This window comes from Nelumbo nucifera, chromosome 2 (genome assembly GCF_055504915.1).
Source record: "Nelumbo nucifera cultivar China Antique chromosome 2, China Antique-T2T, whole genome shotgun sequence".
Classification (NCBI taxonomy): Eukaryota; Viridiplantae; Streptophyta; class Magnoliopsida; order Proteales; family Nelumbonaceae; genus Nelumbo; species Nelumbo nucifera.
Window position 1 is genome coordinate 12,750,286 of NC_142650.1, and position 72,089 is coordinate 12,822,374.

Below are 72,089 nucleotides of genomic sequence, written 5' to 3' on the forward strand. Positions count from 1 at the left end.
CCTCTTGCCTGAACCATTTAAACTTTTCAAATGATTCAGACTTGTGTTTTATTATGTATACGTAACCATACCAAGAGTGATCATCGGTAAATGTTATGAAATAAATGTATTGGTTACGTGTCCTAACATTCATGGGACCAAATACATAGTATGTATAAGGTCAAGCGTGCTTGCTGATCTTTCAGGCTTACCGTTAAATGGTCGTTTCGTCATCTTACCCTAAAGGGAAGGTTCACAAGTTGGGAGATCTTCTACAATTAGAAAATATAAAAGACCATCATTTACCAACCTTGTGATACGATCTATATTAATGTGGACAAGTTGGTAACGCCACAGGCACGTGAAATTAACTGTATCACGGGTTCTTTTCTTGAGGTTATTATCCGACGTAGTTTCGGTTATATTTATTTCCAGAGAAGGATGGAGAACATAGAGACCATTCTCAAGTTGTTTATATGCGAGGAATTTGTTATTTCTTTTGATAGTAATTACATTACTAAAAAGAACAGAATAACCATCCGCACACAGTTTGAAACAGAAATCAAATTTCTTCTCAAATTGGGTATGTAAAGACAATCTTTTAATGTAATTATTCCTTCTCTGAAATACAATTCTATAGTTCCTACGGCTGTAGTTGTAACACTTGTAGAAGTCACCAAATAAAGAATCGCTTCTTCGTTACTCAGTCTTTTGCTTGTCCAGAACCCCTGCAATGTATTACATGCATGAGTAGAAGCCCTAGATTCAATACACCAAGAAGCAGAAGTGACCAACATATTGGTCTCTATGACAAAGGTTTCGAAATTACTTTGTTTCTTGGTCTCCAGGTATTGAGGACAGTTCCTCTTCCAGTGGCTGGTCTGTTTGCAGAAGTGACAGACATCTGATGCCTTGTCCTTCTTATGCTTTTTAGGCTTGCTAGTTTTCTTCTAAGGTTTCTTCTTTGTCTTCCTCTTCTTTTTGCCCGATTTGCCACCTTCAACAAGCATGGCTATGGGCTCATCCTTCTTTATCAATTTTTCGGCCCTCTGCAACATATTGTTGATTTCCTGAAGGCTAACATTTAGCTTGTTCATATTGTAATTCATTATGAACTGATTGAAGGAATGATGCAAAGAGTTCAGGATAGCATCAACTTTGGTGAACATGATCTAGCCCAGATCCAAGAGCCTCCAGTTCATTGATGTATCCCATCATCTTAAAACAATGGTCATGAAGCTAGTTCTTGGACATTTGTACGGTCATAAACTGCTTTAGGACCTTCTGACGGGTAGAACAATTATGCTCTTCATACATTGTCCTTAGACTATCCAAGTTATCTTTGGACACTTCGATCTGATTGAACTGTCGATGTATCTCATTGTCTAAGGAGGCTATTATGTAGCACCAGGCAAGAGAGTTTTTCTCTTCCTATTCTTGATATTCCCTCCTACGGGCCTCAGAAGCCCTATCACCCGGACGATTCGGAGCAGAGTTCTTAGCAATTTTGTCCAATTTCTCAAATGTCAGAACCAACATAAGGTTACGAAACCAGTCAATGTAATTTGGGCACTTAAGCTTATTATCGTCCAACAATTTGGCGAACTGTCCGTTTGCCATTTCTGATGAAAGGCAAAACAAATATTAATCCACAACCTAATTTGATTCTTGTTATCTACATGGATGTGGTTTTTAATCTGTGTTCAATTTCCATTTGTTCATCTTTGAGATTTCCCTCCTATCTCAGTGACGAAAACTACGAATTATTCCTCTAGAAATGTGGGAAATCACATACAGTGCATGGAGCCAACTGTTTCAGCTACATAACCCCACCACCTTCTGTGAAGGATCACATCCATTCATCTCATGACCTTTCCCTTTAACCTCTGTTAGACAAGGTTCATTGCCATTTTATGTTAAACCTTTTTATCGAGTAAGTGCTTACCCATCATATTCGTTAACGCCAAGGTACCGCGAGAGACTCTTCCATTTTAGGATAGGCCTCTCCCACATCGGTCTATGACGCCCCTATCATCTTATGAAACAATCCAATAGATCTAGCAGCAAATGGATAGCCCAATTTTATAGTGCATCTCCTCATTTCTAAAGGATCCATCTTCATGCTAATGATGGAAGGCCTTTAGAGAGTCCATCATATGAGTCTCCCTATCATGTGCACTTATATTTCAATGGAGAGAACAAAATATTATGCCCTAGTTTTATTTAGGTCAAACTAGAGTGGCTCTCACTGGCTTTCTCAAAGCCAGAGTTAAATGGGCCCAAACGGCTAGGGTTCTGCTCGGTTCCTCTTGGGGAGGAAGATTATGTAGGGCCCATCAAACGGGGAGATTATCCAATGATCTTATGAACACCATGGCAATGATGTTCATTCAGCCATGGGGTGCGAAAGATCCACTATCGATATAACATGGGCCAAGTACTTATGGCCCATGTGCGTAGCACATCACGCATCTATACATCACATGCATGAAACAACTTGATCCAATCAATTAAAATATCTATAAAACCCTTAATTAATTAGATTAAATCAGTATCAGCCCAACAAAGCCCATAATATTACCATATAACATTATCTAGGTACATGGGTTGTACTGCAAAAGGCAGTTCAGCCCATGTAGCTAAATTAGGGTTGATTCAGTTTTATCATATTAAAACTGGGTTTTACAGAGAAGGGCTGAATTAAAACTTGAAGTGGGACATCAACCCTCCGGCCTAAATCGAATTAGGGTCAGAAAAACCAACCCCATCGAACCAACAATTCGGTCCAACCAGTTTGGACCAAATTTGGTACAAATAGGCCCAAGTTTTGGTGTTTAGTTCAAGATTTAATTCAAGAATAATGATCTAAAAAATAAATTAATTCAAGATAATCAGATTATCAAGAAACTGAAATCAGAGGGCTTCACTGTGATTTTCTTGGATGTCCTGCAAACCTGCAAAGAACAGTTAATCGCAAATTGCAAAGTTGATATTTGCAAAATCGCAGATCGCAGAACTCCCTTCTATGAAATCTTCTTCTCCTTTGTTGCGCACTCCAGCAATCTCCAGATGGAATTAAAATAAAAAAATCTAATTTTTCTATTATTACATCACATCGAATTCCTATACAATTTGTCTAAAAAAAAATATTAACAAACCATATTGAATAGAAAAGAAATCGCAGGGTGCGCCAATCTTGGCACCAAAAAGATTTGATCTCCATCACATGTGCAGCCCAAAATTCAAGAAACATTCACAGAACAATTCTATAAATATGAAAAAATAATAAAAAATTATTTTCCAGATCATCTGCCCAAAATCAAGAAACCAGTTTCCAAAAAAAAAAAAAAAAAACGCCAACTGCGCAAATCGGGTAGGACGCCTTCTGCCCATTTGCGCAGATTCAGATCTGTTCTAATTTGGTTCAACACTTGAACCTGGCTCTGATACCACTGAAGGGATGGGAGATCCATCATATGGATGGCCGAACCCTATAGTAAGGTTGGGCGAATTTTCAAAAATTTCTTTACTCCCATCTGGGAATCTTATTCCCAATTCAGAAAACTGCATTTTCAAAGTTCGTTCTTGTAACCAAACCGGACCAAATCTAAAACCAAGATTAGGGAGGGATAAACCTGATACGGAATCCACGCAAAAAGCTCCTTCCAACGTAGGTGTTCACGTCCAAAGAGTGTACCAAATCCTTCCTCCACTAAAGATGACACAGCTTAGGATGAGGCAGGATCGGCAAGTAGTTCTTCACCAAGAACTTGTGATTCTTCAGCAAGAATTGAATGGGGTAGTGAGCACAGCTTCAAAATTGTTTCTTCTAGCAAGAATCAATATCAAGATCAAATCTTGATCAGATCCAAGAAACAGAGATCGAACAGGATAGGGCGGCAAGAGTAGGAAGAAAAAGAATTGAATGCAAGATCAATCTAAGTGAGTTGTCTTATCTCTGTGTTGTGATTGGTGTCTTTTTCATGTCCGCCCTGCTCTCTATTTATAACATTAAAGAGACAACTAATCTGATTAGGAGTCTTCTGATCCAAATCTTTATTTGGATATGCACTCTTTAAGTGATAAGGATAATCCCTTATCTTATCTGAAGTTAAAGATCAGCTTATTCCTAATCAAATAAGGAGTTTCTTGATCCAAATCTTTATTTGGATTTGGACTTTTTAAGTGGATAAGACTTATCCTCATATCCTTATCTACTGATCCCAACCCAAAACCGCCCATTTTTAATTAATCTAATTAACCCAGTTCGAAATGGGCTTTTAGGCCCTTTAAGCTTTCAGGCCCACTTCCTTTTAATGCTGACAAGCTTGGTTCTCTTTGTATGGTGTGGGACCCTAACACTGATCTACACATCAGCCACATGGATTCAACATTGCCTCTCTTACAAGCCCTGGCTGAATTCACTGCTAAACATAGTGAACCCCTGAGTCCATCACCATGGGCTCTTAATGGGCCCAACATTTACACTAATTAGCCCATCAGGTATAACCCTCAATGGTCTTACACTTAACCTCTCAACCCTTAATGATCAAACACTGCCCGACAAGAGATGACATCTCCCTCGTTTGCAAGGTACAGTGTTGCAATCTCTACTCACATGGATCCCGGGAATTAAAACATTTTGCAAACATTTTGAAACCATAATATATATAAGTATATCTCTATATAAATATATTTTGCAAAAACAAATTTCAAACACATTTGAAATCCATTGACGACAGTTTAGGTTTCCATCAGAGAGAGTGCATTTTCTCGATCATCCACTTTGTCCGACAAAGGGGCCGATCCTATCACTATGATCACCCACTCAGATAAATTTTCAGATTGTGCCAACATACCCAGGTTTTGACCCCCTCTAAGAATCTCACTGATTGGCATATCAAAGATAGCCCAATCCGACACCTAGTGCAGTATCATAATCGAGTCTAGGGGTCAGGTGTAACATTCCATTTTTGCCCATCTATCTCCAAGGTCCAAGGCAATACTGGAATTTTGGTCTAGTTCTGGGTTTCAAGAAAACTCACACTGCATATACCTTAGGTCTCGCCCTGGCAGCTAAGACAAGCCACCCCAACCAACTTGGCGGCACATCAGTGTCAGCCTTGACAGGATAAATCTCCCCAGATCCATCCAACGACTGTGAAGATTCTAAACTAACACGAGTCTTATATGTGTCCAATTTAAGGGTATTGCACAGAAACATGCTACAATAACATAAATCAAATATTTACTTTATTCATTTACAATAAATGTCATAATGTAAATCATGCTGATTTGAGCTATGGGCATACACTATCTAACAATATACTATTTGTACTCTTTTTAAATAGATCTATAAGCTCAGTTTGGAAGGAGTATAAATACAAACATGTAAAGTGCAAAACCTTGAATGTTATATTTATAAACCTTGTATTTGTTTTGGAAAGAGTACAAATACAAATATGTACAATACGAATACATAGAAAACAATACAAAATATAAGGTTTTGCACTCTACATATTTGAATTTGTACTCCTTCCAAACTAAGCCTAATATCCAGATTTATGTCTAGGATTACAAGTTGTGACTTATGATGATACAAGTCACATAATCCAATTTCACCTCATTATGGGTGGGATCGAATAACATATGGATCTATATTTGATATGTTCATATTCAGACTCAAAATTGATATCCACAGAAGCATTTAATTATTTTATAAAACTCACTAACATGGTGAGTTTGTATAAGGCCCCATTCAATTACAAATTCCTCACTTACCCATGTAAGTACACTTACTTAGGTAAATGTTTCATAGGTAATTCTTACTTGGGTAAGTTCACTTACACATGTTCTAAAAAGCTAATGCTAAAAATAGGTAATGACCTTTACTCATAAAAAGCTAATGCTAAAAATAGCAAACTTGTTGTATCATATTTTCTAAACTTTTCCCCTATGTGGGAAAGTTACTTACTCACCTCGAGTATGGGTAAGTTTTACATGGGTAATGAAGTTCTCTTTACCGTGAGACCTAATACATAATGCAAAAAGAACACTGTAAAAGTTTGTCAATATGAAAGAGATACCCATTGACCAACTTTCCCTCTCTTATTTACAGGTAAACGAACAAAGCCTAAGAGAAATGTGAAAAAGTCATTGTGAGGTTTAGATAATATTCCTTAAATTAAAAATGATCAAAAGTATATACATTATCAATAAAATGGATTAAAAATGATGTTTGTTGTATATCAAGAATAAAATAAATTAAAATTAGTTTTTATCAAAATTTTACCATATAGATATATTAAAATTTTTACATAAAACATATGGATTGTGTTGGGTCTAAGCCTAGCTAGAAAACTTGTGAGCTTGATGCAAGAATGGGGCAGGTCAAGTTAGACCCTTACGCCAAAAGTTTGATACCTCATTCAACATTTGATCTAATTATTCCAAATGAGGATGTTAGTAGGGGTGTCAATTGGACTGTATTTAGTCCAACCCAATCCAATCCAATGTGAGTCCATTACAAATGGACCAGGTCCAATCCAATCCAATGAATAATTTGGATCATTTTAGACCGGTCTAATTTGTTAAAATTTATTTTAATTTAGATTGGTTTTAATCCAAACCCAGTCCATCAACACCTATATTTTTATCTTATATCAATGGACCGGATATTGACTTAATCCAATCAAGTCTAATATAATTTTTTTATGGACATACCAGGTTCAATCCAATCTAATAAATATTTTGGACTGGTTGGTCCAATCCACTATGTCTATTTGGTCCGTCCAAATTGATTTTGGACTGGACGGGGTCCAATCCAAAACTACTCCATTGACACCCTTATATGTTAGAACTTGCATCCAATTAATAATCAAATCAAATATGAATTTAACTCTAGCCAATCATATTAGACATACACACACATGATATACAATTATATAGAGTTTATAATCAATAAATTAAATATTTTGTATTTATGTAAATTTATTATATATATAAATAAATAAGTAAATAATTTTTAATCTTCTAATTTATTTCTTCATTTTATGCAAAATAAGTTGTATGTGGGTTAAAGCTGCATTTGGCATTCCTTATTTAAAGGACTTATTTCTTAAAACTCGGTGTTCATAAGGGCATTTTAACTACAAAAAGGAGATAAGTCCTTAAAATAAGGAATTTCAAATGTAGCCTAAATCCGAATATGATCCAAGTCCAACATATCAGATTCGGATTTAATGTTTTGATAATAAGATTGAATTTCGGATGTAGACTAATCGGAATCTAACCCAGTCCCAACCCTAAGAATTGGGTCTAAGACCTAAGCCCTGAGCCCAGATTAAGTCCCAGGTCAAGTTTGATCTATCCAACCCAAATGCAACCTAGAATAAAATTTGATGCACTCAAGTTAAATTCGGGCCTAGTCTAGATTCGGTCTAGATTCAAACCATACTTGGGCTAAGATTGGTACCATCCCAAAAAATAAAAAAGAAACCCTAACTTTTGAGCCCAGGCCCAGTCGAAGAACTGATAATCCAAACCAATATGTATAAAATTGAGGACTAACTCTCGATCTGCTATCCACACATACCCAAAATAAACTACAGTGAAGATGTTCTCTCCATGCTATGCACCATCACCATGACGTTAAGTGGAAAGTAGACCCGGCAAAAAGTTGACCCAACCCGCGAACCCGATTCAACCCAACCCAACCCGAAAAAACAGGGCTAGGGTATCATATTTAGCTACTCGAATGTGAAATTGGCCCAATCCAACCCAAAAAAACTGGGTTGGGCTGGGTCATGGGTCAACCCGTTGACCCAATTGTCAAGTCTAATTGGGCTTATTTATGCATTGTTAGAAGTTTCCACTCTTTAATTTTTTTTCTATTTAGTCTTTACTTTTTATTGTTTACTCTTTAAATTGTTAAATGTTCAAGTTTTTTATTTGATGCTTGGAATTTTAAGATTAATTCTTCTAATTTTGACATTTTCATGTAATTTTTCTTTATTTTTAAATTTCAATTACTTTTTGGGATGACCCGAATTGATCCATAGATCAATCCTAACCCGAACAATTAAGGTTAGGGTCTAACATTTGACAACTCAACCCGAAATCACCCCGAAGTACCTTAACCCAACCCGAACCTGACCCACCCAACCCAATTGTCAGGTCTAGTGGAAAGATATGGCTCGAAACAGTTGCCGCTACTGCTCCACATTATGCAAAAATGAAACAAAGAATCTATGGGATCATGTCTAGAGCTCAGGAGATCAATGTCTTCTTCCGCATCAGATATGATCATCACCTTCTCAATCCGAACCCGAGATGGCGATATGCTTCTATTGGCAATAGGATGTACTTTAGATAGCGTTTCTACCAATTCGGAGTGAGTTAATGATCTTATGATCAAATACTAGCCACACAACATAAATGATATAATTTTAGATGGTGTTTCACCAATTGGAATTTTTTCTTTATTTATCAACAATTGGATTAAATCAATTTGTTTGGAGGTGCATAACAATGCCAATTGGTTGAGCTAATAATATTTTTGGCATCATATATACCTTGTGTTTAAAAAATTGGCATATTCACTCATGATTAGAATATAAACTTATATTAAAAATTTTTGTGCGAGCAATAGATATGAAATCAAGTCTTTGGCTAGTTATAGTGGTGATTCTAGTGACTTCAGATCAAATCCAACTGTGAGAATAAGGTTATGGTTATGGGTAAGAAGTTCACTTTTACTACAACATGATTTTAGTACAGGGCTAAAATTGTGAATCATGGCCTTCCATGTACTGTACTACCGTGGCCCCATAATGATATAAATTCATCTAAATCAAGTGGGACCAAAAGCTTAGATTTTGTGGTTTTAATACAGCATTAATCCCCGTTGTACAAAAAATAGTTTGATGGATAAAGGGTATGGGCTACCCCATTGTGTAGCCAAAAAACGCCTTAAGGCAATGGCTAATTTCATTAAGAATGCTTAGATACAATCTATGAGAGTACAATCAATAATAACAGTCAAAAAATAAAAGATAAACCCAGACCAAATTACTGAGGAAAATATAAACATATGTTGAGCACCATAAGAACTCTACAAATGGTGCAAAACAAGGAAGATGCCTATAAAGGAGGACCAGCTTCCAACAGAGTCAAAAGTCAGCAAGAAACTCTCAAAAAGGGGATAAACGCAATATTGATTGCCAAAGTCACCCCTTTCCATGACAATCACAACTGAAAACTTCAGACCTGGTAGGGGAAAGGAGAAGGCCAACCACCTTCTCACCCAAGCTTGGATGTAACAACCATCTTTTAACTTTAAAATCCATCCCAAACAAAAGTGGTAGTAAAATAATTGGCAAACGGTCTCTAGTAGGGGTGTCCATGAAAAACCGAAAAACGAATCGAATCGAGAAAACCGAATTGCAAAATGTGGTTAACCGAACCGACCGGTGTATATATTTATATGTATATTATATATATATATATATATATATATATATATATATATATATATATAATATGTCACATATTTTCTATGTATTATATATAAATATATATTCATTATATATATAAATATATACTTATATTATATATAATGATCTATTTATAAATATATTATATATCATTTATTATTTATAATATAATATTATACATATATTTATATAATATATATTATAAATATAAAAAATCGAAAAACCAAAAAACCAAAAAATTGAAGAACCGAACCGGTTAAAAATCGAAACCGGTGGACCGGTTAACTGGTGGTACTGGTTCGGTTTTGGTTTGGCGAAATAGAAAAATCAATACCATCGGTTCGATTTACAAAAAAGGGTCATAGTTTGATTAACTGAACCATGAGTCCCTAGGCATGAGGTGAGAAAAAGACAGCCCTTCCCAAGTTTAAAATCATCCATAAGTGCCACGTCCCCAATGATTGATGGTGGTCCAAAAAGGTGTCAAAATGTTCTCCTCCAATAACCGATAAACTGGACAATGACGGAGACGGAACTGAACGGATTGGGGATTCTTCAGAAAAGTTTATGCCAGAACTAAAAATATTCCTCGTGAGAAAAACACCATATAACACCTTACTAGAATACATCCCACGGAAGAAGATACATCTAAAGATTTTATCATCGTTGAAAGTAACCACATACACCTCCCTAGAACATACCTCACAGATTTAGTAATGGAACATCTTCAATGTTTCTAGAACAAAGTTACACTTGTTTGTGTACCACCAGACCACATTTCACATATATTAGGAAAAGTTGAAACAGGTTAAATCAAACTATTCCAATTCGAGCCCATGCTAACGATGGTAACTTCCACCCTACTCGGTGGTACCCACCCTGATAGGGTGCTTTTTTTTTTTTTTGAAAACCAGATTTTGAGGCAAGGACTGATTTTAAAATTTTAATTACGGTTAGGGTACAGTATTAAAGCCAAACACAACCCTTTTTGACTCATATATTAAACTTATTTTAGGGAAAAATCTACTTTAGTATCCTAAACTTTGGGGATCGTGTAAAGTTAGTACTTGAACTTTCAAAGGTGTCATTGCATTATTCAAATTTTCAAAAAGTATCAAGTTGGTCCCTGCCATTAACCGACTGTCAGTTATCTGATCACTTAATAACATGTGCAACTTAAAATTTTTTAAAATGTCAAAACTACCCTTCAAAAGAAGACATTGTTCATTGTCTTTTACCTTGATACTAAACTGTTGAGGTGTTTGAAATTCTAGACTAATGAAGACACCATTCATTATCTTCTACCTTTAGATGGTAGGCCCCACCTCCAACCAGAACAAGGAGAGATGGGGAAATGATGACACCTCTAACTAAAACAAGGAGGGAGGGTGAAGCAGTTGCACCCCATTATCCATTTGGAATCAACGACGGAGTGGTAGCCGAGAAATGTTCCTTCTCTGTAATCCTTCTTTAATGTCATTTCTTCCTTCTCATTCTAAGTGTAGATTTTTTATAGAGTCTCACTCTCGATAAATGAAGTGAAAATGGAAACCACCTCAGTTTTCATGTTGTATGTTGCTCTTCCCAGTTTTGTCTCTGTGTTTTCAGTGGAATGTGCATGAACTGTCTCTCAGTTTGTTCTCTCCCTCTCTTACTGGCAACGACGAAGTGCATCACTAGTGACCGAAGACAAACTATTAGATATTGATTCTTTCCTTTCTTTTCTTTCCCAACCGGCGCCTAGTGATTATTAACACCCTACAACTTTTTTCTCACCAACACGAAAGACTACACCAATCAACAATAGGGAGACAAGTGAGAGGACAAACTTTCCGATGTGATACTCGTTGTCAATATCACACCGGTTTTGCTCAGAGGGCAAATTGAGGGAGGGATGAACTCAGACGACAACTATTATCATTTGTTCTGTTCAACCAGTGAAAAAGAGGGAAAACAAAGGACCAACAATTGTTTTTGGGGAGCCAAAGTGTTGAAAGAAGCTAATACTTGTGTCTAAGAGATTCTGGAAAATGGTGAGAAATCATTGGAGATCTGAAGAAATGGGGAGAGTATCACCACTGTGAAATCTTCTCCATAACCAGTGAACATGGGTATTTCAAACGCCAACTAAAAGAAGTGGGACTGCACCACATTTGTATTTTTCCCGAAGAACTCATCTGAGTCGTCTATTGCAACTGTACTTTGAGAGCTCTCATGACCAGCTTGATGTCGAAGGTGGTGTTAGGGATTAGGGTCACTGGAACTTGGAGGAGAAGCTCTAAGGCACATTTGGAGACACTATCTTTAAAACATTATTTGCCTCTACTCAATTCTATTGTGTTTGTTGTTGTGTTATAGGCAAATCCATTCCCAGGATACAATAGAGTCTTGGGCAAGAATTTGCAACCAGCAAAGTTGAAGAATCTCCGAAGAAACTTTCTGTGAGACAATAGTGGATCGGACTGAGAGAGACAAGAGCGATTTTTGAAACTTGTGTGTGGAAATGCTTGATTCATGCTCCTTAAACAATTTCTAAAAAGTCATGGAGTAAAGGAAGGTGTTGGTTCAGAAAAGACTCCTTGAACAGTCATAATTTCAAAAATTGTGACTGTTAACAGTTAATGACTGTTAACTTTGAATAGTATTTCTTGATCACACCTGATCAAATCGTGGCCGTTGAAAATATCAATGGTCAGCCTCGCACCAAAAGTTAAAGGCACCCTTTGTGAGCCACGCGAAGTGCGAGCAAAGTGTGCCTCATTGGACCTTTCACCCACGTGCGCATGCATTGTGTGGTAGCAAGCCTTCATACTCTCCTCTTTATATCTAAGGAGTGTAAATAAGTTCCTATTTAAAAACCTAAAACAAGTCTTGTAATTTTCTAATGTGGGACAAGTTAAAAATTGGTTTTGGTAAGAGAAAAAACTACTTTTCAAGACATGTGTGCATGTGTGTTTTCCAATCATAAGAAAATACTTTTTGTCCTTTTATATGATACTTAACATTTGTTGACGGTTTTGAACCAACTTGACACTTTTTGAATGTTTGAGTATTGTAGTGACACATTTGAAATTGAAAGTCCGGGTACTAACTTGACACTACCCCCAAAGTTCAGGGTACTAACAAATTTTACCAAAAAAAAATAGAACTATGCTTTGGTCAAAATAAATGATGGATTCAGGATTGGTAACAATGTCCAAAATTATACTAGTCATATATATATATATATATATATATATATATATATATATATAAAAGAAGGTCTTCAGGCTACAGCCCCTCGTCATTCAAACACTTGGCCTTCTCATTTTTTTGGAAATCTAGACATGTGACATTTTTTGACAAGTTATTGTTAAAGCCCACAACCCACTACCACCACCATTCAGACAAATAGCCTTCTCATTTTTTGGAAAGCTATACACATGGCAATGAGAAATTCTTGCTAAAGCCCACAACCCACTACCACCATTCAGACACATGTCATCCTATTAATTCAAGAAGTAGGATTAAAAAAGTGGGTAGTTTCACTCCTAAACATTATCAATAGATAGTTATTTATTAGCTTAACACATGTTTATCCATAGTCTATTAAATACAAATGGTAAGACCAATTAAAAGATTACCATAAACCTATGTTTGTTTTTAAATGATTTTTTTTCAAAAAGAAAATACTTTATTACTTACTAACTTGATTTAACTTTTAGGAAGCAACCTAATTTAGCTTTTAAAAATAAATAACTCAAAATAAATTTATTAGATAAATAGTAAATACCAAATAGAGTGGGATATTGTTTACCAATAAGATCTCATTTAATATCTTAAATCAAATTAAAAAACATAAATTAATAGTAGGTTTCAAATAAAATAGATCAGAATAGATTGTCAATTACAAAGATGTAAAACCCATATTAGTTTTTTTAATTTAATTTGTAATAACTAAATAGTAAACTTCAAACTAAATTATACGCACATTAATTACCCTGTACTTAAATTATTTATGCCTTTTTATTTGAATTACTATCTATTTATGTTAAATTTAGTCAATTAAATTAATTAAGTTAATGAATTAATTACTTAACTTAATTATATTATTGAATTAATTGTTTAGATGTAATTTGGACCCAACCCATCCCGCTATATGAAGGTATAGGATTGCTACATACAGGCTTTTCGTGATAAGGTCGGTGGGCCTCACGTGCCTTTCCACTTTCACGCTTTACCAAAAATAATAATAATAATAATAATATGGCCATTCGATATGGAGGGACAAATTATGTATAATTCATTAATTTGACACTTTATAAAAAAAAAAAGGTAAATTATAAAGACCCTCCGTACTATGGGTCTGTGGCAAAGACTCCTGTAGTTTGTTTTGTGATAAACATCCCCTGTACTATAATCGTGAGACAAAGACCCCTTGCGTTTGCCTTTTGTATCGTTACAATATTTTTTAACTTCCATATTATCTTTGTAATAACTATTTGAAGAAAAATATTATTCATCTTCTCCTGTCTCACGATACACGTACAGCAGCGGCGGACTTTGCAAGTCCTCCCTCTCTCTCTCCCGAAGCTGATCTTTTGAATTACCGTGCTAACGAATTTTCTACGCAATCAAGAAAAGTGGCCATAGACATAGAATGGAGGTCCAAAACGACGTCGGTCTTAGCACAGTCGTTTATCATTTTTTCCTCCAGTATTTCGTCAGGGTGAAAGAGAAGTTGATGGGAAGATGGGGTTAACTCATTGTTGTCGTCGTTGCACCAGCCCGTCTTCCCCGCCATAAGTCAATTATCGAACTGGAAAAGCTAAAACAAGTTAGAATTGATGAGATCAGATAGGCAAAACTCGGCCGCATTAAGACCCATCATAACATCCACTTAATTTATCTTCCCCAGAGTGAACGACAACAACCCATCATAGAATTCTGAGTTCATCGCTGTGGAGGTCGCAACGTCAACGCCAACCATGGAGGTGGTGGGCACTACTGCAGCACTGGCATCATTAATGTTGACGTGTTCAACCAGCTGGTTGCATGGTGGACTGAGAAAAACATTGATGCACCTCTGCCTTGGGCCGAACCACTCTAGATTCCGTGTTGGTCGTCGGTGATGGCTCGACTGGCTTCTTTTTCTTGTTGTCGTCGTCGTCGTCTTTAGACATGTTTGAGTGCCAATGAGTAGAAGTAGTTATTGTTGGAGAAGATGGGGTTACTGTAACTTTGGAGGAGAAGCTCTGAGGCACGTCTAAAGACACTGTCTTTAGAACGATATTTGCCCCTACTCAGTTTTACTGAGTTTGCTGTTGGGTTATAAGCAAATTCGTTCCCATGATACAATAGAGCCTTCGGGCGAGAATCTGCAACCAGCAAAGTTGAAAAGTCTTCAAAGAAACCTTCTGTGAGACTGTAGCAGACCGGACAGAGAGAGAGAGAGTGAATGAATTTCGAAATTGTGTGTTTTGGAGTCTGATTCATGCTCCTTAAATAATTTGTGAAGAGGTATGGAGAAAATGTAGGTGATGGTGAAAGCACCTTGAACAGTCACAAGTTTAAAAAGTAGTTAACAGTCCGTTGATCTTATTACACGCGTGCCTCTAAAGCGATCTCATCGAATCGTGACCGTTGATTGAATCGTGCGCCTCTAAAGCGCCTCATTGCGCTATACACATGCGCGCACACGCGTTGCGTGGTATCGAATCCCCGTACTCTCTTCTACTAATTCTAAGGAGTGTAAATCAACTCCTTGAAACACTGAAAACAAACCTTATAATTATCCAATGTGGGACAAGTTCAAAACCGGGTTTTTGTAAGAGAAAAACAGATTTTTAAATCAAGTGTGTAAGTGCAATTTCTCATATAATTGACCAATCAAACCCATTGGATTTAATCTCTTATGAGATTAAAATCCAACAGTTATTGTTTTAGGATGATCTTGCACCTTCTTTACTAATTTAGTGTTCCAGTAGCTCTTGATTTCATTGTCTGTTCGTCCTGGAAGCCTCCTTGCTATCAGCGACCATCTGCACATTATAACACAACCAGTTGCTCATACCGTTCAGAAGATTATTATAGCAATTAAACGGATTTCAAAGAATAAAACACCCTAGTTGTGCTGATCTGGAGGTCGTGATCATCATCATCCCTCATCGCATGATAGGAACCCGAACTTGTGAACCATTCCTCATAATGCCCACTCCACCCTGCATGCTACTACCAATTTCAATCTGGGCAGCATAGACTGAGAACTGCAGGCAGCTCTCATCTTTTGTGACATCAGAGCAGGATGTGGCAGAGCCACCTGCAGTCTCAGTGTCCGATTGAAGAACTTCAAATTCCGATTGATTTCCACCCTGTTGTAGTTAAGCAGTCTGAGACATCATGGCCACCCACAGGGGCAGTAGGCTTGGACTCCTACTGGAGCTGCTTTGTGTTGAGACATCATGACTACTTCTCCCTTGAAGTAGCTCTTTTCCTGATCAAAAAGCAGAGCAGAATACAACACAGCAAAAGTGAAACCGCGAAGAGGTCCCCGGTGGCTATGAGAATTATGTCTTTAGTGGTCAGTTTGCGGTGGCTTGATTTCGTAGTCTCCGGTGATGGAAATGGCGAAGAGAAACAGGAATCCTTCCAGAAATGAAGTTGTGATCAAGGGTCAATAACTGAAGCTGATAGCTCTGTTCCACCCCAGGTATCAGGAATAGAACCGGAGAGGTCATTGTACAGAAGAGCAAAGAAGGTGAGAGAAAGGGAGCGGGTAAGACCTACAAGAATCGAACCTGACAAGGCATTGAAGCTGAGTTTAAGCCTGTAAAGCCTTGTAGAGTTCCTGAGACTAGTGGGAATTGTTCCAGTGAGCGAGTTGTTGCTAACGTCAAGAGTTTGGAGCAATGGACAGGAACCGATCGAAGGAGGAATTGAACCGGAAAATCGGTTGTTGAAGAGATAAACACCTCTTGGATTGGGGAGGAACCCAAGAGAGGTAGGAATCATGCCTGTGATAATGGGTTTCCTCCGTTCTTTCATTTTGGAGAATTGGAAGAAAGAAAGAATGCGAGAAGACGGTGAGAGAGGGGGAAAAGAAGAGAAGAAAGGAAAAATAATAGGTTAAGTAGATTTTAAGAGAAAAAGGGAAAAAAATAAAAAAAAAAAATAATGGAATATTTTGTTAATTTAATGCACTCTGTCATCTAACTCAATGGTCAAAGGGGATTTTTGTCTCACGTCATAATCCAAGGTGGTCGTCTTTGTCACAAACCCCATAATACAGGGTCTTAATTTACCCTTAAAAAAATTATGGATACTTTGATAGGCATTAGTCTCAATGCCTTTGTTTGCTCTTAGTCATTAAACAAAGAGCCACCACTCTCCCCTCTCTCAATCAGTTGACACTTGACACCGCAATGGCTCAGCCGAGCTTCCCGCCGACCGGATCGAGCTACCCTCCGTTGTCTAACCCTGTCTCCGTTATCGGTCTTCAGTTTTGTTCCCCATTCCTAGTAGATCTGACCATTGTCCGAAAGGTTATGACCATCACCGACGGCAATTTTATCGTTACGGACATTAACGGGAACATCATCTTCAAAGTCAAGGGGGGGCTGTTAAGCCTTCGTGATCGGCGAGTTCTGGTCGACGCCGCCGGAAATCCTATCGTCTCCTTGCAACAGAAGGTCCGATTTTCATTATTTTATTACAAATCTATTATTATAGTTTCTTCATTAGCATAATTCTCGCGTTAAATGTGCAGCTCCAGATCTGAAAGGATCCGAAAAAATAAACTATCCTTATTTTCTTTTTCTCCTTTTTCAGACTGCATGTAAGGTTTACATTCAGCACTGAATTTTAAGAAAATATATTTGTTTTTTTTTTGGTAAGGAAATAAACAGAAGAAAACTATGTTTCCGTCACTAAATCAAGGCTCCGTTAATTGTGTCAGACCTTCTCTCTTCTCCTTGATTTTACTTTTCTTCTTTTCATTTTCTACTCTCCTAGAATTGCTCATGTTCAGACAATCAAACTTTCCTCTTTACTATTGAATAGATATGTGCTTATTTAGCACTTACTCTTTTTTTAGATATTAACTGCACATAAGAGATGGCAAGTCTTCCGCGGAGAGAGCTCGGACACCGAAGATCTACTCTTCAGTGCTAAGAAGTCTTCAATGCTCCAATTTAAGACCGAGTTAGATGTCTTTTTAGCAACCAACACGAAAGAGGATGTATGTGATTTCAAAATCAAGGGGAGTTGGTTGGAGAGATCATGCGACATTTACACCGGAGATTCCTCCACTTCAACAGTCATTGCTCAGGTAAGAAAGATCCCAATGTTTGCTAAATGGATGATTTTAGAAAAGTTATTAATTGTTAATGTGTTGCAGATGCACAAGAAACACAGCATTCAGAGTATGATACTTGGAAAGGACTCATTCATGGTGACTGTGTATCCCAATATCGACCACGCTTTTATCATCGCACTGATCGTGATTCTCGATGAGATCAACCAGGATAAAGATGATTAATACTAGAAATTGAATTTCCTCTTCCGTCGTAACCTAGTAATAAGTGTAAATTTCTTTGTTATAATATGTTTTGTGCAAGATACTTCATAAAACTTTTATGGTATCGGTTATGTTATTTGGTTGGATGTAATTATGTAATCATGTAATCATATAAAATATGTTGATGGGCCGGCCGGGTTTGGCAGGGATCTGCTACCTACAACAGGCTCCCAATTCTATCCCGATATGGCACTGATGCCACTGTAGCCGCACATAGAGAACATTTATGGAAAGTTGTTCTTAATGTACGCCTGCTATGGCCGGTTGGGATGTTGTTGGGATCATGTGCTGGTGGCTGATCCGAACGAGTCAGAAATATTTGGTGTTTAATAAAACCTGGCTCAGAGGTTGAATTGCTTTTCCATCTAGATCAATGGTTCATTGGTTCAATCACCTAGACCAATGGGTTAGCATGAGATATCACCATCATAAATTTTTCAAAAATTAAAATATTACAAAAATATAAAGGTAATGGATGGGCCATGGTTCAATCATTTGGGTGTGTGTTATTGAACTAGTGCCCATTTGAGAGGGTTAGCAGCTTCTGGAATTGTATGAAGCAAGAGGACCAAGAAGTCATGAAGCTCCGCTTGGTGAAATCTTGGAAAGCCGAAATTAGGCTTAAATGAACCCAAAAATCGATCCAATGAAGCGGTGCTGTCAACATAGCTCAATTGCAAATAGGGGTGCAAGTTGGGCATGTTTGAATGGGTTAACGGCCAATCCAAGCCCGATCTTAAATTTGGGTTTAAGGCATGAGTTCGGACTGAGCCCGTGGTCAAGCCCAATCTTCTCAACCCAAGCTCAGCCTGTATTGTAATTTGATACATTCGGGTTGGGTTCAAGCCTGGGTCAGGATTGGGTTGGTCAATGAACCCACTCTAAAAATGTATATATGTAAATATGTATACAACTGTATATATGTAAATATTTATGCAAAAAAAAAGAATCCCTGACAAAAATTTAAGTGTTGAACATGGTAATACTGTCATGTTCTTACATGATGGTTGTTTGATACAGGAGCAACACACTAGGGAGTGGTTGTAGAGTGGGGCAACTCTTTGCACTCGAATTTGAGAGGAAGCCAACTTCTACTACTACTAGTTCTTGTCTTTTGTGATGTCTTGTAATAATGATTGGAACCTTTGGCATCGTTGTTTGGACAATCCTTCTGCAAAGAAACTTGAGTCACTTTTTACTTTTGGATGTTTACCTTCATCTGTCACTTTTGTGATTTCCAGTTTCAACTACACATGCTATTGCTCCTTCTCATTTATTGCATGGTAATGTTTGGTTGTCTCCTATGATATCTAGAATGAGACTTAAATATTTTACTGCCTTTATTGATGATCATACCCATTACACATGGATATATTTTTTTTGTAGTAGCATGGTATACAATCCCAAAGATCTTGTCCTGACACTCCTCAACAAAATGAAGTGGTTGAATGCAAGAATGGCCACATCTTGAGTGTTGTAAAAACCCTGCTACTAGATTCTCATCTTCCAACAACCTTCTAGTTGGAAGTTGTCTACATTGTTGTGCATCTCATTAATATTCTTTCATTGTTTGTTCTTGAAAGCCTTTCTCCAACTCCCCTCCTAAATTCTCAATACTTCATGTCATTGGGTGTATCTGTTTCGGCATCTTCCTCCTCATGAGCATACTAAGTTGACGGCTCAATTTTCTTTGCGTGCTTTCCTGGGCTACAATCCTAACCATAAAGGATTTGTCTGTTATGATAAAAAATCTTGTAGTCTTGAATTTATCGAAATGTGATTTTTCTTAAAAATCTTTTTTTTTCTTTGAACTTACAAGTCCTTCTAAAGCACTTCGTTTTTTTTTTTTTTGTTGCCATATCATGACAAAGATAGTTCAATAGAAATAGTAAAAGTTGAATGCCTGTTCAATTTGTCTACACACCCAAAGGATTTGAATTATATATCACAAGTTTACATAAAAGTGAAAGAAACATTGTGCCCTTCACTAAAACAAATAAGAAATAAGATAAATTTACAAGAAAAAATAAAAGATACGATACAATAAGGTACAAGATAAAATGGTACTCCCAATTGATCAGCCCATAGTATCTCTACACCCCCCTCAAACTGATGTTGAGGTAGAAGCATCAATTTGTCAGCCAAGAACTCGTGGTGAGGATGCATCATAGCCTTAGTGAAGATTTCAGCTAGTTGAAGGCTAGACGAAACATGGGGAAGAGTAATGAGACTGGCAAAGAACTGATCTTTGATGAAATGGAAATCATCCTCTATATGTTTGGTACGCTCGTGGAAAGTAGGATTAAAGGCAATCTTGATAACACTGATATTATCTGCATGGATGGAAATAGGAGTAGGAGTTTGGAGGTGAAGATCTTTGAGAAGAGCTTGAAGCCACACAATTTCACTATAGACAGAGGACAGCTCAATATCTTGCCTTAATGGAGGACTTGGAGATAGTTTGTTCTTTCTTACACTTTTAGGACATAAGGGAATCACCCACGAAAACACACTGGCCTATGGTAGATCTTCTAGTGTAAGGGCAACCAACCTAATAAGCATATGCATAGTTTAGAAGATTTAGAGATGACAATGATGAAGTGAAAAAATAGTCCATACGAGACAGTACTTCTGATGTACCTTATGATCCTAAGAAGTGCTGTCTTATGGGGCTGTCTAGGAGAAGTAACAAAGTGGCTGACAACTTGAACTGAATAGGAGATATCAGGTCTTGTCGTGGTGATATAGAAGAGGCTACCAACAAGTTGCCTATACAATGTAGCATCAGGAAGGAGTTCACCACAATCCTTGAATGATTTGAGGTTCACCTCAAGAGGAGTATCCACCTATTTCTCATCAATGAGACAAGCTATTCGAACCAAAACCATAACATACTTTTGCTGATTTACAAAGTATCCTTAAGGGGAATAACTTACCTCCATTCCTAGGATACAAGTCAGGGAGCCAAGATCCTTCATCTTGAATGCTTGGCTCAAGAGATTCTTGAGTTGGGAAATACCTTCATAGTGCCTGCTTTAAGACAGAGATAATAATCAAAAGGGCTTTGCATGATAGAATGAAACCTCTCAAACCAAGCTCGAGGTTTTGTCTGGGATTTTTTTTTTCCTTTCTTTGATTGCAAGTGGATTACTCCTCAGGATGTAGTGAGTCTCTTCAACCCAATTTTCATAAGGCACATATATATTGATTGTGTGCAATCTAGTTGCTCCTAGCTAGAGGATAGCTCGGACGTCGGTTGCTTAGCTCGCTAGTCGGACTACAAGAAGAGAATAACTTAGAGAACTCGGGGTGGCTTACTCAGTGTAAGCACTTCGATGCTTAAGTTAGTACTCTTGTTTGAGTGAGCTAAATGCTTGAATGCTTGAGTGCTAGTAAGTAGTAAATCGCACGTGCCTTGTGTCGTTAGGGTTGGTACCCTTATATAGGTGAGCTGCCGTGGGTCTCACGAAACACCTCCGAGATCCTCGGCCCGTGCTGTTAGGAGTCTGTTTCGCATTAGGATGTGGACTTCGTGCTATCCGATAAGGCTTATCGAGTCCATCCGATCCGGGCAAGATGAGGATAAGACCTACAGACGTGTGACGTGATACCGAAGAGCTCAGAGACAGCTAGCTTGCTTCTAGAAGTTAGTTATGTGTCACTTCAGCAGATCGGGCCGTCACAAGCTGCTCGCACCTCGGTCTTGGCCGAGGTGGCCTAACCCGTTGAGGTGGCAGGAAGTGTCGAGTCACGGTCCAATTAGCAAGTTGCTTTCATGTGTCCGCTTATGAGTAGGTCAACTGGATCACAAGGTCAAAGGTCACTAGTCCAATTAGCCGAGTCAACAATAGATTGAAAAATACTACTAAAGAATGAATTATTGCTCCCACTCTTAGTCCTTGTGGCCTTTTTTTTTATTTTGATAGGGGAAGTTGGTGAATGGGATTTTGGTTCCCATTAATCAAGATACCAATGCTCTTTTTTTTTTCAGATTTATGTGGGGTTTTTGAAAAATTTATTTTTCTTAGGTATTATTTACCTGAATAAGCAGGTAAGTGATGCATCTCCGAAGTGGATAAATAACTTTCCCACTTGGAGAAAAATTATTGTCACTTGGATGAGACAAAATTGCCCCTTTTAATAATAGATTTTTATGGCTAAAATTATCATTATTTTATTTATTTGAAAAATAAAAGAATATGGGTACATGTAACAATTACCCGGGTAAAATGCATTTACCGTTTACCGAGATAAATAACTTCTCCAAAAATAAAAAGGGCCTTAGTTTTTGCTGATTTACCGCAAATGGAGAGGATCAACATTGAGAATGGGCAACCATTATTCTCACTTTAATGTGAACCAGCCCCACGTGTGATGTAAAGTCTCTATTTTGATAGAAAAAAAAAAAAGACTTTACATGGAAAACACCCCATGGTTTCAATTATTATAAGGGGTGATCATTTCCGGCTACAACTCATGTAACGGTGCATATATAATTTATTATCTTTGATTAACTATTCTAATAAATTCAGAGCTTTCATTCTAATAATTAGTCAATGTAGGATTTTAAATGAATAAATAAGTTTAAATAGTCAGACATGGCACATGAAATCGTACATTGATCTATATGAAATATATGAGAACAGATAATCATTGTTAGGTACCATAGTTTTTAATATCGGCTTGGCCCAGCCTTTGATCATTCCTACTCACAACATATAAACATGTTTGATGTTTCGATTGGTTATAGAATGCACCAAGAGTGAAATGGTTGTTGATGGTTACTAGTAACCAACGGGCATTTTTTTAGTGTAATTTTTATAGCTTTCTTCACTGATGTAAGCATGATATAATAATATAGGGTAAATTTTTTAAACTATCCTTATGATTTACTTAATTGATTAAGTGTATTTTTATTGTTTAAAAATTAATTAACACTATTCTTATGTTTCTGATAATTAAGTTATTCCGTCAAAACTCATTCGCATATGATGTATGCATTTTTTTAAAACCCAATTTTAACCCCATCTCTCTCCCCCTCTTTCTCTCTCTTCCCTTCTTTTTCACCAATACCAGGATTCTGAGAGGAGACGGTGGCTTTCCTATGCAGGCGGCAAGAAATGGAATCCGCTCCAGAGTCCGAACTACCACAACTGCATCTCTTTGAATTTGCAGTGAAAGTCACGATTCTTTTGACTAAATAGAAGAAATACTCCACAGAAGATGACCTTAGCACCAAGGTGCCTTCGTGGGAAGAATCCTCAACTAGGTCGGACCGATCCATCCTAGAAGATGTAGACGATTAGACGAGTCTGGATTGTGAGGGGTGGACTTGCTCTACTATTCGGTCCTTCCGCCATTTCAGAGGTGAGACAGGGAGAAGAAAGAGATCGTTGACAGTGGCGAATCGATCTATTGAAAGTCGATCTATTTTCTCATTCAATTACACTGTTAGGGAATCGGTAAAGTCGATCTATTGAAAGAGATCCCTTTCACTGTCAGGGAATCAATCTATTGACAGTCCTTCCGTCCTTTGCTCATTCAATTACAAGCATACGTCCTTTTTCTCTTCAAGCATCTCACAGCGGTGGCTTTCTTCTTCCCCTCTCTCTCAGTCTCTCCGTTCTTCCCCTCCCCTGTTATCATCACTATCCACAACCTTGTAACAGCGGCGGTTTCAGCCAGGTACCGAAACTGGAGATCACGGAGGACGATCTGGGAAGTGTTGAGGAGATGGAAGGCCCGACAGTAATGACGACCTAGGTAGAGAAGAAGGAGAGAGGGGGAGGGGAAGAAGGGACGCGCGGTGGTGACGGGGACTTCATTCTGTGAAGCAGGTGAAGAGAGAGAGATTCAGAGAGACAGAGGAGAGAGGACTGTTTTCAATAAGATTTAACGGAAGGATAAAACGCCAAGCCATCTCTTTCCTAGCTTGCTCCACTAGTATCTACTTTCGTTGGCAATTACAGGGAGGAAGAAATATATGCTATTTTAAGTGATCAATGGGAAGATACTGGTACGGGGGTTTCTTTTGGGGGGTTTTCTGAACGGCGATGGATTTGCTCGATAACCCCTACACCCAGTTAGCAACTCTGCACTGTATCAATCATATTTGCCCAGCTCCAAACGTGGCCCTATAAATGTGGTTAGGGTTTTGATGAATCAAAGTTTTTTTTATTTTTTATTTTGAAAAAGAATAAAAAATAAAATAGTTTTTTTGTCTTTATGTTAACCTACGTTAATGGTAAGGGAAGAATACACTTAATCAAATAATTTAAGAAATTTACCCTATAGTAAAATGTACTAGTCACCGATATAATTTCAACGATAATGACAAACCACGGAAACACACAATTAGCCGTCATGTATCATGGCTTTGAGAAATGAACCACATATAGAGCCTCTTTTATATTATATGGTTCCGAAAAAGTATTCTCTTTTTTTTTTTTAAATATTGGTATGTTTTTAACCATGCTACTTTTAATTTTCCTTTCCAAAACCATAAATCAAACCCTTGACATAGCTGTAGCAAATGCAAACCCTTGTTTCATCACCTACGTCAGGTCCATTTCATTTTTTTCCCCTCAGCCTAATTCATATCTAAGTGCCCATTTGGGAGGGCAGTTGCTTCTGACTTTCCGAGGTGGGCCGCACACTGAAGTGGCTAAATTGGAAAAGCTTAGTGCTTTGTATTTTTAGAGCTCATGCGAGCCGCCCCACAACGTCCCACAATACATTCCCGTTGTGTATTGGGAACATCTACCGATGATAGTACCAGTCCCGATGATGTCATCATCAGGAGATGTTCCCAATACATGGCAGGGATGTGTCGTGGGACGGAGATGTGATCTCGTTTTTTTAGTGAATAAACCTTCAAGCGGATAGTGAGTTTCTCAACTTTCGAAGCTGAAGTCGTGTAAATTGGAACGGTCCTCACACATGGGCGCCTCATAGGCACATCCACCGTGCATTGGGAACATCGATCTCCCGTGAATAATAACTTATAAGTATGGGAGATATTTCCAATGCATGGTAGGATGTGAGTGTGAGGCGCCCCGGTGTGAGGAGCAGATCTGGTTACTATATCCTCAAATATTGTATTGTCTAATTATGCTATACACTAAATAACAATGCAATAAGTCATTTAGTTTAGCAACTTCAATTAATTTCAAATGGCCAATAAACCTTGGAGATGCCTAGTCCTAGGAATGGCAACATCCCCAACCCCGATCCCCGTTAGAGATAAAAATTGTTCTCCATCCCCGATCCCTTATGAGGATGGATTCCCGATGAGGACTAAGATCCCTAAAATTTTTTAGTTAACAGTACTTTTTGAAAATAAATTTATTTAAGATAAGTAAAAAATTAAAATATAAATGATATTTTAAATATATTTTGATATATATAATATAAATAATATAAATAATATCATATATATATATATAATAATAATAATATATATCGATATGCTGGTAGGGGCGTATCAAGCAAATCAATACTTTTTTTTTTCTGAAACCGGTTCAGGGGAGCCGGTTTAGGGCTCATCCATCCCTTGAACTGGTCAGACCCCCGATACATCCACTATAGGGGCGTATCGGAGGGGTCCTGAAATGATACATATTGACTGATACGGACTGATACGTATTGATACTTTGAATCTTGGTATAGCCGGGGATGAAAAAATTGTTATCCCTACCTAGGCCTGACGCAACTGAAATCTTCAATTTAAATCATATAAGGGAGTTGCAATTTAGCCATACCCTTCCCGTGTATTTTGAGTTAGAGCCCATTTAACTCCAATTTTTATGTTGAAATAGATGATTTGGCACAACAGGATTCTCTGAAAGCAAAAACTTTGCACACACTTTAAAAGCAATTCAACTACACATTGGAACATCTCTATTAATTTAACATACATGTCCTTCAATGTGTGGCTGGATGCTATGCGGGCAGAGTTTTTGCTTGTTCAACTAGGACTTCTTACTATTGATAAAAAATGATCCTACAAGTAACAAATCAATATTCGGCACTACATATGTATGCCACCACAGTCCTCAAAACATGAGAAGTATGCATTTGTGCAAATTGTTCCATGGAAAGTCTCACATTTGAGTTGAGGATTTGGTACAAAACTATGATGTTTATGCTGTCAGAAAATATGATGCCGTAAGGGTTTTGACCTATCAAAACCTAATTAATAGATGATAGGAGTAATCATGAACCTGGCCAAGTTTAACACTGTGATAAGGGCTATAGCCAGGGCATGGGTCAAGACCAGCCCGAGTTACAGGTCTATGACTTTTATGTATAAAATATTAAATATATATAATAGTTAATATTACATATCATATAATATGTGTATAAAATTTGTTAAATATATTTAAGAGGAAGTTACATGATGCATACTGTTTGTGGATGATATTTGTTTTAATTGATGAAATGATTAAATGCAAAATAAAAACAAACGGGTTAAAAATAAGTATGACTACAAAAGAGTATATAACATGTAAAACTAGTAATAATAGGAACGTAAATTAGTAAATGAGGATACACTTAGGGTTGAAGATCAATAGATACCTTTATATAAAAATTTCTAGTACCTTGGTTCAATAATTTATAACACGGAGATTGAGGAAAATACCAGACAAAGAATCAGAGTAAGATGAGCAAAATGGAAGGATGCATTTGGACTTGTACGTGATAGCTAGATGGATACAAATCAAATTAAAATGAAAGTTACATAAAATAATTGTAAGGCCAGATATGTTAATATGGAGTAGAATATTGGACAGCAAGAAAATATCCAAAAAATGAGTGATATAAGCACAAATATTAAGTTGAATGAGTAGAAAAATTAGAAAAAATGGAATTATGAATGAAACTATCCATATGAACCTAGGGGTAACTCTAAGAGGTGATGAGCTATGAGAGTGTAGACGAAGATGATTTGATCATGTGCATAGAAAACCACCAACAACACATGTTAGAATAAATTATTTATTACAAGTTGAAAGGGCTAAAAGAACTATGAATAGACCAAAAAGGATATGAATAAAAGTAATAAAAAATGATTTAAACATTAGTAATTTAATGGTGGATATAGATTTAAATAGAAGGATTGATGAAACAAGATTCATGTAATCGGGACAAGGGATGGATGATGATGATAATAATAATAATAATTATATAATATAAAAAAGTATTATGTATAATATGTTTATTGTATCATATTAATATTTATATAAATTACAAAATAAAACAACATATATCTAGGCACATACTGATATACCTAAAAGTACTGGGCCTAGACCCACGCGCGGAATCTCTGGGCCGGGTTGAGAATGATCGCCTCTCCCGTCTTGTGTAGCCCCTTACCAAAAAAAATGTCAAAAGTCAAAAAAGGGGGCTTTTATGGAAAAAGAAAATAACGTTATTTTTTTGGATAAGGTGGCCAAATGGTATTTTCGTTGTTCCAAAGTATTTTGTCGAATCATCATCGATCTCTTTCTCCTACCCCACTCTCCCCCCCCGGCTCCAGTCTCTATATATACAGATACACGTTAATTTGTAAGACAGGGCGGCCCTGAGAAAGACATAAAACTTATCTTATTTGTCCCCTTATCCCTTCTTCCTCTGCTTGACTATATATATTTTTTTTTTTTTTGTAAATTTTACATACTAAAAATAAATAATTAATGAAAGATCTGAGAAGTAGGAAAGAAGAAATTAGATTAGGCAAAAGGGAAAAATTAAAAGAAATAAGTCCAGGAAAAAACTAAAAGAAATCGTAAGTCCAGGAAAGAATTAAAACGAAAAACAAATCGACTATAACAGAATCACCTTTTCAACGCACCTTTTTAGGGAGTTTCCTCGTCTCTTCAGACAGTAATGGCGGAAATTATTCTCACGTAAACCAAGTGCCAAGCCTCCTTTGTTTTTATTTTTCTGTTTTTCTTCGATAGCAAAATCCCCGTATTTTCTCTTGTTTGTCCTCGAAGAACTTCGGGAGAAGAGAGAGATGTCTTCTTCTGTTACAGTTCGAGTCGAGAAGGCCACAAGCGATCTTCTGATCGGCCCCGATTGGACTATGAACATGGATATTTGTGATACCATCAATTCGAATCACTGGTAAAATAAGAAATGAAGTTCTGGTATTTATGAAATTGGCTCTGCATATGTAAGAAATAATTTTAGCTGCCTTTTTTTAACCTTTCTAGGGCTTCTGTTTTCTCCAAAGTTTGGAGTTTGGACCTCTTGATGTTCCACAAACTCTGTGTTGGGATTCTTTGGTGCAACTTTATGGTTTGCTATATAATTTACTATTGTATGAAAAACCAAATTGATTTCTCGAAGTGAATTATATATATATTTTTTGTAAGTAAAGTGAGGCAATTTTAGGCTCTATCATTCTTCCAGGTTTATGTCGTCGGTTTCTGTGAATTCTTTTGGAATTTGAAGAACAGTACATTCATGTTTTATAAGAGCTTGTGTTTTGTTTGTAGTGTTTATTCTTCACTGAACAAAGTGTTTCTCTTCTCCCTTCCTCAACTTGTATTTTCAGAGATAAGTCGAGTGCAAAGAAGTTACTCATAAATTTCTTGCCTAGTTAAAATTCCTTTCTTATTTTGTACGAAGTTTCTTTCTCTTATACAATAGTTTGTACATTTCCTAAGAAAATGAATTTAGTTATGGTTTGTTAAAGGTCATGTTTGAATTTGATCAGGCAGGCAAAGGATGTTGTTAAAGCTTTGAAAAGACGGTTGCAGAACAAGAACCCAAAAGTTCAGCTACTTGCTTTGACGGTATGTTTAACTGGAGAGTCTTCATAAACATTCTTATATCCAATAAATGGATACACGAAGATATGCAGAGTAAATGTGTTCATCATTCTACATTCATACATGCAGAAGTGGGTAGATCTGGTTGATATTTTATAATCTGCAATATAATTCATTATGGTTGGGGTTCAAGCAGTTCCTCATTTTTCTTTATTATTTTTCAGCTTTTGGAAACAATGACAAAGAACTGTGGTGATTATGTACACTTTCAAATTGCTGAAAGGGATGTTTTACAGGAGATGATCAAGATTGTAAAGAAGAAGGTGAGATTCTGACATCTTTTTCTCACTGATGTGCTAAGAGGATATTATAGATTACAAGCATGGGTAGTGGTAAATGTATGCTACATCCCCCATTTTGGGGCGAGTGATACAAAGAAGCTTCATCAAAATAACAGAATGAAGAAAGAAAATGTGCAAGATGCAAAAAGAAGCAACCTAATAAGCTCACTTCATCCTTTTATTTTTGATAATAAAAATATAATTAAATAAAAGAAATAAGTACAATGATAGGTAAGGTAACAAGGAAATACCCCAATGAAAAGAAAAAACAACATGCACTGCCATTGCACCCATCAAGAAAGAAAAAGAAGATACAACTATGAACACCCCAAGGGGCCAGTGAAATAACAGTAGGAAGAAATGGAGACACAGACTGGGCCAGTGAAGGCAAAATGAATGCAATTAAGTTCATTCCTATAGATGTCATCTCTGGTAAGTAGCAAAGGTATCAATCACTGCATTGATGGACCTTACACCCCATTTGGACAGATACTCAAATTGAATAACAGGGATCCGGCATCTATGATGAAGTAACTTAATCTCCATGGACTATCTGAGCTTCTATCATCACCACAGTTCTACATGTTCCTATGGAGCATCGTAGTGAAGTTGCCATATCTCACTGGTCCAAAAATGAACATGATTGTGCCATCTTTTTGCTACATGTGGTGCCAATGCATGATGGACACAGATTCCTATGAAGTATTTTGAATTTAAGTTTGATAGTGTTTGAACAAGGATGTGGCAGGATTCTCCTTGTGCATTTGCGTGTTACTGTTATGAATAGCTATGTCTTGTGGTCGAATTCCAGCCGCAAGTGACCAATTTGTGCATCCCATTTGAATTCATGGCATGGTTTTATATATTATATGGCCCCAAAATCAAGTATAGAGTTACCAACTGATGATATGGATTTTCATTAGTCTATAAGGTGGTTGAAACCTATCTGCACTGGTAGTATCACCACGCTATGCTAAGGTGATAATGTTTCATTAACATGCTTTTCTTGTTGTCATTTTATGCATAATCTTGATAGGTGCTTTAATGACATCTTGATGCTTTTTTTTTTTTAATTATCTTGTATTCTTGTATTAAGCCGTTACTTCTATTTCACTTTTCTTCTTTAGTAGATCATTTTTCTCACATAGTTGCTACTGAATATGCCATTTGGAATGTTCTTGCAAATTGGGTTATAAGAAGTTTCTTTGGATGGTTTTTAACAGACGGATATGCATGTGAGAGATAAAATATTGATCTTGCTAGACTCTTGGCAAGAAGCATTTGGTGGACCTGGAGGGAAATATCCTCAGTACTACTGGGCATATGAAGAATTAAGGGTAAGTATGATTGACGAGGTATAGTTTCATTTCTACCCATTCTATAACTGACATGTGGCAGTGCTGGTTTGATTTGTTTACGTTGATTTCTTATTCATTGACCAGGTCTCCCTGTTAGGTTATTGAAAGTCTATGTGATGCTTAAACTTAATGTCCTATACTTATCACCGCTTCATAGGTCACACTTAACAATATCTACTTTCTTGGCCGAATAAATTGTGATCAATACGTGGACTGGTAGCTTTACATCTCTTGGTCATCCAAAAGAATGAAATCTTGCAGATGATTGTGATTATCCTGTTGGGTCTATATTTTAACTTCACGATCTTGTAGGTGGATTACTGTTTTGTCCATCCTGATTTGTTTTTTTTTGTGCTTTACATAGAAATTAGGAAAGAAAGCTTTATCCATCCTCCTATGATGCAACTGTTGTATGTGTGCAATTAACTCATTTATGTCTTTCTGCTGGGCTTCTTGCATATTCATGATGTGTATGTTTATCATGTTTTCTTGAAATTACTTAAGCAACAGCTGCAGCAACATTTGTTGTTAGAATCATCTACAACCTGCACCAGCATCAATTAACTAAAACTTGCATTTGCATTGATGGATGACTTACATTATAAATACATGGATAGATATGATTGCTAAATAAGGTGGTTGTACTAATGGCAGCGATCTGGAGTAGAATTTCCACGGCGTTCATCAGATGCAGCTCAAATATTTACACCACCTGTTACACATCGAACATTAAGACATACTCAAGCAGGATATGGCTTCCCTAACAATACTACAAGAAGGCTTGATGAAGCAATGGCATCTGAGGTGGAAACATTAAGGTAAATTTTTTCCCTTTTCTCCTTGGTTCATATCACCCTTTTCTCCTTGTCCTTTCCCCCCTTGCCCAAAAGGGGCAGTACACTATCGTTTGTTTAAAATTTTCCTGTACCTTTTCAGTCTCTCAAACATAGATTCTATGAGGAGTGTTATGGAACTTCTTACTGAGATGCTGCAAGCAGTGAACCCAAATGATCGTGAGGTACACATAGTTGCATATATTGCTCTGCCCTTGCACTATGATAAATAGAATTATGACATCATAAATAAAAAACAAATATGATACTTACTCTGTGTGTATCTTTCTATTGATACATTTCATCAATTATTTTTATTTTTATCTTAGTAAGTAGAACCATTACTAGAGGAGAAAAATTAAAATAGGAAGTACAAAGACCTGCATCCTAAAAGGGCAGGACCAATAGACGTCAAGGTGGAAAATGGAACAAAACTAATTACTCCTACCCCACCACTAGCAAGGATGTCAGTGTCAGCTAAAGAGTTGACTGACATTGGGATCCAACTGAATGTGATGTCCACTCTGGATGGCAAGTCACTAACCTCTCTAACATGATCGTGTAAAATACAGGTCTGAATCATTGTAGACCCAACTATAACAGAATTTGGATGGCCATTACCTTAAACACACTTCAAAGTTCAAACCCAGGCCTCAATATCAGTGTGAGGCTATTAATGAAGACAAGGTTTATACTCTAATCTCTATTTTAAAACTCTGATCTGGACTGTCTGCATAACAAAGGCTTACCCTTTATAAAATTTATTACATATACTAAATTCCTATTTTGGTTAACTGGAAACTTAACTCTTCTACTGAAATTTCTGGTCTTCCTGGTTTTAAAGCAATGACAATGCTTCACTTTTTCAAAGGAGGAAGTATTAGTGCAGTTCACTCTTGGTTTGAAATTTGGAAAGAATTCAAGTTCCATCCAACTCCTTCTAATTCTACTTCTTTGTTTAGATAGAGCTACTGAATTATTAACTGATTTAGTTTTCCTCTTTCTTTTTGGGTACAACATCTTAATTTATATCTTTGAGTATTAATAATCATTTCTTTAGGCTCAGTTTGTTTGCAGTACAAATTTCATTTGCACTGGTGTCAATGCATAGGAGTGCAAATAGGTTCTGTAAATTCTGGTTTACTTTTGCTTCAGATTTGATTTTGTTTTATTTGTTTGGAAGAAATAAAATGATGTGGTCGCCACCTTATGTGAAAGAGAACAGAGGTAGGAGGATTATTTGTTTGGGAGTGAGGTAGAAAGCAAGATGATGTAGTCCCCACTTTTTATGAGGGAGAATTGAGGTAGGAGGAAAATGGTGCAAAATTTGCATAAGTTTTTGGGATGCAAAATTTGCACTGCTGGTGAGTGCAAATGAGACAAAAAGTCAACAATTTACATCAGGTAGTAGTGCAAATCATAGTTACAAACAAACATGAAAACTGGACTGGGTACAAAATTTGCATTAGGTTCAGATTTGCACTGCAAACAAACAGAGCCTTACTCCCAAAAGAAAACATCCAAAAACATGTCCACCTTGGGACAAAAGCAAAACTGTGGATAGAACCACCTGCAACTTGCCAACTTCAAATTCTGGAGGAACCAAGACCCACTCCGGAATCAAAGAAACCCCATTCACTGCATCTCACCAAAGCCCCAAGTTATCCATAAAAAATTTTCTGTTCCTATCCACCCAAGATTCTCCAAAGACATTAACCACAAAGAACCATCAACTTAAACCCCAAATCATCAACCAAAGCTAGTAGGTATCTAGACAATTTGCATCCACAATGTCCAGACCTATGGGACTTCCATTTGGAAGGGTATTTAAAAGGCTTATCCAGCTTTTAATGGGGGAATTTAGTATAAGGTTGCCAGGTTGGTGATGGGGACAGACTCAGATTTTGGTTTGACAGGTGGTGTGGGCAGCAGGTTCTAATGGATGCATTACCATATCTCTTCATGCTAGCTCAGAGGAGGGAGGCAGTGGTCAAATATTCTTATTCAGGCGAACAAGGCAGTGTGCTGGTGTCCTATTTTTAGAAGGAATTTAAATTATCAGGACATGGATCTGTTACAAAGACTTCAGGGTATTTCTCCTCAAGTAGGACACCCTGATTCTGTTATGGACACATCGCCCGGCAGCGCACTGCGGCGCAGGCATAGGCAGCAGCACGCACAGCGGGCCGCCCAGCAGCACGCACAGCGGGCCGCCCAGCAGCACGCACAGCGGGCCGCCCAGCAGCACGCATCGCCTGGCAGCGCCGCACAGCAGGCCGGCAGCGCACCGCACGCACCGGCTGGCAACGCGCAGCACGCGTCGCCCGACAGCACGCAGCACGCAGCACGCACCGCCCAGCAGCGCGCAACACGTACCGCCCGACAGCGCGCTGCACGCACCGCCTGGCCGCACGTAGCACGCACCGCCCGGCAGCGCGCAGCAGCACGCACCGCACGGCAGCAGCACGCATCACACGGCAGTAGCACGCACCTCACGGAAGCAGCACCACGAGACGTGCGCGCCGCCTGGCAGCAGCAGCAGGGCGGGGCCCACATGACAGCTCATCAGGGTGGGGCCACACTTATCTTATCACATCAGCTCTACCCGCCAGCTACACCATTCCTTATCCCTTATCCCTTATCTTATCTTATTACCTTATCTTAATTAAGAGTTGTGTTACCATTAGGAGTTTGAGTTCAAATTGGAGTTTGAGTTTAATTAGGAATTTCCTTCTGTAATCTCCTATTTAAGGAGCTACGAATTGAAATAAAGGCATTCAGTTTTGCAGTCAAGAAAAGAGTGAGGAGAGTTCGGTGGTCTCTTGGACAAATCACCCCAAGGGAGAGTTCGGGTGGTCTCTTGGACAAATCACCCATTCAGTTTCCGCAATAGGGTCTACCCGCACGAGAAGGCGCAAGGGAAAGCAGGGCTTTCTCATTGGGACCGACCCATGACGAGATCCTACGTGCGGGACCATAACATTTGGTATTAGAGCCAAACGTCACGAGCGATATGGAGCAGCTATCATTCAAGGTCAACGAACTGGAACATAGGCTAGTAGAAACCAGCATGGAGGTTCGTGAAGTCAGGGAAGATGTCCGGGAGATGTGACGCCTGCTGGAAGCATTCCTCTCCAACAAAGAAGGGAGTTATGAGGGAATTGCCAACACAAACAGTCGCCGTCTAAACTGGGCAGAGGCATCCAGCGAACAGCGGATCGCTGCCCCTACAGCCGCAGTTTTTCCCAAGGATCAGCGCACGGAGGATGAAACTGTAAAGTCTCCTCCTTTGGCCGGGGACAATGTCACGAACATTATATTGGTACCTACAGAATGCGTTCCTTTGTCGAAGACAGGTGGACTTGGCGATGTTGCTGGGGCTTTACCGAAGGCCTTGGCTCGGCGTGGACATAGAGTTATGGTTGCAGCACCACAGTATGGTAACTATGCAGAAATCCAAGAAACAGGAGTGCGCAAGAGATGTAAGGTGGATGGGCAGGATATGGAGGTAACTTTCTCTCAAGCTTATATTGATGGCATGGATTTTGTGTTCATGGACAACCCTATGTTCCGCAATATTGAGAAAAATATATATGGGGGAGGCCGAGGGGATATTTTAAAACGCATGGTTCGCTTTTGTAAGGCTGCTCTTAAGGTTCTCTTCTGTAAGTATACCCGGTGCGTTCCTGTGATCCACAACATAGCACACCGGGGTTGTGGTCCAATATGCGATTTTTGTTATGTGGATCTTCCACAAAACTACTTCAAACTATATGACCCAGGAGGTGGGGAACACTTCAATGTCCTTGCAGCTGGCCTGAGAGCAGCAGATCGCGTAGTCACTGTAAGCCATGGTTACGCCTGGGAGCTGGAAACTAAAGGAGGTGGCTGGGGTCTGCATCAAATAATAAATGAGTTTGATTGGAAGCTGAAGGGCATCGTGAATGGGATTGATGCAAAAGAATGGAACCAGCTTTATGCACTGAGCTATGGGACAACCCATGTTGTTCATACTGTTGGTGGGCTAAGAAATAGTGTGCAGCCGTTCAATCCATTCGCAGAGTTCCAAGCCACGTATCCGGAATTCGAGCTTGAGGACAAGCTCGTAGTCCAGGAGGAGTGTGATGTTATGGACACACCGCCCGGCAGCGCACTGCGGCGCAGGCATAGGCAGCGGCACGCACAGCGGGCCGCCCAGCAGCACGCGTCGCCCGGCAGCGCCGCACAGCAGGCCGGCAGCACACCGCACACACCGGCCGGCAACGCACAGCACGCGTCGCCCGACAGTGCGCAGCACGCACCGCCCGGCAACACGTAGCACGCACTGCCCGGCAGCGCGCAGCACGTACCGCCCGACAGCGCGCTGCACGCACCGCCTGGCCGCACGCAGCACGCACCGCCCGGCAGCGCGCAACACGCACCGCACGACAGCAGCACGCATCACACGGCAGCAGCACGCACCGCACGACAGCAGCACCGCGAGACGCGCACCGCCTGGCAGCAGCAGCAGGGCGGGGCCCACATGACAGCTCATTAGGGTGGGGCCACACTTATCTTACCACATCAGCTCTGCCCGCCAACTCGCCGCCAGCTACACCATTCCTTATCCCTTATCCCTTATCTTATCTTATCCTTATCTTTACCTTATCTTAAGTAAGAGTTGTGTTACCATTAGGAGTAGGTAATTAGGAGTTTGAGTTCAAGTTGGAGTTTGAGTTTAATTAGGAATTTCCTTCTGTAATCTCCTATTTAAGGAGCTACGAATTGAAATAAAGGCATTCAGTTTTGCAGTCAAGAAAAGAGTGAGGAGAGTTCGGTGGTCTCTTGGACAAATCACCCCAAGGGAGAGTTCGGGTGGTCTCTTGGACAAATCACCCATTCAGTTTCCGCAATAGGGTCTGCCCGCAAGGGAAGGCGCAAGGGAAAGCAGGGCTTTCTCACTGGGACCAACTCGTGACGAGATCCTACGTGCGGGACCATAACTGATTCAAGGAGATGGAAATGGGAGAAAACTGGGACTTTCACTGTCAAGTCATTTTACAAAGATCTATGCCAAGAGGTAAATGGTGAGTTCCTAGTAAAAATAATTTGGTCCTCAGGGCCTCCATTTTTTTTTTGTTATGGACTACAGCCCTAGGAAAGTGCTTAACTTGGGATTTACTCTTAAGCAGAGGATTGATTTTGGACCAGGTGGGATGTATATTTTGCACAGAGGAGCTGGAATCTACAAATTTCATTTTCTTGCACTGCCAACGTGCAATAGAAGTGTGGGGGACCATCCTGAATACCTTTGGGTGGACTGAGTGCTTCCCTCAATCCATTCAACCCTTACTGGGTTGGCAGATCAATGGTTTGAGCAGAAGGGGGAGGGTGTTGTGGGGATTGATTCCATTGGCATTATGTGGTGCATATGGAAGGAAGGGAATGCTGTGAATTTTGAAAACTCAAACTGCAAATCTGAAAGGGAGTATTAAGAGGAAGTTGTGCTCTTGTTATGTCCATAAGGAGTTTAAGGGTCTAGTTTATAATCGATTTTCTGAGAAGGATATCTTGTTCTCTTAGTTAGCACCTTGCTAACAGAATTGTAAAGCTCCCACCAATGTGGGGTCTGGGGAAGGACAGATGTATGAAGCCTTACCAGAGGCTGTTTCCAAGGTAAAGGCTGATGTACAAAATGAATATATATGGCATACATGTTAAGAAGGGTTGTAAAATGTAAACATTGAAAAGGGCATGGAAGTAGTTGATTATCTTTGGAAATTGGAACCTTCTCCAGCTCCTGAGGCTCCTTTATTTTAGGGAATGTCCCTGTAAATTGAACTTAATAGCTCCTTGCATGCACCACAGAAATGGTGTTTCAAAATGGGCCATCAGAGTGTTGAAAGACTTGTCATCACCTTCTACCCTTTGATTACCAAGTTCATCTCATGTCAAGATCCAATGCACTACTTTGTCAGGGATCAATTCTACAACAATTTCAGGAGACTTGGATCTATTTGGAAATACTTCTCTCCCAAGTTCACCAAGATTCCAGGATAAACCTGATGCAATTTGACCCATTTCTAGGTAGCTCTTAGCTAAGATTATTCATGTTGGACCAGGTTTGGCTTGGGTTGATTTTCAGGTTGCATTCTTTTTTCATTGTATTTTTTGATAACTGGTAAATATATTCATTACAAGGAGGAGAGATTCCCACCAAACAGATTGATGAAAAACTTTCTAATTGTTGAGCATGTATTTGCTAATTCAAGTAAAACAATGGGTTTTTTTTCTTGGGAGGTGAGGATTTTGCATGAAGAGCCTTCTTGGAGCTGAAGAAAAGGGATCGAGCTATTGTTGATATTTCCATCTGTTGAGCCTGGTGATGCCATGGAAGAGGAGTAAAATTCAAATATGCTGGAGTTGGTGGTGTGTATCCCTAATGTTTGAGGATTTACTTTGGTCTTAGTGTGGTAAGGTGTTGAGAGCCCGTGAGGGGTTTTTGTATGCTATTTCTGGTTCTCCTTTCAGATGATACCTTATCACCTTCCCTGTACCTTTATTTTTTTAATGAAAATTAATCTTTATTACAAAAAATCATGTGTTCGCTTCCAAATTGCCAAAGTTGCATTGTAACTTCTGATTTGTATATCAGAAAATTCCAATTTATTGTTTTCTGGAATTACATGAAATTTGGCTATCTTTGCTTCTATTGGCAAAGTACAGATTCCTTTCTGTTAAATGGCAAAATAGGGAATCATGGCTACTAAATCTTTGAATGCATGTTAGTTTGTAACTCATCTTTATATTTTGAATGGTCATTTGCTCCGTGTTACATATTACCATGTAATTTAACAAAAAATTATAAGTTCTTATATTGTGCATTTGTCTTTAGGCAGTAAAAGATGAAGTGATAGTTGATCTTGTCAGCCAGTGCCGCTCCAACCAGAAAAGGCTGATACAGATGCTAACTTCAACTGTGTAAGTCTTATCCATTTTTTTTTTTCAGTCTACCCAGTTTTTAGACAGCCAACATTTCAACAAAGCCAATTGTGCCCAAAACAGCTGCTGCCTATGGACCCCCTGCTTAGCTAATGAATCAGCCATTCCAGTTGCAGTCCTTCTGATCCAAGTGATGAAGCATTGAGTTCCCTTGCCAGACTTTCTATCTCTCTGTGTATGGACCCCCTGCTTAGCTAATGAAGCAGCTGCTGCCTATAAAGTTTACTGTATATTACATATAATGTTTGTGTTATGGTGTGAAGGGTGTGCTGAGCAAGCTCTGTGAATGGTTTGAATTTTGAACAGTCATATCTTTGGAATCCGACTGCAAGACCATTTTCAACTATTTTTTAATTTAAATAGTTTTTCCAATTACGAGAAAACTCTATTACAATATGGAAAGAAGTAAACCAATGCACTTTTCCTTTGATTGTTAATGTAGAAGTACACACTTTATACAGATAGATCTGCTACTATAAAAATCTCTCTTAAGATATGGAGTATCACCATAATGTAAATTTGCTTTGCAAATATTAAGTGGATTTGTGTGGTTCCACTTGCAATGCAGAATTTCTTAGGCTCCTGTGGCGATGAAATGGAAATTGTACAACCATGTAATATGCAGTTGAGGGGTGTGGACTGTCTTGAACTAATTACAAATATAATTATGCTCTGATCTATTTTATTTCGGTTTACACTTACAGTTTTCTAAAAGTTGTGCTTGTGTTTTATTGGCAGTGATGAGGAGATCCTTGGTCAGGGTCTTGCATTAAATGACAACCTACAGAGCGTTCTTGCAAAACACAATGCTATAGCCTCAGGCTCACCCTTGCCAACTGAAGTAAGAGAACCCAGATCCAGACCATCTGAAGGAAGAGATAACAACACCAAACCACCTGAAGTAAGTGATAATGTCAACAAACTATCTGAAGTAGGAGATGCCAACTTTGAACTATCAGAAGTAAGGGATGCTACACGAAATGTCACTTCTATGTCAAAAGTTGTGACAAAGGCCCAACTTGATGAAGAGGATGATGAAGATGATGGCTTTGCCCAACTAGCACGCAGGTCAGTTATCCCTCACAACTAATTAATATATTATAGGTAGACAAAAAGTACCATGCATGCATGCATGCAAGATATACAATATTTGTGATGGTCCCAACTTGCAAGGGAGACCTCTCTATATTAAAAAGTAACCTGATGAGAAATGGCCTTCCCTTATAAACTGATTATTGTTACCAAATATGTTAACATGGAAAATACAATACAGGAGAAGTTTGGGTATAAATTGGTCTTGCAAATGGGAAATGCAGTTAATTTCAGTCATGAATATGAAAATTTTAGAAGGTTGGGTATAAGCTATATTCATGTTTTCATGCTTAGTACAGACTATACAGTTCACATTTTAATTCTGGAGCTAAAATTTGGTTCTATGTTTCATAGTTGCATGCGTGCATGCATACATATAAAGACATATAAGAATATCTATACCAAGGTTTTCGTAGTGGGAACCTCACAATTATGGGTCTAGCCATGCTAAAACTTGGCAATCAGCACAATGTTTCTCATAGCATGCTATGATGCTCCAGGTCAACACAAGTTTTTGACAAGGTTCTAAATATTGATACAGGTCAATATGCTCATCCAGCGTATTGGCCTGTATGTTGGGTGCTTTTATTTATTTTTAGTCTTTTTTTGAACCTGTTCAGGGGGGGGATCAATGTCTGCTCCCTGAAACCAAGGTTCAAAATTTCAATACGTATTGGACCGTATCAGCTGATACATATCGTATCGGAGGCTTCCCAATACGCCCCTACAGGGGGTGTTTCGGGGTTTAACCAGGTTCAGGGGGTAGACAGGCCTTAAGCCGACCCCTCTGAACCAGGTTTAAAAAAAACTAAAAAAAGGAGAAATCAGCTTCAATACAGGCCGATATGCCGGTATCGATATTTTGAACCTTGCCTGAAACAGGTCAACCCCCAACCCAACTTAAAGTGGCATACATTGCCAATATGGGCCGGTACATTGCAAAGTTTGATCCTTGGGTTTCACACTGATACTCTTAAGACAATGTGTCATAAGAAACACCACTATTACATGGACTATAAAATGGATGAAATGTCTATTCAATTCCAACACTTCATTGATTCTTGAGGGAACACTTCTACATATCATTTTCCTCTTTCCCCTTGCTTATTTCACATAAATGAAAATCTAATTTACTTAATTTTCTTTAGGAAATTCCTAAGTAACAAATATAAACTTCTAGATTTATTATGCCCTTTTCTATAGTTGTATAAATGATGTTAGGATTCATAAGATACTTCCTTAATAGTAAATACCATTTTTTGGACATGTTCTGCCTCAAAAATAAATAAATAATTTGGACATGTTCAAGTTAAAAAGAGATCAGATTCCAGGACAGGCATTAGATTCCAACTCTGTGTCCATCTAGCAAGGAAATGAGACTTTTACTTTTCAAGGATTTCTTGAATCTAGTAATAATATGCGTCTAAATTTTTCTACATTTTTTTATATTTCTGTGTATAAAAATAATTCTTGTTTATCAAACTTATTTTGGTTTAATATGATGAATATATAATATTAGAGATGTTCCCAAATGATTTCTACAAAATGTTTGTATTTTTTGTGTTTTTATCTTTTTTCAATTTATTATTTAATTATGGCATCAAGGGCTGACACATTTGACCATTGAATCTGCCACCAAACAGGAAAATAAATTCATTTTTGGGTCAGTTTTAAATTTTGTATTTCATTTTTATCATCAATAAAAACAATTCTTGTTTATCACACTTGTTTTTCTTTAATATGGTTAACTATTAGAGATGTGCCCAAGGTTTTCTACAATTTTTGTATTTATTTATATTTTTAAAAATTTTATTATTTAACTATGACATCATGGGTTGACCCATTTTTTTGGTAAGAAAAAGCATTGGACATAGATCTAAGTAGTAGAATTTATTGGTGAGAGAAAAGCCTTAAATATATCATTTAATGAGAGAGAATGCGAGTTAATACAAAGCAGGGGAAGAACCTATTCTTCCCTTGATGAATCCTGGTTAAATTTTCTCAAAAAAAAAGTGAGTTAATACCTTAAATATAAAATAGGGAATTGAACAAGGTGAAAAGTAATGGTTCAAATTATATTTTTTTCCCTCACAATTAGAGAGGGACCAAACTCAAAGATAGGGGTATTCTAATCAAGAAGAAAGTTTCACAAGCTCATTTGTACTTTTAATAGTAGTATAGAATATAGATATAGATAGATAGTAGTATAGAATGTTAAATTTGTTTAGTTCTTTCTTTCTTTCTTCTTCTTTGACACAACAGTTGTAGCCCATCCCCCAAACCCATAGCCCCATAACCCTAGTGAAGGCTTTATTTGATCCCAAGTCTCTGCTACAACCAGCCAAAGACCTAACCAACCGAGCCTGTTGACACCTTCTAATTTGTTTAATTCAATACTTATGGTGATGTGCCTGCGACATGCATTCTATAGATTGGCATGCTCTCTCTGGCATTTCATATATTACCATTCTATAAAAAATGTTCAGTTAGTTTCAGCTGTTAGGAGAAGTGTTCAAAGGGAACCCCCCCTCCCCCCTCTTGATCTTAAATAGGAGAATGAAGAAAATCAACTCATACTATTCATCAACAAAAAAAAGAAAAGAAAAGAAAATCAACTCATACTTAAGAAGTGGGCAGAGTTTTATTTTTTCTTTTTCTTTTTTATATTTTATCATTTTTAAATCATATTTTAAACAATGTTAAATGAGATCCATGCTATACACTTATGGTGATAAGAATCCATATCATTTTACTGGTGATAAAAAGCCCATATCATTCATGGTATAGAAAATGGTAATATAGAAAAATCTGGCAACAGTAATTTATTATAGAGTGACCTAGATTTTGGCCTGAGGTCAATTAAATGGGACATGTAAGTGTATCCCTATTGCCCATATTTGATTACATTACTTATATCTATTTTTTGACTTGATTCTTAACAGTTAACTTGACAGAAATCTAGTTTAATTTGGTTGTTGATAGATCTTACTGTTGTAAATACAGGCATTCCAAAACTGCGCCCCTGTCTTCTCAAAGCAAATCTGCTGGTATGAGTGAAAGTTGTGCCCCAATGGACATGGCAAATTTTACTGCCCCATCAACACCAGAAATCTCAATCCCCAACAAGAGTAGTGCTTTGTCATTGCTGAACCCACCTGCACCGGTTAGGACGGCCACAAAAGAGCAGGATATGATTGACCTTCTGAGCTTAACCTTGTCAGAACCCTTGACCTCACCCCATACCCCTTTAACAACCCCATCAATCTCTAACCATAACATGCATCAGGTACCCGCCTCTCCTACTACACAAGGGTACCCATATGGGCCCCAGACTTACCCTGGAAACCAAGGGCCGGTATCTTACAACAGTTATATTGTTCCCTGGGCCCAACCTAAACCTCAATCCCAAGCTCAACCTCAATTTACTGAGTACTCATCAAGCTACCCTCCTCCCCCATGGGCAACAGCCCCTGCATATTCAGATCAGAGTCCTTTATCCACTACAGCATCTTATATGTCTACAACTCCTCAAGCAAATGCTTCTTCTTCTCACACGCCCCTGCAGATGGCTAGGCCTTTCCAGCACTATAACTCATTCTCATCAAGAGGAAGCAATGGATCACCTGTTCAAAGAGAAGCACAGTTAAGCTCCAGCGAAAGGAACTCGGTCTCTGCAACTGAGCAGAAAACATTTATTCCCTCCTACAGATTGTTTGAGGATCTTAATGTTCTTGGGAATGCAGATAGAGGGTTTAAGAGGACAAATAGCACCTCTCCTAGCTTGTCAGGCATGTCTGGCCAAGGTATAGTGGGTGGAAGGAAGTGAGACTGTTCATGATATTCCTGTAATGCTATGTACAGTGATCTCATGCATATTTACTATGATTTATGCATATGGTGTATATTTAATACTTTATATTCATTTGAAATGTACGAATTAAATGCATAACCTGTACAGAATAAGCATCAACATCAGCTATTTTTAAATTGATAAAGTGGTAGGAATCCTTTCTTGCCATTCCCTCCCCTCAAATTTCAAAATAAACCCAGTAGCCTTTAACAGCCAAAACTGCCATGTCCAGTTGAAGACTTCTTGCATTGGCCAAGAAGTGTCTTTGCCTCTATTAGAAGTAAAAGGGCAGCCCAGTGAATGAGGCTCCCGCCAATGCGGGGTCCAGGGAGGGACAGATGTACACAACTTTTCCTCTATTAGAAATCTCTTTTAAAATTTACATGCATACGAAATTTGTATGATGTGTCATCATTATGTGTGACTCTCACCAGTAGTTACCACAAGAGCATTGCCCATCTTTGAATTGGTGAAATCGACTGGAATCCCTTGCCACAATCTCCCTTCCTTCAATCATCGAAATAAACCTAGTTGCCTCATGGCAATCTGCACACACTCTAAGGTTCTTGACTATTGTGATCTGTGTCCCTGGAGCTGTGCTGATTAGCCCAAGTCCAATTGCCAGCTTCTCACTGTGACCAAGAAGTATCTCCTCTTTTTTGTGTTCATCCACATTCTGCATCACCATACTCGTGTTAGGCACATAGCCCTTTGTTTTCATTCTTGTGATCAGATCTTCCAAATAGTCACAGATCTTCTTATGCAGAGGGTGGGATCTATCTCCGGACTCAAAAGTGTGGATAGTTCTCTTGATTTCAGTCCATGTATGTGCCTTATCTTTCCTTATTCCTCTATTCAACATCAGCTTCCTGACCTTTGCTACACCTTCCAAATCTCCAACCAGGCCATGAAAGTTGGATAACAACATATAAGCTCCACCTTCAGGCTTCAGCTCAAGTAATTTCTGCCCAACTTTCCTTGTTAGCTCGACATTCATGTAGGTGCAACATGATCTGAGGAATGCTGTCAGAAGCTTTGCATCTGGCTCAATTGGCATTTTCTCTATGAATTCATGAGCCTCTTCCAGGTGACCAGCCCGTGCTAGAAGATCGACCATGCATGTGTAATGCTCTATCATGGGTGTGATGGAGTACATTTGAATCATCGCATTGAAGTTCCTCCATCCTTCTTCAACTAGCCCTGCATGACTACATGCAAACAGGATACCAAGGAAAGTGATTTTGTTAGGTAAAATACCCTCCATTTCCATTTGATGAAAAGCATTAAGAGCCTGCAACCCTAGGCCATGTTTCCCATAAGCCACTATGAGAGAAGTCCAAGTAACTACATTCCTGGATGACATGTTATTGAAACAAAGACATGCATCGTCAATGCATCCACCCTTTGCATACATGTCAAGAGTAGCATTCCCAATTGGAAGATACAATTCAAATCCATGTTTAATTACCAAGCCGTGGATTTGTTTACCATTAGACAAAGCTGCCAGATCGGCACAAACTGAAAGGATGCTAATCATGGTTGCAAAATCCATTCTGACTCCCTCTAGATGCATATTTCTGAAGAAAGAGAGAGCTTTCCCTCTCTCAAGGTTCTGTGCCATACCTGAAATCAAAGAGTTCCATGATCCCACGTCTCTCTTCGGCATGTCTTCGAACAACTGGATTGCATCCATTGTCATGTTAAATCGGCACAAGCAAGCAATCATGCTGTTTGTTGTGATCACATCTCTTTCAGGCATTTCATAAAAGATACAGCGTGCTTCTTCAATACTCGTGCACTTGGCATACATGTCCAAGAGCGATGTCATCAGAATCACATCTCTATGGAAACCATGCTTCAGCGTTATACAATGAACTTGCCTGCCTACGTCTACAGCTTCAAGTTTTGCACAGCACTTGAGAACAGCTGAGAGGAAGTACTCAGTTATCCCAACATCTGACTTTTGGAGTTGATGGAACAGAAGCAGCCCTTTTCGAATTTGCCCATTATTTACAAGAGAATTAATCCTTTTGACCCATGAAAAACGAGTCCTTCGGAGCATTTTATTAGCCTCCTCTATCGGGATTGTAGTATGAGTTATGACTTATAGTGGGAGTTCTAACGAACTAGGGAAGCCAACCGACAGGCAGTGACTGGTTAGTTTGCAAGGGTCAGTTTGGCATAATATTGAATATTCGCCAGCGAGGCAGCGGCCCTGACGCCTGTCTAACGAGTAACGACGAATTAGTTTGCAAGGGTCTGTAGTCTGTACACTCCTTTGTGTCCATGTCTCCCTCTTCTCAATCCCATAAAACAACCAAACAACATGGTAGCGAGGGCTCCAGGACTTCGGTTGAATAGGAAAAAAAAATTGTTGTCCAAGTTCGACGGCTTAGATTGTCAACAGGGCTCCTTCCATGACGCGTCAGTTCATAGACTTGGTGTAACAGTATTGGTGCTAGATGCAGGATAAACTGACGCGTCACACGAAACGCACCGGGTTAGGGCTGTAATCGGGTGGGTCTGATCCAGATAAATCCGAATCCGAATCGATTAGCAAAACCGAAACGTGACCCAAATCCGGTCTGAAATTCAATGTGTCAGATTTGAATGGATTTGGATCGAGTCCGAATCCGACTTATCATTCCTAAAATGAAGGAAAAAAATTAAATGGTTTCTTACACAATAAATTTATATAATATAGAATATTCAATTTATTAGTTATAAACTTTATAATACATTGGTACATATATAACTGGGACGCAGATTTTAATTGGATTTTTTTTCTTTTTTGGTATGAGATGGATTAGATGGTTTTAAATGAAAATCCACTTACTAAATCAAAATTTTAACACTTTATATACTTATATGTATAAGGTGTACTTACCATTAAAAACTTTAATAATATGACATGCCATTTTATCACTAATTCATTTATATTGCAATAATCTTCTTTATTTCATAGAATGGGTTGTCCGTGTTGTCCCACTACGGATGATCATGTAGAGGGCCTAAAGCCTAGGTTTTGTGTCCGGGTCTGGATCCAATACCTTATGCCCGACCGGGTCCGCAGGGTGCCATTGACACACAACACAACTCCTGAGAATCACTGAATCATTCTGTCAAGCATCCTGTTCGCGTTCATGTGGTAACCGGTAACTGAAGTGAAAGGCTATACTCCGTCCCCCTTTCTGGCTTTCTCCTTTGCATCTTCTCGCCTGGATTTTTGGAGGGAGCGCGCGAAACAGGTAAATTACTACCGCTCGCATATTGGAGTTTATGTTCTCTTGTTGCATCTGTAATCTATCAGCTCCCTTTTTTCTTTACTTGAGGACAGCAGCCTTAGGTCATCCCACGCTAGTTGTCAAAGTTTTTCTTGTTTAATCCAGGAACTCTGCTGAATCTGATGTTTTGACCTTGATCTGAATTCCCATTTCCCATCGTCTTTCTCTTGTAGATTGGATAATGCGTATACTAACAAGACAACTCTATACAGTAAGTGCTTCTTCTCATTCTTTGTCTTCTGCCATGCTCGTAGTTGTCAACTATTGTTTTGCAAAGCCAAAAGGGAGAAAAAGGTTTTCTTTTTAGAGCTTGTCGGTATCTAGGCTTTTGAATCAGTCGAAATTGCTTCAGTCAACATTCTTCTGAGCTCTTCTTTCTTGTTAATCTGGTGCTTGAAAAAAAATTGTTATCATGGTGTCGACTGGATTCAGGGTTGAATAAATGTTTAGATATTAATGCTTGCAAATTAGCATTATGGATTTTATAATTAATTCTTTTAATTATAATTCTGTATTTGAATTGGATTGCTGTGTTTTGCAGTATTTGTACAGAAGAAATATTGGACATCCACATTCCCGCAAATTCTCATCATTCAATGGGAGAGGTATTCCGTTTCCCCTCTATTGAAGCTTTCTTTTACTTTAGTTTGATGGATTTATTTTCTCTCTCTTTCAGCAAAATTTGTTTAATATCTTAGCCTCTTAGGAACTGCTTATAGTCTATAGAACATGTTCATTTGGAGCCTTGGATAGAGTAATTATGTGGTAAACAGTGAATCAGGGATTCATACTGTTATGATTAGGTATACATTTCTAGACAATCTTTCTAATATTCTTTTAATGAACACATCGGAGGATAACATGTGCACCTAATGACTTGAAGGGTAAAAAAGAACTCTTAGAATTCAATTTCGTGTTATCACAAATTACAGTTTTTCTGAGTTATTTTGGTCCCTCAGATTGAAATGGATTAGCCGTTAAGGGATACCACCTAACTATTTTAATTTGGGAAAATGCCCAATCAGTACCCTGTACTTTGGCTCGAGTGACAATTTGGTCCCCGAACTTTAAAAGTGCGACAATCCAGTACCCAAACAACCGAACTTTCAAAATGTGACAATCCAGTACCTGCCGTTAACCAGTCCGTTAATCAGCCGTTAAGTGACATTTGAAAAGTCAAAAATGCCCTTTGAATGCCATCTAATTCTCTTTATCAACCATCCAAATGTCGACAAAAAACTGAACAGTCCCAAATCCTAGCCTCTCCTATTCAAAAAAAATTGGTGACTGTTTAGAAGAATCTAGAATTTGGGACTGTTCATTTTATTGCCAATGTTTGGATGGTTGATAAAGAGAATTAAATGGCATTCGAAGGGCATTTTTGACTTTTCAAATGTCATTTAACAGCTGATTAACGGACTGGTTAACGGCAGGTACTGGATTGTCACATTTTGAAAGTTTGGGTACTGAATTGTCACATTTTAAAGTCCGGGGACCAAATTGTCACTTGAGCCAAAGTATAGGGTACTAATTGGGAATTTTCCCTTTTAATTTTTTAAATAAATACCGCTAAAACATTAAAAGCATTAAGATGGAAAATCTTCTGCCTGAAATCCTAGTTGTTTCAAACTATTCCAAAATTTCCATTAAAATTTATCCCAAAATATTATGACTGCATATTGTTGGGACAAGGATTAGATGATGATGATGACCATGACCCCAAGATATTCTGAAATTTTTAAAATTATGTTGAGATACTGACTGAATATTCAATTTAATGTTTTGATTTAGCATACTGAAACCAAATTATTATGAAATTCTCAAGAAACCTAAGCAAAACTTAAAACCATGGTTCCAATTAACAAGCTATTTTTATCCTAAATACATTATGCACTTTTCATAACACTTGCCATCCCCAATCCCCATTCCCTTCCCATCCTGGCAGACCTACTTCTCAAAGACTGGGAAAGACTTGTCCTCTCAATCTTATGTGCTCTTATTATGTCGTTATATGCTTTTGTATAACTTTATAAGTTATATCTAGAAGACCTGTCATTCAATTGGTGAAGGAATGTCTTGTTCTTACATGATCTCTTGGGGTCGCATACCTTTCTTTTTGACAAGCCCATTGTTAGATACAAGGGACTAGCTTATTTATCAACCCAGACTAGATATCAGTATCCACCCTCCTCCGAATTCCCCATTTTCCAGCACACATAGACAAACAAAAACATCTGGAAGGAGGTACAGTGACATTTTAGGAATAGTTATTAAAGAATGTCCGGCAAGAGAATATGAATTGGATTCAAAATTTGATTACATAACAAAAATGTATTACACCAGGACTGAAATAGTCGGTTGTTATATTTCAATGTGTTGCTCATTTGCAATTTAATTTAATTCATTTCAATTGGGCTATTGGTAAATTTCAAAGTAATGAAGGAATGTATGCTGCACCTAGGTGCTTTAACCTCTCAGGGTTGGCTGTTGATCAGGGGATTTAAACTGCCAACCCTAGTGCAGTGAATTGGGATCCTAGGCTCCCAGCTAGGTCAACACATCTGACTGCATTGATATTTTGCTTTATTTAAACTTCAAGTGACATTTTAAGAGCTACTAGAAGATAACATTTATGCACAGACAAAACCAAGCTGCAATCAATTTGCTACATGTGAATTTGTGTACATATGGGTAGGGGGACTTAAATGATATATTGCAGTTAACAAAAGCTCAAAGCTGGAAGGTCAGTTTTTGTAACTAACTTTTGTGGTGAAGCCTCCTGAAACCCAAGTATTGGCATTATATTATAAATATAACTGACATATTTCTGAACTGTTGCATGCAAATAAATTGAACATAGTAAGATATTTCTATTCATAAAAAAAAGATGTTTCTGATATCATGAAAACAGATTTTACTAGTTTAGTACTCTTCACCTTCTTCAGAGAATTATGTAGGTTACAGGGTAGAGAAAATGTTACCATATATTATCTTATTATCTGCACTACATGTTCAAAACCATTGGTGAAGACTTGTTGCTCAATTTGGTTTCCAGATGAGCTATCGATGGAGGAGGAAGCTGAAAGAAAAATAGGATGGTTTTTTAAACTGTTATTTGCTGGGACTGCAACAATGGTTGCTTATCAGTTTTTTCCTTACATGGGTATGCAACTTTGGCTGGTTTTCATGAGCAATTATTAACTTGTCCAAGTTGTTAAAATCAGATAGTATGATGGGACGAAATTAACCATCCTTATACAATTGATTTTCAGGAGATAATTTGTTGCAACAGTCTGTGTCACTCTTGCAAGTGAAGGATCCCTTGTTTAAAAGAATGGGAGCATCTAGATTATCCCGTTTTGCAATTGATGGTACTTTCAACCATATCTTATATATTTTTAGATAATAGACAGTGGCAAAGTGTTATGCACCACCACATTTGATGAATTCTGTACTGCTAATTACACAGTTATTGTGAATAAAATTCTTTATTGGTCTTCTGAACTTCATTCTGAAAGGATAACTTAATGAAATGTATTTTAATGAGAAGTGGAAACTTAATAAGCATCAATACATTTGAAGAGAATTTCCCAACACAAGCAGTTCAATCAAATAATATTGGGGGGGGGGGGGGGAACGGGGTTAGATGCAGTGGGTGTATATAGTACTTAAGTGATAGTATATACCTTGGATCTGTAATGGGGTATCTTATAGTGTAACCAAATATGCCAGCTCAATATTCTCTAGAAGAATGTAGTGGGAGACACTCCTCCCTAAGGCAGGAAAAAGCACTAGACTCTGGCTGCTAAATTACTTAAGGTACAATTGTGTTTGTACTGCTCTTTAATGTTTATAATACAACATTACATCTTTCACCACAAAAAAAAAAAAAACTCACATTTGTACTTGTTCTCCTTTTCATTTTAATTTATTTAATCTTACTGTAAAAAAATCAATTTCCAGCATCAGGGAGGAACCTACCATTGGCTGTCACATTTCTATAATACCTAGACACATGTAGAAGGTTGCCTCATGGATACTTCAATTTTCAGTGTAAACTTTTTAGATAATGCTGTATTGAGTTTGAGCCATGTCCTTGTCATATCCGGGCAACATACTCGTATTTGCTTTCTAGAAATTTCTTTATGTATGTTGCTTCATTTTCCTGAATGGATTCTTTTGTTTCTCTAGAAACCTAGTATCTTACGAATCACTTGGATTCTAAGTGGACCTATAATGCCTGGATACCTTCATAAGGGTTCTGTATCATGTTGGATATTTCAATTTTTAGTGTCAATTTCATATCTGACACCATATCCAATCATGTCCTTTCCATATATGGGTGATGTGGTAGTGGATTATGGGTATTTGCTTTAAACTGTCCCAAACCTTTTATAGTTTTGGTGTTGTTTTTGGTTTTTATGTTTCTTGAAGCCTTTTCCACTGTACCCTTCTAGTTTAATGAACATTTTGGTGGATTTATATTATATTTAGAAGATGACATGATTTGATATTATCTTTTAAATGCTTCTTTCATCTTCACCTCCAATGCTTCATCTTTGGGAACAGTTTAGTGTCCTGTTTCCCAACATCAAAAATTGGCAAATTGGTTCACAAATATAAATAGTTGACTAGCTGAGGTTGTTGATACTTGAAGTATTGAATAACTAGTTCAGGTTAATATACTTTTTGTCTCTTTACTTTGATTCATAGATGAAAGAAGGATGAAAATAGTGGAGATGGGTGGAGGTCAAGATCTTCTAAATATGCTGGTGGCTGCCAAAGATGACCGCACATGCAAGGAAGCTCTGAAGGCTCTTGTTGCCATTTCAGCCTCAGGTCAGACTGGTTTTTGAATGCTATATTTTTTCTTGTCAGTGTCAATGGAATTTAAAAAAAAAATGGTTATTATTCTGAATCATTTTTCCCTAGTATTTGTTGTGAAACCTAGTCTCAAGAATCCATACAATGATTTAAAACCTAAAATGGCCTGACCAGTTTAATTGGTTCACTGGGAAACATGTCTAAAAAATGAGTTCAGCTGAAATGCAAATATTCTATATAGATGGGTGGGAAAACTAAAGGATATGGATCAGAAATGGAGTTATCCAACGGAACATAGAAGCAGATCCAGTTGGTAATAAAATGGGGGAATGTAGACGTAAGATGGTTTAGTCACATGCAAAGAAGATTGTCTACAGTACCAGTGAGGAAAAAATTGATCTGTTACAAGCTGAAGAGCTAGGGGCAGACTGAAAAGGACATGGATTGAAGTAATGAATTGAGGACCCATAATTTAACAATGGATGTAGCACTTAACAGAGCAGAATTATGAAACAAGGTTCATGTAGATTGTAGCCAACCTCATATAGTTGGGACAAGACTTGGGGACTCCTTGATAATAACTCAGGTGGCTGAATTGAATGACCTATTGCTTTGGCTATTAATGGATAAGATATTTAAATAATAAAATATACAATGGTATTCTAATTAACCTGATTTCGGCTTCAGCTATTAAGGATCTCACAACCTCCTTGAAAACTTATTCATTGAAAGACAAAGCAGTAAGTTATTCAGTTCAATCATTTGAGCTGTTATCAAATGGTTCCTTGGTTTTTTGTGTTGTCTTTACAGCTCATTTTGGGGTGTACAAACCCTAATAATGATTTTGACTAATTTCACATTCTAGACCATCGAATTTTGGTATATTGAGATATACATGTGAAATTTGAATTTTTTTAATTGAGATAATGAATTCAAATGCAATTGGTTAAGCAGAGGGAAGGTAATACTGAGTTGTGTTAGAGGGGTTATTCTTTGGTCAGTTTGGGAAGAAAGGAATTGTAAGATCTTCAAGGAGGTTTCCCACTCAAAAGAAGTGGTAACCAAGAATATCTTAATTAGAATTTATCATTGGGTCAAAACTTCACCTTTGTTCTGTCCATTTTCTGGCCCAATGTAGCAAACTGCTCTACCACAAGGGCAGCAAGTGCTTCTCCCCGGGTAGTTCCTAGTGGAAACCCAGTAAAGCTTAATTTTGATAGGACTGTCATGGAAAAATCCAGGAATGTCTGGGCATAGGTGGAGTAATCAGGAATGGCAATGGTAAAGCATTGGCTTTATACTCAGGACCCACAAGTTGAGGGGACTCTTTAAAGGCTAAGATTCTGACATTACACCTGGGTTTGAAGTTGGCAAAGTTCCTAAATTTTAACAACCTGATTGTGGATGGTGAATCTCATGTAAGGACAAGATGCATGTAAAATAATAATGAGCGAAACGTCTAGTTCTACCTATCTGTTGAAGTGGAGAAGACGAACGAGTCTCCCTCTCAACCCACCGAGTCAATTCATCTTCCTCTTCCCAAAATAGGACCTGAAGCTCCTGCAGGTTCAAGAGCTACTTCTGGAAGCTTTTGTAAACCTGAAGGAAGGAAATCATCAGTGAAAGACCATTTGGAGAAGCTTAAACTGTTACCCAAAAGAGGAGCCGAAAAAGTAAGGCAGGCCAAGCTACTCTCAACAACCCCTTTCAATTTTCAAAATATCTTTAGAAAATGGGCCTCCCCTCCAACAGTTCTCACAAGTTAAGGGACCCAATACAGTTTCAAGACTTGGGCCGAAACCTTTCTAAAGCCCACCCGACAGACTCGAAAGAAGTCCCCCATGGCCCAAATCCACCTGAGACCCCAAATTCCCTAACCGAGCCAACGCCCGAAACTCTTCCAAGCTCGGGAAGACACAACAGGAAAATTTACAGGCCTCCTTCATCACCAGACAGTTCAAGCTCATCCTCTCTCTTCAAGGCAAACGACACTGAAACAGCTGAAGATTCAAGCTCTTATGCGACAGAGATCGAACCAGACCCCAGGGAGGTGGCTTTCTCAAGGGCAAAAGATCTTTTCTCTGGAAAGGAAGCATGGGGAAGTGTGGATTTAATTGAACAAACACTTCTTGTAAATCCTGAGTATGGAATAGACTGTGAGCCAACAAGCCTAGTAAGAGTATGAAATAGACTGTAAATCCACCAGAGTTTCCCCTTCCCCCTCCTCTCCTTTGCCTGTAACCTTTTCTCTGTCTTCTTCTAATCTTGGATCTCACCTTACTTCCCCTCTGTCTTTCGGGTTTGAATGGAGATCTATCCCAACCAAGCATTAACCCAAGCTGCCAAGAAAAATCTGACGAAGGGCATCATAGTTCGGATTGACACAGAAGGGGTGCTAATCTAGAAAGAGAAGTTACTGAGACGGCTAGAAAATTGGGGATAAGTAAAGAGAAGGGATCTTCACTCAATCAGGCTCCAAAAAAGGGGGAAGAAGGAATCCAGAAGGTCGAGTTTGTGAAAAGTGGCAAGAAGAGCTCTAAAAGGGAGCTAAGGAGACTTCAATGGGGATTGATAGATCAAAAAACAACAAGGTCTAGGGCGGACAAGGGAAAATCAGCATTCGGAGGTTAATGAAATTATTAAGTTGGAACGTTAGAGGGTTGGGAGGCCAACTATAAAGAAGTTTGGTAAAAGAAACTCTGAGAAGAGAAAAACCAGACATAGTCATCCTCCAAGAAACAAAAAAGAAGTGGACAGGAAGCTTCTGAGAGCAACTTGGGGAATTCGTGGAAAGAAATGGGTTTTACTTCTTGCTTCAGGCACTTTAGGGGGAATTAGCCTAGCTTGGAATGAAGAGGAGGTTTTGGGTATTGAAATAGATAGAGGAGAATTCTCAATCTCTGTTCTTTTTACCAATAAGATTGATGGTTTCAGCTGGACTTTAACTGGAGTATACGGACCCAATGCTCCTTCAAGACAAGCAAAGACTTTGGGAAGAATTGGATGCCCTACATGAGTTTGATGAAATCCCTTGGGTTTTAGGAGGCAACTTTAATGTAACAAGGTTCTCTCAAGAAAACTCTGACAGAAGAACAGCAACCAGGAGCATGAGGGAATTCTCCAGTTTTATCTCGAGACAATCTTTGTGACCTTCCTCTCCATAATGGCCAATTCACTTGGTCAAACCTACAAGAGAACCCAACAAGCTACAGACTAGATAGGTTTATGGTATCTTCAGATTGGGCAGAAAAGTTCCCAAATCTTCTCCAAGAAATCAGACATCGCTGCACTTCAGACCACTGGCCTTTAGTCCTGAGAACAGACCTGGTCTTGAAAGGTAAACCCCCATTTAGACTGGAGAAAATGTGGACTCTTCACAAAGATTTCCACAAAAATGTAGCTTTATAGTGGAAGGAATGCAGAGTCGAAGGCTGGGCTGGGTACAGACTGTTGCAAAAGCTGAAATTCCTGAAAAGAAAATTGAGATCCTAGGGGAGAGAAGAGTTCAAATCGTTCGCAGAGGAAAAAAATGACATCCTCATGGAGCTGGAAGATTTAGATAAAAAGGAGCAATTTAGGAGTTCTGGACAGAGAAGGAAGAAAGAAGTAGGAGAGATGGTTTAAGGAGTTCTTGGGAAAAGGTAATCAGAAAAGAAGAAATCTTTTGGAGGCACAGATCAAGGGTCAGATGGTTAAATGAAGGAGATAACAACTCAAAATTCTTCCATAGCTATGCGTCGGGTAGGCGCAGAAAGAATCTCATCTCAAAAATTAAGGTGGGCCGGAGGGAGGTGGAAGATGCAGAAGAAATCACTGAGGCATTTCTAAACCACTTCAAAACTCTTTACTCTAGGAAAAGTGCTAGGAAGTTTAAATGAAGAAGTTGGGAAGGGCCGACTCTAGCAGAAGATAAGAGAATTTGGCTTGAAAGGGAATTTGAGGAGCAAGAAAAAAGAGAAGCAGTCTTCAATATGGACGGAGATAGAGCCCCTGGGCCCAATGGTTTCCCAATCTTCTTCTTTCAAATCTGTTGGGAAGTTGTAAGAGTGGATCTTTTGGAGGTCTTTAAAGACTTCCACTCCACAGGGTTGTAAATAAATGAATTAATTCTACTTTTATTTGCCTCATTCCAAAGAAAAATGGTGTCTTGGAAGTCCCAAGCCTCAATCAGCCAAGGCCTTACGCGGGTTCCTCGGGTTAACGGGTTACTACCGCAAATTTGTCCAGAACTATGGATTGTTGGCTGCCCCGTTAACCAACCTGTTAAAGAAAAATTCCTTCCGGTGGGACGACGCAGCCGATGTAGCTTTTCTGACACTGAGAAATGCCCTGTCTTCCACCCGTCTTGCAATTACCAAATTTCGCCCTCGAATTTACAGTCGAGTGCGATGCCTCCGGCATAGGTATCGGGGTCGTATTACAGCAGCAAGGGCACCCAATTGCTTTCTTCAGCCGCAGACTGGCCGATCGGCATCTGAAGCTTCCAGCCTATGAGCACGAACTAATCGGCCTAGCCCGAGCCGTCCAGCACTGGAGGCCATATTTGTGGGGGCAGTCGTTCGTCGTCAAAACTGATCATTACAGCCTCAAATACCTGTTAGAGCAACGTCTCACCACTTCCCCTTAGCAGCATTGGGTTAGCAAACTGCTCGGGTTCGACTTCCGGGTGGAATACAAGGCAGGGTCCTCAAATCGCGCAGCTGATGCCTTGTCTAGGCGAGATGAAGACGCGATGGCTCTGTGTGGCATTTCCCAACCCCGGATCTCTCTGTTTGACGACATTAAGAAGGCAGCACCACAGTCCCCGGAATGGTCGCTCTTGGTCCAAAAGATCCAGTCCGGCACTACCGACCCCAATTGGTCACTTCAAGACGGGTTGGTACTATATAAGGGATGAGTCCATCTTCCGCCAGACTCCCCATTGATTTCCACCATCATCACCAGCATCCATAACTCCACCCATGAAGGCGTTCAAAAAACGCTCCACCGCGTCCGGGCCGATTTCCATTGGCGAGGTATGAAGACTTCTATTCGAGATTTTGTCTAGAATTGCTCCACGTGCCAACAGCATAAATGGGAAAACCTACACCCGGCAGGCCTCCTTCAGCCCCTTTCCATTCCGACACAGATATGGGCCGACATCTCCATGGACTTCATTGAGGGACTACCCAAGGTAGGCGGCAAATCAGTTCTCTTCGTGGTAGTCGATTGCTTCTCTAAATATGCCCACTTCATTCCTCTATCACACCCGTACAGTGCCACTTCAGTTGCCCTCGCCTTCTTTACACATGTTTTTCGCTTACATGGGTTACCAGAATCAATCGTCAGTGATCGGGACCCGGTTTTCACTAGTGCCTTCTGGAAGGAGTTATTCCGGCTACACGGCACCACCCTGGCCTACTCATCAGCTTATCGGCCACAGACCGACGGTCAGACGGAAGTGGTCAACTACATAATCGAGATGTATCTTCGTTGTTTCGTAAGCGATCAACCGTGACGGTGGGTGGATTGGCTCCCTTGGGCCGAGTACTGTTACAACACAGCCTATACCATTCTTCCCTCGGCATGACTCCCTTTCGCGTCGTTTATGGCCGGGATCCTCCCCGCTTGCTGTCCTATGAGCCCGGTTCTACTCGTTTGGAAGCAATTGATCACTCCTTACAAGAACACGACGCCCTCCTAGCCAATGTCCACCTTCGCTTACAGCAGGCCCAGCTCCGCATGAAGCTTAACTATGACAAGCACCACCGGGAACTGTCGTTCGATCCAGGACAATTTGTTTGGTTAAAACTCCAGCCCTACCGGCAACGCTCCTTGTGCCACAGGGCTGCCCCGAAGCTGGCCCCTAAGTTCTATGGGCCCTTCAAGGTTCTGTGACGGATTCGCAGTGTGGCCTACCAGCTGGAATTGCCAGAGACCAGCCGGATTCATGATGTCTTCCACATCTCCTTGCTGAAGCCATTTATGGGTGCTTCTCCGGACCAAGTCCCCTCCCTGCCACCCTTGAAAGATGGCAAACTGGTTTCCCAACCTAAAGCTCTCACCCGCTCTCGTCTCAATCGTGGAATTCTTGAAGTCTTGGTGGAATGGTGTAATTTACCATCGGCCGAAGCCACATGGACCCCATTGGCAGAGTTCCACGCCACATATCCGGAGTTCGAGCTTGAGGACAAGCTCGTAGTCCAGGAGGGGAGTAATGTTATGGACGCATTCCTCGGGAAGACGTACCATCGCCGCTGGCAGCAACAGGAACCTGACCCACCGCCAGAAGCAGCAGTGATTCAATGATTCTCATCCTACCCAGTTTGGCAACAACAGTCTTATCTAGATTAGATTAGATCATCTTGCTTGTTCTTATCTTATTCTATTGCTCTTATCTTATCTTGTTAGTAGATTATCAGATTAGGATTAGCTTATCTTATCCTTAGCAAGATAGAACTGGAAGTCTCCCTATTCAGCAAGGAGACTCCCTAAGATTAGGACTCTTGTAATCTCCTATTTAAGGAGACACCATTATTGAATGAGGATATCGAATATTCAGTTAAAGAAGTGAGTTAGGAGAGTTGGTGATCTCTTGAACAAATCACCAGAGGCGCCAAGATAGGTTCATCAAGAGCAGGAAGGAACAAGGGAAAACAAGAGGTTTTCCCCGTGGACCGACCCGTGACGAGATCCTATTCCCAGGCCCTCAACATGAGCTGATCAACCACATCACTTATTACTGCAATTTGTGGGCTTCCAGCTCAGAGAAGTTCACAGGAATCAATGTTAATGACCTTAACAGAAATGTGTATAACTTTCTAATCTCCTCCCCTTCTATCCCACTCCCCCCCAGAGTTCCCCCAATAAGAAGGGAAGGAACTTGGACTCTAAGCTTTGATGGAAGTGCTTTTGGTAACCCTGGAGCTGCTGGCATAGGGGGAATCCTAAGAGATGAAAACGGACTCACCTGCTGGGTATACAGTGGACCGATTGGGATAGCCGACTCCACAAAGGCAGAAGTGTTAGCAGCTCTCACAGGGATTTGCCTAGTCAGCAAACTGGGTATTCAGAACTTCTCCATCGAAGGTGACTCAGCAAATACTATAAGATGGCTGGGACAACAGGAGGCTGGACCTTGGAGACTTGGTCACTTCTTAACAGAGACAAGGGACCTATTAGCTCATACGAATGTTTCTCTATACTGGATCCCAAGGGAGCTAAATGCCATTGCAGATGGTCTAGCAAAATTAGGAGTCATTCTGGAGACCTTGTACTGTGAAAATTTTCCTCCTGTGTAATTCTCAGGGGTCTGGCCCCTGCTTTGTATTTGTACACCTTCTTGTGTACCACTCTTTCCTTTAATGAAATCAGTTAACTTATTTCAAAAAGAAAAAAATAAGGAAGCTAGGCACAAAAATTAAGAGTTAAGTTTCTATGGACAAAAAAGGGAGGCAAATTGTATGGCTGATGCTCTAGCCACTTGTTTTGAGGAATGACAAATGGTGGTGCTAATATTTTGAGTTAGATCATTGATGCAATCTCAAAGATGTTTTGGGGTGCAAGGCACTTCCACTTTGTAAATTGAAATTTTAATTCAAAAGTAACAAGCTATCAATAAAAATGCATTTAATTATCAAAAAAATAAAAATGCATTTGGTTAAACTGCAAAACTGGACTAGCGTAGACTTTTTATTTGCCTCTTCAGTACGCTGTGTTCATTACCCAAAAAAAAAAACAAAACAAAAGAGTAAGCTGTGTTCATTAGGTTGATAAGGGTCAACCCTGCTTGTCAGACTGAGATATGGTAATTACCACTTTGTCCTGTGAATTGGGTTGACTTCTATTTTGGGGTTAAAGAATTGCTTTTAGCTCCAATACATGCTTGTTGGCATCTGAATTAGAGGTTTCCTACATTTATGCTGTTTGAAATATGGACTCTAGTGACTACCAAAAAAAGAAATATGGACCATGGTGCATATAGATGTTTTGGGCTAAATGGGTATCTTGTTATTTCTTCTGTCATAACCATAGCAAAGAGGTAATTATGTCAGACATGCTAAATTTGCTGCATTGAATTATGGACTCTAGTGATAGTCTTCTCCCTTGAATTAGCTATAATCTATATGCAGTCCATTTCATAAGGCCAATGTTAATGCTGAAATCATTTTGGCACATCAGATTTCTCAAATGAAGTTTGTGATGGATTGTCTTTTAATTGATGGAGCTACCCTCTGATTTTATCGATGGAATGAATGTGAAAATCCTCCTAAAAATTGCAGATGAAGCAGCCAGGTCCCTGCACCAAGCTGGAGCAATCTCAGTTATTAAGTCTACTCCCGATTCTGTTGAAGATGCCGAACTCATGAGCTACAAGTCCAGTTTACTGAAGAGGTTCCATGAGTTGAACCTTGGTACATCTTGAGATGTAGAGCAAGTGGAGGGAGATAGGTTTAGTTTTATGGACAAGTTCTCTGCTATATCCAGGAAAAATCATCAAACTTAATGGAGGTCTCCTTAATTTCAAAGAGTACGGAGTCACTCCGTATCACTCCCTACCACATAACCCTCATCACCCCGAACTCCCTTTCCAACAAGTGAAGACTTTTCTTCTTTTTTTCTTCCTAAAGAGCTAAAAACAATTTAGTAGTTGCTTTCACTTGTCAGCACTTGAAGCAACAAAATAGATCCTTGTACAATATCCACTAAATAGTCCTTAATTTATGAAATGTTGAGCATGACTATAGCATAGAAAAGATAGAATCTCTAGTAAGAATTTGTTTTCTAGTATAAAGCGACCCAGCATCCCATTGACAAAGGCACATGTCAAGTTTGTTGGTATTGCTAATAAAAAGTATGCGTATAAGAATTTGCAAGAGAAAAGCAAGTTATAATTTATGGGTTTGTAGAGACCGGATCTGCTCCTCACAAAGGGCGCCTCACACTGACCTCACATGTACATCCAAACCGTGTATTGGAAACATCTTCCATATTTGTGTGTTATTATTTATGGGAGATGTTCCCCATGCACAGTGGGATGTGCCTATGAGGTCATTTTGAGGCGCCCTGTGTGAGGAGCAGATCCCAATTCAGATTTGTACTGGTGAGGGGTAGGCCAATGTAGCCTTGAAGAACACAGACATGAGGGCATACTCGGGCGGAGACTCCAATGAGGACATGCTCTTAAAATTAGCACTATAATCGGAATTTTATTTGTTAGCGATCATTAATATTAAGAGGAAATATGGTTTCTTTGATGTGTTATCAAGATTATCAAATAATCCTGCATATGGCAACTTGGGGGGTGAATTTCCTACGCCATAGGGTGTTTTGTAATATGGCGTGTTGTGTTGTCTGAAAAATTTTAAATCATATTTTAGTGGTTAATAGGTTGGCTGGTTTGACTGTTAAACAGAAAAAGAGAATTAGTCTCTAAGCATTGGTTCATTTACTTGGCCAAACGCCCAAATGGGTCAACAGTTTAATTGGTCAAGTTGTGTTTACTAAGTCGATGTATTTGAAAGGGTTTGTGGTGACTGGTGAGACAGGCCCAAAATCTGCCGGGTGAAGGTCATTAGCCCGACTATCTGATTCAACCATACGTTGAAAATGTCAACATAAATTAAAAGTAAGAAGATATGAAGCTGGATCTCTAGGTTGAAAGGCTGAATCCACCATTACTCCATGCTTCGATTACATGTTGAAAATCCACAAATTATCTATTAGATCCAGATGAACGATCTAGATTGACCACGTAATCCAAAGAGGGTATCATTCATTAATCACCAATTATTTGATCAAAGGAAATATTTGATAGAAAGAATTGATTTCTTCATGTTTGAGCCTAGAAAATACTTGAAAAAAAAATCTACCATAATTTGTTAAAAAAACGTGATATTGTGTCATTGAGGATTTAAGTTAAGGTGCTCCACCTCCACGCCACTGGGAGCTATTAATGCTATGTTACATTCCAAATCATAAACGTATGCCAAGCACCATGCTGTCATCATCCAATGCGTGCTCCCGCCCCACAATAAAGTTCCCACCCGAGGTCTTAACGCAGCGGCATGCCAATTAGGGAAGGTAGTGAAGGGCAGCTTCATGATTGGTTGTAAAGCACCATTTTCTTGTTGGGTAAGGAATAGACAGCGAGACATTGAGATGGGCCATATGCTTCCCAACATTGGCAATGGCCAACAGCTAGATAGTAGCCAACTAGCCAATGTCGTCAGAGAGCGGGCTGGATGGTCGGATCATTTGGACCTACCTACGGTCTATTTATTTATTTATTGGTAGAAAAAACAGATAACAACAGCGAGAACAACAGAAAACAGGAAAAAATAAATAAAAAAAAAACTACAAAACAGAATCCTGTGATAGGGCAGATAACAGCCAGGAAAGGGGGCAAAATCAATTGCCTTCCAACCCAGCTGCTCCTTTGGCTGCCAAGAGATGAGCGGCCTTGTTGGCTTCTAAATAAGAACCCACCTGATATCAGACTGTAAATATCCATCAACAAATTCCACACTTGAGTATTGATATCATAAGATCTAGCTTCCAGAACTTTAATAATAGCCTGATTTCACTTCCAAAAATTAAGTTCATAAAACTTACCTACAGTTTAATTTGAAAATACTCATTAAGTCAATTTTGTCTTAAATACCTTTTAATGGATGTCACTTCTAAAAAGCATCAAAATGTTCAAAATACCCATATTGTTACTTTTGATCAAAATGTTCTGTTTTTTCTCTCAAATTTTCTTCATATGAATTGTTAGCCCGAAGCTTTCTAATCTCTTTTCTGAAACTGATTTATTTTTCAAACTTTCCCTTCATATCAACGCTCAAAGGTAAAGCTAGACTTTAATTTATCTACTTTTTTTTTGTTTTTATAAGGTTTGCATTGTGTTTTTCTGCAGAAACTAGCCTCAATAATAATTGTATGGGTATTTTGAACATTTTTATACTTCTTGTTAGAGAATTCTAACAGAGGGGATCTACTTGCAAGTTGCAACTATATCAAAAAGTTTAGGGGATGTGATTGCAATCACCAAACTTTAAGAGAGGTTTCAACAACGGTCAAAAAGTTTAAGGAAGGTTTCATCAATTTACCCTAAATTTATTTAGATACAGCATAAAGATAATTTAAAATATTTTTATTTTAAACATTTTTTTTTGTATTTTTTATTTAAACAAATCAAACAATATACATCTGACAATATTCACATACCTTTTTTTTTCAACTAACTGTAGCAAGAGATGATGCATATCTGCATTATTATTGTCATCACCTTAATCCTCAGGGCACCAAGTATATGGCTGTAATGTGGTATGAAATTATGATTGTGACTGAACGAATTAAAAACTACCACTACAGCTTGGAAGTCACTCTGACCATCTAAAAAAGCTTGACACTCACTCGAGTTATCTGGGCTGAATTGAATCTGTTGAACTCGGCCAACGAACTCATCCAATTTATCTCACCAAGTTTGTGGATTAGATTTGGATATAAAGACTTCATTCTTTGTTTGTCTTGATTATATGATTCTATTCAAAAGTTTTACATGAGAAGACTATAAAACACACAATTCTAATTAATATTTGTGTGTAGGTGATGTTTGGCATTGATGATGATTTTTTAAAAATCACTGTCATATCGTAGCCACATTAGCATTAGACAAATCGGTGTTAAAATTTGTATTTGATTGGTCGATTTTGGTGATTTTCAAGAAATAAGTCAAAAATCAATTCTTGAAATCAGCCATTTTTAGGGATCAGCTTTTTTTTGGTAATTTTCTAATTTTTAGCTATTTCCAATTTTTTCAATGATGATATGGCATTGAATAATAACTCTAATAAAAAAATAATTGGCCCTTAAAAATCGATATCAAACAAAATCAAAGTCGATTTCTCAAAAATTGACTTACATGGCAGAAATGATATCAAATAACAATTTACCTATTTTTGAAAAAACACTAATTTCAAAAAATCACTGATAAGAAAGAATCAGCATCGATGCCAAACATCTATGACGGAGTTCATCGCATTATCATCTCCCTTTCTGCTTTCATTGTTCTTGGCTTCTGGCTCAAGGCTTACTCGCCTTCGATTTCAGATTTTCTTTTTTACTCAAAACGCATTATTGGCCTTGGTTTTTGTCGTAGGTTCTAACTTTTATGTCATGGATCCGGTGAACCCACCTATGGAATTGAAATACGTAGGGGTGGCAATTTTTAACCCAACTCGCTGAACCCACCTAATATCTAATTCACCCAATTCGCCCATTTACTTGGCGGGTTGTGTGATCAACCATCACCTAATTCGTTCATTTAAATGGGTTGGGTTGTGGATAACCATTGGGTTAACCATTATAGACATAAGTATTAATTCCTTAGCATTTTATTTTTGTTTTCTCATTTGAATTAAAGAATTTATAATTAATGCATTAATTTTTTATTAATTATTGACTAAATTTAGTTTTGTCTTGAATCAATACATTTCACCCAACATAAATCCAAATCAATTTGACCCGAGTCTAGACCAGTTCAACACGGTCTAACCCGATCTAGCATATATTGATCCGGGTCGACCCGGATCCAAAATAGACCCTAGTGGGATGATTCGGTGCCGCTTGCTATGTCCGATTTGGGTCGTCTAGTCCAGCCAATATCCACAAAGTCCGATCCAACCCGGTACAAGCCAATCCGGTTGACCCGAATCTGAAATGGCTTTGAGCGGGATGATTTGGCCTTTGCGTGCTTTGCACAATCTGGACCATCCATCCAACAAATATCCACACACCCAACCCGAATCCAGACCGACCCGATTTACTTACATTAACCCGGTTTGGTTCGACCAGTCCAATCCCAAACTCGTGCACAAACCTGATATGATCTGGTCCAAGTCAATCCACCATTGATTGGACCGGTCCAACCGGAGTGATCCAGATCTAAACAATTCAACTACCCTTGAACCTAAGTGGTTTAAGTTGGTCTAACCGGTTTGAACCCAAGTTGTTCGGTCAAATCCAAAATCTGAACATAGTCAAATGGCTTTGCCGCTTGTGCAAAAAGTACATGCATATAATATGATTTGAACCTTCACCACTTGTGTGAATAATAACTACAATTTCCACCAAGTTATGACTAATTTACTTGTTAAGAGATAGTTAGTTTGTTTTTTAAGTCCATAAATATAAGGTTAATGGGTTTGAACGGATTGGATTGCATTAAAGCGGGTTTAGATAGAACCCAATCTATTTAATTTTATATAACTGGGTCATTAATGAATTGATGGATTAAATGAATTGAGTTAAAACTCAACCCAAACCAAACCTAACCCAACCCACCCAATTGCCACCCCTCAAAATACGTAGATTAAGATTAGATGGTGCCTCACTGCCTCCTTTGGTAAGGTATCTTTTAAATACTCCCAAGTCATGTGAGCTATTAAACAAGTCGATCTTTCTACAAGACTACAACCACAACCCACTCATTAATTTTTATGGCTTTATTGCACAAAAAGCAGTGCGGGAAATGGAGAAAAAGGTTGTCTTGGTGTAAAGTATATCTTTTATTGAAAGGAATTTTAGATTTCTAGGTCAACCTTTTTAATTTGTTTAAACCTTTTAACTATGATTTTAGAAAGTGATTGACTTTTCTTATGTGAGAGAGAGAGAGAGGGAGTCCACTAACTTGATTCCCTCTTTTAACACCTTAATTTCTCTACTTCACACATTTGATTCTTAGAACCCCACATGCCTTATTCGAATTCTTGGCTTTTGGCTGATCAATACCACTGAATTCTTAGGGGGTGTAATTGTATTTTCACACCGATGGTTGGTTTTACTTTTGAAAACAAAAACAATTTCCACCCTCAGCTGGTTTATAAATTTATATTGAATTCTATCGATGATATCTTAGTTGAGAATTGAGATCACTTGGCATTCCTTCGAAATTTTGAATACAAAGGCATCAGATTAGACCTGTGTAACTGCGGTATGCAGGCTCTCCATCTTAAGGTCAATGGATCTCACGTTCGTATTTCTCCGTTCCTTAATCTCCTCCTGTGATGTATCATGTATAATATGTAATACCAAAAAATAAATAAATCTTAGTAGACAGGTAAACATAACATAGGATTAACGTTTATTTGGATAAATTTTTGGTTTTAACCTTTGGACCATGAAAAACAAAATTGAGCCAAAAGAACATTTTGAATTGGTAAGAGTTGCTTTAAGTTTAAAAAACATTATTATCCAAACTTTTAAGCCCTAAAGGACAAACCCTAAGTGCTCATTTGGGAGGGATTTCACAAAGCAGCTTCTAACTTTCTAAGGTTTGCCCCGGCCGAATAGCTAGAAACAATGTTTGGTGGAAACCCAAAAAAGGCCAAAATAGTCCTCTTACAGCCAAAAACATGGCTTTTCGCTGAAACTTCTTGAGTGGCTTCTCCAAAGGAGAGGAATTGGGATCTATTCCTCAGCTCCTCACACTGACTTTACAGTCACATCCTATTATGCATTGATAACATCTCCCATAAATAATAACATACAATTGTGGGAAAAATTTTTAATGTGCGTGGCTAAAGCATGTTGTGAGGCCAGTGTGAGAAACAGATCCAGACTCTCTTCAAAGCAATTCAACCAAGTTTCAGCCCTTCCTAACAGGCCATAAAATTGGGGTTTTGTGCTTTTGGACTTTGAAAGCACAAATCTAGAAGCGTATCCATACTTCAATTTCATATAGGCTTTAGGCCTGCATCTCTATTTGATTACTTGATTACTTCTCTCATCTATATCACATTTCATCTTTTTTATATTATTCTCAGTATGACGAAATTTAGAATTTACCTTCGAAAACCCCTCTATATACTCTTCCTACAACCTAGGGCTGCTAATGGACCAGATTTTGGTTTGTTTCGATTTAGTCCAAATTCATTGCAAACAATCCAGATCCAGCCTAATTCGGATCTAATAGAAAAAGAATCCAATCCAATTCATTTTAATGTAAATGGATTAGATTGGATTGGATTCGATCCGATTTGACTTGATTGAAAATTTACACAAAAAGCACGAAAAAATGCAAAAAAAAAAAAACACAATTTCGTAATATCTAATATTCTAATCGATCCTATAATATTTAATAACGTTCCAATCCAATTTGATAAACTTAATGGACATCCAAATCCAATTTGATAAACTTAATGGACATCCAAATCCAAGTTTGTTGGATTGGATTTGGATCGAATCCAACCTAAACCGGGTCATCACACCAAACCATGATGACCCACGTACCCTTATTCGCCACGAGGACCGGCAAGCATGCATGACATACAACAGTCGACTGTCGACTGTATATAAATAAGCTGATTTGAGGGTGGATATTATAATTCATGGTAAAAAACTAAAAATAAGGTCATTTGTTCTTCGCTGCTGCTCTCCTATAGTTTCTTATTTTCATGTCCAAGTAAAAGCTGGCAATGAACGAACGTGTAATTTCTGACATTCTTTTGCTTGCACTTATTCATCTCCCATAGCACGAGTCTGATTCTTCAACTGATCATGTTTGGTTCATCCAATGGATTACATGCATTGCAATTGAATGTACAGTTCACCTTTCTTTGATCTCTCAGTGTCAATAACCTCTCTTGTTGTTTCTATTTTTCTTATTCCTTAAATCTGTTTGGGTTTTTTCTGAATGAGATAGAGTAGTTATCTATTAGGTTTCATTTGAAAGGAATACAAATACAAATATGTAGAGTGTAAAATCTTATATTTTATATTATTTTGTATAAATTCAATTTAAAAGGAGTACAAATACAAATACAATGCAAAAACCTTGTATATTTTGTATTTATAGTGTGCATATTTATATTTGTACTCCTTCCAAAAAAAAGTAATCTTAGACTGGAGGTTTGGCAACTCATAAGCTGAATGTTATTGGACCTGGAATCTGCTCAACAATAGTCATCATAGCATTTTCTAGTAATTGTCCAATAAAATTTAAAACAAACAGGACCCCTCCATATACGTGTGGGCAAGGAGGAGACCGGATCTGCTCTTCACAACTGGTGCTTTACCGGCGGTTCACACGCACATCCTACCATGCATTGGGAACATCTTCCATACTTAAATATTCATGAGAGATATTTCCAATGCACGGCGGATGTACCTGTGAGGCACCCATTTGTGAGCAGCAGATCCCATCACGGCAAGGAGACTATTTCACCTGCCCACTCTGTTAGATGGTGGGCCCCGGGCTCTCTCGACATGCTCTTGACAATGTTATTTGAGTCACCTGAATGTGTCCAACAAGATTTACTAGGTGTCATGTCGGTCATCAACACGTGTTGGTCCACACATGTGCCCCAGATCAAGCTATTTACAAACTTAAGCGTTGGAGCTTCAGAATTTCACCTCGGGCCCTCTGAATTTTTGCTTGTATATGTGTGAGAGAGTTAAGTGAACGAGGGAGTGAGAGAGAGAGAGAGAGTAACAAAAAGAAAAGAAAATCAAAGTAAAGAACAACATTTAGGGTGGGGGGAACATGAACTTTGATTATTAGAGATTGTCAATTATGACCAATACATATTTGGCGTTGTACAGTAAAAAGGAAACAAACAGACAGCTATACGTAATAATGTGATCCATGTACATATTCCTTAGAGTGAAAGATTTTAATCAGCCATTCAGCTTACCTGCACTAGGATTAGCTCAGACTTCCTGGCTTTCCGGGTATAACAGAAGCCTTTCTTTTTGTTTCTTTTTTCTAGCATGTGCATTCAACCACCCATGAATGTCTTAACTCTTACTTTCTGAGTCAGCAGCAGTACCCTATATATTCCGCCTAGATCAGCCACATCACATGTGTACCTTAATGCAATAAGTATTTATTAATTTATTAAACCCGTCCAGTCAATTTGAGCTAAGTGAAATTCCCCCACTAGATAATGTCTCTTGCTGTATTAATTAATTGAAACTTCTTATTTCCCAAACTTTTGGTACACCAAATATCCTATTAATATTTTTTTAGAAAACTAATATAATTATGCATATATATTAGTTGTTTATGGACATTTAACCTAATGTCTTCATCATCAAAGCATGATTTTTTAATTAAGAATTTTTAGCTGAGCCTTCGCCATCCAAGTATGTCACGTGCAAACAACAGACACGTGGATGGCCCGTTAAACTTGTATGAATAAAGACATTTTTTTTTGTTTATTTTTTATTTCAACAAAACGCAAGCAGGATGAATATGTACAACCTGTTGTTTTTCATACAATATGCTAAGCTTTGAGCTCTAATATTCTTAGGCCTGCAATATATATAAGATATTTACAGATTCAAAAAAGTTGCTCTAAATTGACTTAAACATACCTTCAGTTTTTTAAATAGATTTAAATATAATATACCTTTCCCACTGGACTTATCCTCATTTGTTTTCCCTTTTATAAATCTCTTTTAGGCTATGTTTGGCATTTTTTGTTTTAAGTCTCCTTTTTGCAGTTAAAAACTCAGTGGTCATAAGAGCATTTTAAATTCAGCCTCAAAGTCTAAACTCTAAACAAGTGTAGAGTTAAAATGTCAAGGTCATATTGCAATGTTTAGTTCAACAGGCCCACAATGGATAGCTGGATGGGTTGCTCGAGCACTTTAAAGCACTTTGAATTGAACTGAACGCCTTTTGCATTCATCATTTGTCTCCACAATTACTGTAACTGTACATCCCCATAGTTTATGCACTCTTTCCATGTAATTTTGAGATTGATAGAGTGAATGACAAAGAGCTTCCATGTGTTTCTGGAGAGGGGGGAGGGAATGTAGAAGGTAGCTGCTACTCTGGCTTGGTCTGGTTCTTTTTGAAATTTTGAAAACTGATGAAGGGTAAAAACTAAAAGCCTTTTACAGCCATTTAAATCTATTTAAATAACTCGGGATATTTTTAAGTCAATTTATGAAAATTTAGGGTATATTTAAATCATTTACCCCAAAAAAGTTGACTAGATTTACGTAATAAAACCAAGACAAAAAGTTGGAGGGGAAGATTTCTAAGTTTTGAAGTGAGCAAATTTAAGATAATGGAGTTACTGTGATTAAGTAATAATAGAGTTTATGTAATGTTATAACATCATTAAGAGTCAAGATTAAAATATTTATATATAAGCTCATGGACTCATCGCTATATGGGGTGTCAATGGATCGGTTTTGGGTTGGACTCCATCCAAATCAAAATCCATTTGGACGGATTGGACAGACCAATAAGACATATTGAATTTGGATGGATTGGACAGACCAATAAGACATATTGGATTGGACCTGATCCGTTCATAATGAATTTATATTGGATTGGACCTGTCAATGGACGAGGTTTGAGTTGAAACCAATCTAAATTAACAGGAATTTGAACAGATTGAACAGTCTCTAGACCGGTCCAAAATATTCATTGGACTGGATTGGACCAGGTCCATTTGTAATGGACTCACATTGGACTGGACCGGATTGGACCAAATCCAATCCAATTGACACCCCTAAGCGTGAGGGTGTTGGTCCATGAATATGGATTATTGAGCCATGTGATTTTAGTTGGTCTATTTTTCCTAATCATCAAAATTTTGTCATGTATATCATGTGTAGCATATTGGCTCCACCTGGATACGTAAAATATTAAGGCCCCGTTCACTTTTAGGGAAGTTATTTATTCAGGGAGTGCATTTATCCATATTCTTTTATTTCCCATATAAATAAGAAAATTAATATTTTAGTCATAAAATTTATTAAAAGGGGCAATTTTGTTTCATCCAAGTATTGACAATTTTCCTCCAAAATGGGAAAGTTATCTACATGAAAGATGAGTGGATATCAAAAGAAATAAATTTTTTCATGAACCCCACGTAAATTTTTCATGGGTATCTTGGATAGATAGAGAGAGAGAAATATATGTGATCATCTTTAAGAAGGAGTCAAATTCTTAGAATTTTTCCTTATATTATTCTATAGGAGGATTGAGTTGAAAGATTAGATAATTTTTCAATGGTAAGGCAATTTCAGCCTCTTAAATCATAACCAGCATCAAATATTGGATATTTGAGGTGAATAAGATTCTTCTTAGTCCTCGTGTATTGGAGCTTAATGATAGATGGTCCTTTAGTCTTCAAATTCCTATCAAAGAGGTCCATCCTAAATGGGTAAAATGGATCAAATGGCAACACCCTCCTTAATATTACTTCAAGCTTAAAACTGATGGAGCTTGTAGGGGTCACTCAGGTTTTGGTGGAGGGGGCGTCGTTAGGAATAATGAAGGAAGACTTGTAGCCGGTTACTTGGTTTATTATGGGCATTCCACTTCCATGTAAGCTGAAATGGTGGCCCTTCGTGATGGTCTTCAGCTTAGTTTGGATCTTAACCTGTCAAATACTGTGGAGTGTGACAATCAAGTCATTGTAAACCTTCTCAATATTGGTGGACGTCCTCTTTGGAATGTATTCTACAATCATCAGGAGGTTCTTCATCTTTCTTCTCTTCTTAAATTGTCTTTCACTCATGCATTTGAGAAGCCAACAAGGTTGCTGATGCGCTTGCTAACGAAGGTATTGATTCAGGTGTGAGATTCACATATATGTCTCAAGTTCAATTATCCAACCATGTCAAATCTCTATTTTTTTATGATTGTTTTGGTTTACCCATTGCCAGGTATGTTTGATTCATTTTGTTTTTATTTTATAGGTTGCTTGAGAGGTTTAGGGGGAGATATCTTGGTTTTGGAGCAAGGTGGGCCATGTCCTCCCTTGTATGTGCTTTTTGCTTATTGATTCTTAATAAAATTGTGGTCGCTCCTCCGCCTAGAGTAAAGTTTGGGGTTAAAAAAATCCTGATACACATATTCCAACATATAAATTACTCTCTTTTTGTTATCAGTTAAGAAAAGGGCACTCTTAAGGCTTATTATGGAAAGAGTATATATATATATATATATATATATATATATATATATATATATATATATATATGTGTGTGTGTGTGTGTATAATACAAAATTTTGCACTATATTCCTTCCAAATTAAGCCAAATGATGTGTTTGAAAATGATGCAAATAAGTGTAAATGCAAATATGTAGAGTGTAAAACAATTCATATAAATTGCAAAATTAGGTTCGTTTTGCACTGACAAATTTATCTTCTTACCGAACAAGCTTTTAGCTATAATGGATGCAAACATAAATTCCAATAAAGCATATGCTTTTTTTTTTTATCAAAAACCCACTTGAGTGCAAGTTTACTTATTTTTTATTGATGTACTTTTACATCTTATTATCAATGTAAATATGCATGGTCTGCCATTTGTTAATGCATAAATGTAATATTACCAAACACAGACAAAAGTGAACCAAAGTACAAATTTACCCTAAACAAGAATTTACACTCCATTTGCATCGTTTCCAAATGCAACTTAATGAATTATACATATTGATGAAATTTAGTTGATGAAAGTTGTTAGGTTCTTGCACCTTAACCATGACGCTTACTATTTAATGTGATTCAAGTTTCAGGTACGTGCTATTTTTAGTTATATACTTATATATTAGGATACTCTTTTCCAAATATTCTCCTTTTATTAGAAATTGTAACAGTAATTGTTTGTTTCCTTTTTCTATTATCTTCTTTTCTCTTTTCTGTAAATTCATAAATGTAACTTTATTAAGCCCAAACCGAAGTGAATCAGATTTACATTTCTCTCTTTTTT

General features: G+C 38.3%; 3 protein-coding genes and 1 pseudogene across 7 annotated transcripts; 3 read left to right on the top strand and 1 right to left on the bottom strand.

Annotated features, from left to right (window-relative positions):
• Nucleotides 1–16,783: 16,783 nt before the first annotated feature.
• Nucleotides 16,784–18,113, top strand: LOC104597229 (LURP-one-like protein (DUF567)). The gene is made up of 3 exons (XM_010258673.3): nt 16,784–17,140; nt 17,545–17,778; nt 17,848–18,113. The coding sequence occupies exons 1-3, from the start codon at nt 16,874–16,876 to the stop codon at nt 17,986–17,988; spliced, it is 642 nt and encodes a 213-aa protein (XP_010256975.1). The 5' UTR covers nt 16,784–16,873; the 3' UTR covers nt 17,989–18,113.
• Nucleotides 18,114–27,670: 9,557 nt separating this feature from the next.
• LOC104597227 (TOM1-like protein 6) lies at nt 27,671–46,364 on the top strand. Of its 3 annotated transcripts, XM_088898392.1 has the most exons (10): nt 27,676–28,155; nt 28,751–28,829; nt 29,030–29,128; nt 30,370–30,483; nt 31,159–31,322; nt 31,441–31,522; nt 38,212–38,297; nt 39,057–39,386; nt 42,414–43,213; nt 46,226–46,364. In XM_088898392.1, exons 1-10 carry the CDS (start codon nt 28,046–28,048, stop codon nt 46,264–46,266), a joined length of 1,905 nt encoding a protein of 634 aa, XP_088754518.1. In that variant the 5' UTR covers nt 27,676–28,045; the 3' UTR covers nt 46,267–46,364. The 3 variants fall into 3 exon arrangements, with proteins under 3 accessions (XP_010256972.1, XP_088754518.1, XP_010256973.1); XM_010258670.3 differs by lacking the exon at nt 46,226–46,364 and having other exon boundaries at nt 27,671–28,155; nt 30,370–30,501; nt 42,414–43,365; XM_010258671.3 differs by lacking the exon at nt 46,226–46,364 and having other exon boundaries at nt 27,682–28,155; nt 42,414–43,365.
• Nucleotides 43,503–45,775, bottom strand: LOC104597349 (pentatricopeptide repeat-containing protein ELI1, chloroplastic pseudogene; annotated as a pseudogene).
• Nucleotides 46,365–46,368: 4 nt separating the features above from the next.
• On the top strand, nt 46,369–60,085 carry LOC104597348 (ARM repeat superfamily protein). Of its 3 annotated transcripts, none has more exons than XM_019197709.2 (7): nt 46,369–46,508; nt 46,718–46,755; nt 47,086–47,149; nt 49,600–49,707; nt 49,817–49,915; nt 51,258–51,383; nt 59,630–60,085. In XM_019197709.2, exons 2-7 carry the CDS (start codon nt 46,726–46,728, stop codon nt 59,770–59,772), a joined length of 570 nt encoding a protein of 189 aa, XP_019053254.1. In that variant the 5' UTR covers nt 46,369–46,508; nt 46,718–46,725; the 3' UTR covers nt 59,773–60,085. The 3 variants fall into 3 exon arrangements, with proteins under 3 accessions (XP_019053254.1, XP_019053255.1, XP_010257120.2); XM_019197710.2 differs by having other exon boundaries at nt 46,370–46,508; nt 46,650–46,755; XM_010258818.3 differs by lacking the exon at nt 46,718–46,755 and having other exon boundaries at nt 46,378–46,508.
• The last annotated feature ends 12,004 nt before the right edge of the window (nt 60,086–72,089 follow it).

Coding starts and splice junctions, on each gene's coding strand:
- LOC104597227 (XM_010258670.3), top strand. CDS start 28,046: ATGTCTTCTTCTGTTACAGTTCGAGTCGAGAAGGCCACAAGCGATCTT. Junction 30,502..31,158: donor GGGTAAGTATGATTGACGAG/GTATAGTTTCAT, acceptor TACTAATGGCAG/CGATCTGGAGTAGAATTTCC. Junction 38,298..39,056: donor CAGATGCTAACTTCAACTGT/GTAAGTCTTATC, acceptor TTTTATTGGCAG/TGATGAGGAGATCCTTGGTC.
- LOC104597348 (XM_019197709.2), top strand. CDS start 46,726: ATGCGTATACTAACAAGACAACTCTATACA. Junction 46,756..47,085: donor TAACAAGACAACTCTATACA/GTAAGTGCTTCT, acceptor TGTGTTTTGCAG/TATTTGTACAGAAGAAATAT. Junction 49,916..51,257: donor ATCCCGTTTTGCAATTGATG/GTACTTTCAACC, acceptor TTTGATTCATAG/ATGAAAGAAGGATGAAAATA.
- LOC104597229 (XM_010258673.3), top strand. CDS start 16,874: ATGGCTCAGCCGAGCTTCCCGCCGACCGGATCGAGCTACCCTCCGTTG. Junction 17,141..17,544: donor TCGTCTCCTTGCAACAGAAG/GTCCGATTTTCA, acceptor CTCTTTTTTTAG/ATATTAACTGCACATAAGAG. Junction 17,779..17,847: donor CTTCAACAGTCATTGCTCAG/GTAAGAAAGATC, acceptor AATGTGTTGCAG/ATGCACAAGAAACACAGCAT.